This window comes from Arachis stenosperma, chromosome 5 (genome assembly GCF_014773155.1).
Source record: "Arachis stenosperma cultivar V10309 chromosome 5, arast.V10309.gnm1.PFL2, whole genome shotgun sequence".
NCBI classification, from domain to species: Eukaryota; Viridiplantae; Streptophyta; class Magnoliopsida; order Fabales; family Fabaceae; genus Arachis; species Arachis stenosperma.
Window position 1 is genome coordinate 129,465,145 of NC_080381.1, and position 56,099 is coordinate 129,521,243.

At 31.1% G+C, this 56,099-nt stretch overlaps 3 protein-coding genes across 14 annotated transcripts; 1 reads left to right on the forward strand and 2 right to left on the reverse strand.

Moving 5' to 3' along the window:
* Positions 1 to 3,211: 3,211 nt before the first annotated feature.
* LOC130981644 (ribonucleases P/MRP protein subunit POP1-like) lies at positions 3,212 to 11,702 on the reverse strand. 11 transcript variants are annotated; one of them, XM_057905260.1, is made up of 10 exons: positions 10,958 to 11,702; positions 9,912 to 10,008; positions 9,344 to 9,799; positions 8,530 to 8,626; positions 7,875 to 7,979; positions 7,529 to 7,777; positions 5,917 to 6,035; positions 5,023 to 5,841; positions 4,350 to 4,904; positions 3,212 to 4,207 (listed from the first exon to the last, which is right to left on the reverse strand). In XM_057905260.1, exons 3-8 carry the CDS (start codon positions 9,796 to 9,798, stop codon positions 5,439 to 5,441), a joined length of 1,428 nt encoding a protein of 475 aa, XP_057761243.1. In that variant the 5' UTR covers position 9,799; positions 9,912 to 10,008; positions 10,958 to 11,702; the 3' UTR covers positions 3,212 to 4,207; positions 4,350 to 4,904; positions 5,023 to 5,438. The 11 variants fall into 11 exon arrangements, with proteins under 11 accessions (XP_057761243.1, XP_057761240.1, XP_057761242.1 ...); XM_057905257.1 differs by having other exon boundaries at positions 9,912 to 10,529; XM_057905259.1 differs by lacking the exon at positions 10,958 to 11,702 and adding an exon at positions 10,336 to 10,666.
* Positions 11,703 to 11,933: 231 nt separating this feature from the next.
* On the reverse strand, positions 11,934 to 13,258 carry LOC130981646 (dolichyl-diphosphooligosaccharide--protein glycosyltransferase subunit 4C). Of its 2 annotated transcripts, none has more exons than XR_009086972.1 (2): positions 12,920 to 13,258; positions 11,934 to 12,461 (listed from the first exon to the last, which is right to left on the reverse strand). XR_009086972.1 is itself a non-coding variant. In XM_057905265.1 (2 exons), exon 2 carries the CDS (start codon positions 12,371 to 12,373, stop codon positions 12,260 to 12,262), a length of 114 nt encoding a protein of 37 aa, XP_057761248.1. In that variant the 5' UTR covers positions 12,920 to 13,258; the 3' UTR covers positions 11,934 to 12,259. The 2 variants fall into 2 exon arrangements, 1 of the variants encoding a protein (XP_057761248.1); XM_057905265.1 differs by having other exon boundaries at positions 11,934 to 12,373.
* Positions 13,259 to 15,509: 2,251 nt separating this feature from the next.
* LOC130979548 (alpha-dioxygenase PIOX-like) lies at positions 15,510 to 44,096 on the forward strand. The gene is made up of 10 exons (XM_057903010.1): positions 15,510 to 15,688; positions 15,931 to 16,194; positions 17,443 to 17,592; positions 28,572 to 28,705; positions 42,180 to 42,393; positions 42,601 to 42,746; positions 42,863 to 43,090; positions 43,211 to 43,413; positions 43,496 to 43,739; positions 43,819 to 44,096. Exons 1-10 carry the CDS (start codon positions 15,563 to 15,565, stop codon positions 44,042 to 44,044), a joined length of 1,935 nt encoding a protein of 644 aa, XP_057758993.1. The 5' UTR covers positions 15,510 to 15,562; the 3' UTR covers positions 44,045 to 44,096.
* The last annotated feature ends 12,003 nt before the right edge of the window (positions 44,097 to 56,099 follow it).

A 56,099-nucleotide genomic window follows, 5' to 3' on the forward strand; every position in this document is an offset into this window, starting at 1 on the left:
TCCAGATAGATTGGAACCCAAATATGACGGTCTGCATAGATATCTGCATAATACACCCAAACACAGACTATAAATACACCCGATAAAAAATTAAATTTACACCCCTGCTGCAGATTTTAACCCAACACTACCTGAAAGCCACTTGTTGTCCACAAGACCAAAATTAATTAAACTCTCTCTGGTGTATTCAAAATGTTTGATTTACAGGTACTATAATATGAAGTGGTGATCCAGATAGATTGGAACCCACATATGACGGTCTGCATAGACATCTGCATAATACACCCAAACACAGACTATAAATACACCCGATAACAAATTAAATTTACACCCCTGCTGCAGATTTTAACCCAACACTACCTGAAAGCCACTTGTTGTCCACAAGACCAAAATTAATTAAACTCTCTCTGGTGTATTCAAAATGTCTGATTTACAGGCACTATAATATGAAGTGGTGATCCAGATAGATTGGAACCCAAATATGACGGTCTGCATAGATATCTGCATAATACACCCAAACACAGACTATAAATACACCCGATAACAAATTAAATTTACACCCCTGCTGCAGATTTTAACCCAACACTACATGAAAGCCACTTGTTGTCCACAAGACCAAAGTTTAGCAGGAAATCATTCCAATTCCTATCAAATGAGTCTTTGCTATGAGAGTTTCATTTTTCCTCTCTGCTACATGTAATCAATTGATTCTTAATCTCATTTTCCTTTCTATTTGTGCTCCGAACTCTTGTAGAAAAACCTGCAACCTTGGTATAGTTTCTGTAAAATTTTCGAGCATCTTCAAGGGTGGTAAAGGTCATTCCAACCTTCGGAACAAACTGGTCATCAACAACAGAGAGGTTGCAGAATACACTATGTCAAAAACTATAAATACACCATGTCAAAACGAAGCTGGAGTTACAGAGAGAAAAACTAACGTCAATGACGAAGAACAAACCAATGAGAAAGGAGAGGAAAAAGAACGATCGAAAAACCAGGGGAAGACGCGCGAGAAGAAGAACGATGAAATTTGAAAAGAAAGAAAACAAAGAAGAAAACAAATCTTTTAAATTTGGTAGTTATACAAACGCGGGATCTTTGTATGGCGCGTGTAAGTGACGTAGGAGTTGCAGCGTGTTTTAGCGGATTAGGCGTTAATGAACTTGTAATAGTTACAAGCCCTAATCGCTTGTATACTAAGCTTTTCTCTTTTTTTAAATATCCTTCAATTCAATATGTCAATTATTAATTTATTATAGATTACGATTTTATTTAAGAATTTATTGTTGATTAATTAATTATTATATGTATAAAATAAAATTCAAACTTACAGTCCTTATTTAAAGAAACTAATAATGAACTAACTTAAATTTGTTAACTTGTTAGATGTTTAAATATACAAATTAAAGATTTATTTAGACAAGGAAAAAGTTCTATGAAACGAAGATTTATTTATTTTTATTTATTATTAAAAGTTATGTGGGTTTGGCAATAATGGGTCCCACTAAGAATGGGGCATACCTCATATTTTCAATGAGCGATTATTCTAGTAAAAATATAACAACGATATTTTCACTGATGGATCCCACTAACATTACCGTTTTTAATCTCTTAATAACTAAAAAAAATTAACCAAAAATAGTCTTAATTTATTTTATTTAATATTTATTAATTATTATAATAATTAATAAATATTAAATAAAATAAATTTTAATTATTTTTTTATTTTTTAATATTATCAATAATTTTAATATAACAAATTAATAAATATTTAATAATGAGCCTCTATCAGTTAGGCTATATAGTTTTTGTCCCTCAGTTAACGTTAAGGAAGTGATAAAGTAATTAAAATCTTTTGTTGTTTTTTTTTTTCCTCTTATTTAAAGTATATTCTTAGAATCTTAGTCTCAAGTCAGTCATTTTTTTAATGAATAAATTAAAAATAAATAATATTTCTAAAACAAAATATAACAATTTTATTTCTCAAAATTCACTTTTTTTTTATGAAAAAATCGAAAAGAATATGAAAACAAAACACGAAGAGAATATGAAATTAAAGTCAAAACATACAAGAGCTTGAATTGAAAGAGAAATTTCTGGCAAGAATTAGGAGAAATTGTAAATTTTTTTTGGTTTTTCTTTTAAATTTTTTTAACCCTTTTTTCCTAACTTTTTTTAGTCAGGACAAATATAAAAATAGTGTAATTTGAAAAAAGAATTACAAAATAAAACTTTTTTATTTTTTTATAATTTATAGAATAAATTTTATTATGATTGACCTATTTGGTTATTAGAATTAATGTAAAAGATATAATTAATGTTAATATAATACAATTCAATTTCTCCAATAACCATTAAACAAGTAATAGAAGTTAACTAACCCTTTATTTACGAAGAGATAAGTTAAAAAACACACACATACATAAATATATATATATATACATACATATATATATATATATATATATATATATAATAAAGTGAGCCTACTCGATTTTTTCATAAAAAAAAGTGAATTTCAAAAAATAAAATTGTTATATTTTATTTTAAAAATAATATTTATTTTTCTCAGATTTTAAGAACATACCTCAAACAAGAGGGGAAAAAAGAGAAAACAACTCCAAAAATTTAGTTACTTTATCTGTGCTTTCCCTTCTCGTGAGGGACAAAAACTATACAGCCCAATTGATAGGGGCCCATTATTAAGCATCCATCAATTTGTTGATTCAGTAGCAAAACAACAATCTCTTACCATATGCATAAATAGTATAACTCCTGCATTAAAGCTTCAAAAGATGCAGAAAGTATCCATTCCGAGGACACTTGTCTTAACCGGCAGCTCCCAACACCAATTTATACATGTAAATTTAATAGGCCTTCTACACCGAAAAATTTGTCTATACTAGTCTAATACTTGTCTATCATGAATTTTTCTATAATCAAACTCTCATATCAATCGTATTACATCAAATATTAACATTAAACACCCTTAAAAAAGGACAGAGAGGGGAATAATGAAAAAAAAGTAGTAGAAAATAGAGTGGTAGTGGGTTAGAGATTGAGATAAGATAAAATTAAAATTTGAAGGTAGATTAAATTAAAAAAGGTAGTTTAAAAATTTAAAATAATTTTTCAAAATTTGAATAATTTGGTCAAGTAAAACTCATCTTCTATGTATATAATTTTAGTTTCTTTTTTTCATACTCGTTCGTAGGTAAAAATTGTAGTTTACTTTTTCTATTCATATCATATCACCAACAATCCTCAATACTTCAAAAGGGCTCAAATGTAGAGAAGTTATATTCTTCGATGTTGCATAAGCTTACTGACAGTTTACATGAACTTAGTGTCATTCTCCTGATACTCCAGTACAACAGAGGCAAGAGCAAGTCGATATGCCACAGATCTTAAATTCCTGACAAGCACGTAAATATCCTTCTTCCTCCGCTTAGCCGCATCTCTTTCCACTGCTCCTCTCTTAAATTAGCAAGTAAAACTGCCTCACAAAATCCCCCTGCTACTAGCCTCTTGCTGCAATGACATAGAACCCAGTAAGCAGCTTTATTCTATACTCAAGAATATTAGGCCCCATTTGATAACTGGCTCATAAATACAGCGACATTCGGAAACAAAAAATATTTGAAGGAGACAAACAAAATGTAGGTCATTGGACAGAGTCTGCCCAGTTTTCTGTCCACTCAAAATTTGGGATAGAATAGGGACAGAAACTTCTACTTCGTCTTTAAACACTTGCCAAACACAATCATAAGCTAGGTATGGATTGATGGTATGTAAGAGCGGAATGCAATGGAGCCAAAGGAATAATGTTTAAATTCCACTCCATTGTTTGCATAAAACATCATTCCATCATAAACCGCCGGAATTGGGAAGAACCACAAATGAAGCCTTTAATGGAATAGGATGGAATCGATTCCATTACTAACCTTTCCATTCCATCATAACATTATTAATCCAAACCATGGCAGCCCATCAAATTCTTTTTGGCTCCATTCCATTCCCCTTAATAACAACGATCCAAACATAGCCTTAAGAGAATAATAGGATGGAGCCGATAGGCCACCGATGATATTCTTTGGCATTTGAATCATCTGGTACATGCATTTCCCATCTTTTGGAGGAATGCTCCTCTTTGAAGTATGATTTTAAAGCAGATTGTGGCAGTTGAAGTCCTTCACTTTTCTCAATGCTGCAACATATATCAGATAATGATACTATTTCCTATGATAAAACATATAGTCATATACTACTATTCCCCAACAAGATACATTTGCTTATCAAATTCACAACAAAAATTACATATTAAAATAGGAATGCACAATGTTAATTACCATGAAGTCAATAAATATGTATCAGATGGGTGTGGTGCACAAATAACTGCTCCCTCTTCAAAAAGGCCTTTCTTGAAAGGGCGAAGATGAACTCTTAGGAAACATAACCTATGGTCAGAAATAACAGTTTTGGCAGCTCGGATTAATGTTTACTTCACCCTTTATAAACTTGGCGATTTTCTCATCTCCATCCGCAGCATATGGAAACAATGACAATTGGCCACCTTTGGTTTCATTAAGGAAATTAGTCAGCACAGAACCTGTCCTTGCCACAGTTCCATCAAACAAGCTATTCTCAGAGTCAATCTTTTTTGGCAATGAATTTGGATCAGTTAAATCTTCCAATGTTGAAACATCAGTAGTTTCTACTGCATTAATTTTTCTGTTGAGAGTACTATGAATAATACCCCATGGAGGTAAGATGGGAACTCTCATAGGCCTTTTGGATGGAGGATGTAACTTGGCTTTTTTATCAAATGCAGCAGCTTTAGCTGACATGCAGCATGAGTATGCCTTACAATCTGGGAAATCAGAAGGGAAAGCTGGCAATCCCATCTGCATAAAGAAAAAGTTTTCATGAAAAATCTAATAACTAATACCAAAAAAGGCTTTTTTTTTTTAAGAAAAAAATCCCCAGTATTTTTTTGCATGTCTTGAAGGGTGTAACTATTACTTCATGTGCAATCCAATGCATCTCTTGCAAACCGATTGCATGTGCTTCATAGGAGATGAGTGGAATCCAGAAGGCCTTAACCCAACTTAAGGGAAGTATGATAGAACACCTAGAAGATAACCAGATACAGTTAGTATTTTATTAGTGTGTTGCCACTGACATTTAATTTATGATACCTTTTTATTTTTCCCCTACTTATATATCTTAAAGCAGTTATCACAAATATCAGGTAAGAGTTTAGAGAATACTGGTAATACCTGATAGTTGACAAGAAGCATCAGAATGCATAATCACAAGTCAAAAAAAGGACTAAAGAAGTTACCCTCTAAATAATTCCTTCCTATTATGTTTTACAAGCAAAATAGGGCAAGATCTTGAGCATTGCTCCTCTGTCAAAGAGTTTGCCTCCCTGGAATCTACATCATCCAGGCAGTAATGTGCAAACGTTTGTGGTGTTTCTCATTACAAATCACACTCTCTGCCAATGGGGTCCTCAACCGTCTAGATTTAGCATACCAGAGATCATTATTATGATACTGCTTGTTTTCTATTTTGGACCATGTGGATGAAGCCAATTCACTAGTCTTCTCCAACTCTTCATGAATAGTTTCTTGTGCGCCATTAACTACCTCAGCAGAACTTGGCTCCACTGATGAAATGGTTCCTTTCCCACACAATTGTCGAGGATCCTTAACATTAAGTGACAAAATTGCAACAGAAGAAAACTTATCCTTATTGTCTGATATGGATGAACTTGTCTTCTGAGAAACGCTGTCTTGTGTAGGCACATGTTCCCATGGACAATGATTATCTGAAATACTGAAAAGCCAGAATGTATAAAAACCAGTCGAGATCATTCATGAATTAAATCGACGAAATTAAACAATAACTAACCTTGTAACAGGATGCAACATCTTTTGAAGAATTTGAATCGCTCCTGATCCGATTACCTCCAACTTTGCAAGTTCACCCTCAAGCGAAAAGCAATTAATTGAGATGCCTGTCTTTTCCATCTGAACAATAATAAACAGCAAAACACACAATCTAAACAACGAGAAATTAAACAGCAAAACACACAATCTAAACAACAAGAAATTACAAGTCAGCTTAAATACCAATTTGCAAAGTTCTGCGACATCATGAGCAAAATCAAAACCTTGGTAAAGAACATATAACAACAAACTTAGTGTGTCAATCGACGAGAATTTTCATCTTTATAACACTATTTTAAAATATTTCACACTAAGCCAATCAGACAGAATAATCATAAATTTTAAAATCTCGGACAAAATTATCCATACTGAATGACAATATATATTTGTAAAAGCATAGCTTTCCAATCTCTCAAAATGTCTAAGGGGGTAAGTCCTCTAAAAAGATCATGAGCTTTACATCAAATAGATGCTATGCATCCAATCCCATACGAAATGTTTGTCAGAAAATCTATCATTAAAAAATGCATTATTATGCTCCAACCAAATAATCCAAACAGTGGCGTAAATTGCACAGCTCCATATAAAATTTTTACTCTTTTCTAGCACCAAGCCCAACAAATCTAGTCACTAGAAATTTATCAAGAGTTATAGGGCACACCCAACATTCCTTAGATGCTAAACAAACTGTTCCATAAGAAAACAGGCATTGGGCAATGCAAAAACAGAGGTGAATTTGTCTGAATTTGCCCCACATATCAAGGGAGAGAGCCTTATCTGGCCTTCGAACCTACAAGATGTTAAGCACAGCTGTCCATATAAAAGATTTGACCTTAGAAGCCGCTTTGGATTTTCAAATAAGTTTATCCAGGTAGAAGGAAGTTGTATTGGAGGAACGAGTAAGAAATTGGAAGAAAGATTTACAACTAAGACTAACAGAGTTTTCAATAGACCAAATCCTTTTATCAGGGATAGGTGACAAAGAAAACCATCAGAAGTTCCACGGATACCCTATCATTAAGGCTACGAAAGAAATGGAAGTCCCAAGAGAAAGTGGAGCCTTGTGTAATGTAAAAGGATTGAATAGGAGAATTATGCATGGAAGACAGAAGATAAAGAATGACCATGAAAAACTACCAACACATGTATCTTAGAGCTTAAGTAAGTCCAAATTTTGTCTATGCCCTGACTATGCTCATAACGGGAATAAGGTGTCAAGGACATCAACAAGAAGGAATTTGAATAGGAAACAAGGGAACAAAAAATGAAAAATAAAGGGAAAAATAATTGGCCCAACATACATGGCTCCCACCTGATGGGGACGTATGCATCTGGAAAGGCTGTTTCTAGAATGTGAAAAGTGTGACCTCCACTTTCCAAAGCAACAACCTACTGCTGTGCGTGTCTCGCCCTCTTAATGAAACAAAACATAGCAAACAACTATTTACAAGAACCAATGGATTTCACTGCACTGCTCCCTGTTTCATCTATATGAAGATACAATTTACAAAATTAAAGTAAGAAAAATAGAGAACATCTGATGTCCATGGGAGGAGTAAAAGAAGAAACTGAACCTCTTTCTGACATGCAAATTTTAGACTATCATATCCTTCTTCAAAGGCAGAAGCATGTATCCACACCCAAAGCTGTCTAAATGAAGCACCGTGTTTCATTCTATCTGGGCTTTCAGCTGAATCAACATCATGTTTCATTAATTCATCACTGATATCATGCTCTCTACTAATATTTTGTTGGAATGTTGGCCGCCACATATAGGTCACAGGGCCAATTGGCTGAGAAACTGGTGCTTCGACTTGATATAGCTTTCGTCACGAAACAGAAACAAGATTCAATTTTGGGTTGATTGCATACCCTAAATCAACATAGCTAATACCAGAATCAGCAATAGGATGAACTGACCATTGCCATTCCACAAGTGGTACCCCATACTGATTCATCCAAATCTTGAGAAGATGTTTCCCGGAAGGGCACTAGTACCATTCTTAATATAGAAGCTAATGAGTCCTGAAGAAAAGAATCACTGAATCAGCAGGAAACAAAAGTAAAAGTAACTAAACCATTATTTGTCTGGGGGCCATGAACCTGCAACTGTTTCTGTACTTCATGCATGAAATTGAAGATTTTACAATCAAAAGTTTGAGTGAAATGTTGGATATAGAATCAAGGCTTAAGTTGCTGCCACAATGTCGCTGTTCAACATTTCTAAAACTGCAATTGTGGACGCATTGTTCACATCTTACAGAAAATTTTTCACAACAATGCTAATAGCCATGTAACCATAATCATGATTATAACGGCAATTTATTGTATGTATGCAAGTATAAATACGAAGTTAGAAAAAAACTATTCTTTAAATCTAAAATGAGATAAGTTTATATAATATAAAAAAAGTTTCAAGTGTACCTGGAACACCAATGTTCCAGTAATTTTAACCGTTGATTTCAATTAATATATTTTTTTTATAATTGAGATCAATGGTTAAAACAACTGGAACACCGGTGTTTTAGGTACACTTGAAACTCTTCCTATAATATACATACATATATATACATACCTCAGGACCTTCCACTTGGACAGCAGTGCAATAGCTTGCATCATGCACAACCACCCCTCGTTTGTGCCTTTTCAGGACTGCCCTTGAACCTTTTCCTCTGGAAAATATGGACACAAACCTTGTATGTAAGGAAATAGGTTCCCAAAACTCCAATTCCTTAACAAACTGTTAACACCCATTCGGGACGAAAAAAATTAGAAGGTATTAGTGTTTGTTCTAGTAGACAACAAAGATCGCATTTTTATAACTTCGTTCAAATAATAGTTGTACCCGTACAGAATTCTTCTCTTTCTCAGTATGATCTCTATCATCATCTCTATTACCTTTATCGATTCTCCTATCCTACCTAGGTCTATGAATTTCTCTATCAATTCCATTACCCTTTACCCATGAGGTTCCAACATTTGATCCTTAATTTGCCTAGGAGTTTTTCCCGGGCATCCTCCAAAATAATGGGATTATACATCCCAACTCTATCCCTTGGAAATAAAAAGGTAGCACCAAAGAAAGGAAAAAGCGAGATGGAAAAGTAAATTACTTTGACTGTGCAGCATGGATTTACCAAATTGACCACCAATGTCAATTTCTGAGATAAAATTGGTTCATTAGTGTCTTTTGTCGACATCAAATTAGTCCTAACAAGGAATGATTTGATGTCAAACATGACATTAACAGACAGCTTTTTAAGAACTAAACTTGTATTCTGAAAAAAATAAATAAATAAATGTTTGCTTAAAAGTGAAAGACACCAGTATAACAGGAAATGAACAAGCTTCCAAGTTCCAACATTGGAGCATCATCATAAATGACCTACCTTCCTTGAAGTGCTAGAGGAAGGTAGTAGCCCCAGAGTTTTGTCATGGTAAACCGCTTAGTATGCCAAACATGAGTTCTGAGCCTCTTGATTCCATCGCCAGAAGTAGAAAACCCACTATCAAAGTTCATCTTAAGTTCATATCTCCGGCACATGCGCCGACTTGGAAGCTTCTTTATCTCATCCTTTCCTAAAAGTAATTCAACACCACAAGTTTTATTATGTCCTGTTCCCAGCTTTTGCCTCTTTCTCCTTGTCCCAGCTTTGCTATTAAAAGAACTCGTTCGTCTTCTCTTGTTTCTTTGACTCCTATAATCACCCTTTATTCTGTCAGCTATAACAGATTGAAGACTCTCAAGCTCATAGGCTCTAGATTCTGCAAACTTCTGCACATTAATTTTGCGAGTTGCCATATCTGCTGAAAATTTAGGTCCTTCAGTTCCTTCAGTAACCATCCTAACAAAATAAGTAGGAAAAAAGATATCACTTCATGATGAAATTGGTATTAAAGACTCTTTAGAAAACAAACAAACAAACAAATAAATAAAAAATGCAACAATATGTGTACCTTGGGAACAAGAGTGAAACAGTGAAAGGTTTAAAAACTGAAAAACAGCAACAGTGGTGGCAAGCAGTGGCAGGAGCATCAGGGATGCTCGTTTGGGCTATAGAACAAGAAGGGAAGAAAAGGAAAAAGGGGTTTAGACTTTAGATATATGGTCCCATAAAAACATTTACAAAATGAACCGGTGCTCTATGTCTTGATATTCACCAAACAGTCCCAAAACTGTTTAGATTCATGTTGCCTACAACCCTAATGTTTCCAGTTATCTAAAAATATCATATTTAACGAAATTCCATAAGTATACTTTTCACAAAATATGTTACGTGTGGTGTACCACATAGGCCTACCCGTTCTCATACCAGAATGTATGCACTATGATCCAGACCCAGCCCTAAATTTTGACTGGACCAATTTTTTAGATTCTTACCAATAGCCGAACAAATCTCATCCTTTTCAGATCACAATAAGACCAGGTCTAGATCGGGTTTATATCGGGTCTGGAAGATGATGCCTAAACTAAAAAAAATTAAGATGGCGAAATCCCAAGCATTTAATCCTACGCCAAAGTCTGGAACCTCGAAATCTCCAACAGCAACTATTCCATAACATGGGAAAATTCACCTAGAAAACATATAGCAAGTAGATGCCAAAGATTGGAATTAAAGCATAATAGTCACTAATTATATAAGTCTAAAATTAAAGCATAATGACCATTAATTTGTTGGTGCAATAGAACTAGTAGGCAGTCAAGAACAATAAAGAACAAAATTGGTACCAACACAACAATAAAGAACAATCATACCAGAACCATAATCAAGCCAAGATCATAAACTACGTAAACAGTTAAACATTACTGAGCACTAGTAAGCAGTAAGAAGTACAAATTATTTGCACACAATAAGCAATGAAGCATAACAAATAAATCAATAAGAGAGAAATCAATATCTCTCTAAAATATATCTTCTTGAGCATATATAATCAACCATTAAAATATATTCAATATTTCTTTTCAGTTAAGATCAAAAAATAAAAAAATACAGAGGGCCTACCTGCAGGCAGGGCAGCGTCAAGAGCAAGAGGGGATACCAGTGAGAGAGCAGCAAGAGAGAGCAATGGAACCCCGACAGGGAGACAACAACAGAACTTAGGAGGCGGAGATGTGAAGCTGCGATGGAGCTATGAAGTAGTCGAGCAGCGAAGGAGATAACTCAAATGAGAAGCTGGAAAGTTGGTGGAGGCCGGAGGAGAGCTGCCAATGAAGTAAGAAAGAAGGGGAAGAAGGACGGCTGGCATGCTGTGGCATAAAGCCATAAACCCTACCGCCCTACCAGACTACGTAATTGTTCTCAACCAGGCCGGCCCGGTTCAGTCAGCCGGTTCTGGTGTAAGAATCACAGTTTATTAGATAATTTTTTAATTTAAAGTTGATTTTAAAATGTTTACACTGTCTGGTCATCTAATTTAATCTGCTGAAAATTTAAAGGTTCCATTAGAGAGATAATAGATAAATTTTATCTTTGGTCAATTATTTGGAGTTTAAAGGTATGATTTTAAGCTAATAATCTAGAGCTTTGATCTAAATTCTAATTAGGTAAAATTGCTCTCCCCCTTAAGGGCCACACATTATCTACGCATCATTTCGGCCTAATCAAATCTTAAACAAAAAAAAAATAATCTGGCTAGACCACTTAATTGAGTTAAGATCAAGGTTTTAAAAACTGGACAGGTTATCGAACCGTTTTAATTATTGGTTCACTGGTCCAACCAGTTCAACCGTGGTCTAACTAGAAAAATTATTTTATAATAAAATAATAAATAAATTATAAATAAATACCTTAAAACATAATTATAGTCTAATATAAACTTTAAACTACATCAACCAAAATCTAATATAACCTTTGATCTCATCAATTATTTAACAATTTATCATTCATTAGTCATTATATCACTATTGAACTCATTAAGATAGTCACAAAAAACTAAAAAAAAAACATTGAATTAACCAAACCAATAAAAAAACGATCATCTACTCATCTAGTTAATTGAGTTAATTCAATTCATCTATTCCTTCATTGGATTAAAAACAATACCAAAAGCACAAAATGTAGTGACATTCAGAGTACTAGCAGTGAGCAGAGAAGAACGAGCACGGCAGCAATGAGCAGAGCTAATCAATAATCATTCAAAGTGGTTTCTGAACAAAATATTCATCTAGTGTCAACGAAGTCTTTGATAAGATACAGCAGTAAACTCACATCACATGCTCAAAATGAAGTTCCTTTCTATATCAACTTAACTTCCATTAGAAAAATAGTAAGTCTACAACATGAAAATCACAACCACATAGTACCCTAGTTTCTTTCATACTTTGGATCAGCCATAACAAAATGGTAAGCTATCACCAGTACAAAGATGAAGATGCCAAGGAAATTGGCAAAGAAACCCAGATCTTGATCATCAATCATCTGTAGCAGGAAGCAAAATTAAACTCATGTCATTACCATGGTTTTGGGCATCAAAATAGATTTCTTGTTCTTTTCCAACCGAAAGCACCTACAATTTGAACTGTGAATCTCATATACTGAACATTGAATTAAGGATTAATTTAATTAATATTTATTCCTAAAACATGATCATATGGAGCAACATCCATATATCAGAATTCAGAAATTTGATTCTTCTAACCTAAATCAGACAAAATTATAACAAAATCAGAAAACAAATAATCATTTAACAAAACACAAAACAGCAGCAGCACAGCAGAACTAGAGCTAATCAATAATCAAATAATCATTTAACAAAAACACAAAACGGCAGCAGCACAGCAGAGCCAGAAATCAAATAATCATTCAACAAAAAGTAAAAAACACAGCACAGCAGCACAGCAAAGCCAGAGCTAATTAATAATTAAATAATCATTCAACAAAAACACAAAACCCCTGTAATCATTCAATGATTTCAGAACAGAGAATAAAAAGAAAAACGCAGAACAAGTGAGCACTGCCACTGACCTTCGAGAAGGGTTGAGCGCGACGGAGAGCAGGACGATGGAGAGCGGTTGTGCGCGACGGGACAACGGAGAGCGGTTGAGAGCGACGAGACGACGGCGAGCAGGACGAAGACGATGGACGCCGAGCGAGGAAGAAGAGAGCGAACAGGGGGTTGGACTTGGAGAACGCCGACAGGACGAAAAGAGAAGCCTCGGAAAACCACGGACGGCGGCAGTGGCTCACTCCGTTCGGCGGTGGTGGAGGCTAGCCAGGGGTTTCACTTTTTTTCTTTCTTTGATTAGTGAATACTGAATAACGAAGGAAGGAAAAGAACGAAAGAGGGATGGGGGGAGGCACAGCACGGAGCACACACGCGTTCGTGTTTTTTTTTTTTTTTTGTGCTTCGAATTTAACGGAAATTCAGCCAAACGGCCGGTTCCGGTTTCGATCCAACCGGGCGGTTCAGCAGTTTGCATCTGATTTTCTGATGAACGGTGATGAATTGAGAATCAAACTGTTTGCACTGCCGATTCGCATTTAGACCGGTTCAATCGGTCGATTCGATCCAACTTTTAAAACCACGGTTAAGAATTCGGCTTGGTTGAACTAAAATTTAGAAAATAAAAATTAAGAATTAAACTAAAAATGTCAAAACAGACTGAATCATTGGACCGATTTACTAAAAAAGACGGACTAAATTAAGATTTTCGGTCTCTCAAAAAGAAAAAAAATTTCAAACAACGTGAGCTAAAATTTCTTTTTTTTTAAAAAAAAAAGAAAGAGGGGTGCATATTAATAGAATATTATACAAAAATTGAAAATTATATTTTCTAAACACTTTTTTTTTATTTTTTATTTTTCTTTCCTTATTTTGTTTGCACTCTCGTGTATAGGAGTGTTTAAAATCGATTCAATCCAAACAAAATCGAACAATTGAACTGAAAAAATAATAACCAAACAAACCGAAAATCGAAAAAATAAAATTTTGCAATTTTTTATTTAGTTTAGTTTGGTTTTCGATTCTGACTCCAAAAGCCTGAACCGAATCAAATCAAACCAATAGATTAAAATCTAGTTTGGGTAAACAATTTAAGTAAGTTACTTTTGAAAAAATAACTTAAATAATAAATGGCTATATGAAAAGTAGCTTATAAATAAGTTATTTTGTATTTGGATTTTTAGTTCTAAAAGTGCTTATTTTATAAAAATATGATAAAAAATAGTAGTATTATGAAAGAAGTCAATTTTTTTTAACTTCTCTATAAGCTCTTAAATAACTTCTTAAAAAGTTGTAATTTAATTTTGAAAATTGTATCAAATATTAAGAGCCCGTTTGAGAAGTAGCAGAAGCTACTTTTTCTGACTTTTGAATTATGAAAAGTCACTTTAAAAAGAACTTTTAACTTTCCGAAAAGTTAATTCATAACTTTTTGAAGAAGTAGAAATATACGACTTCTCCTCCTCGATAAGTCATTCTATCATTTCCGTCAAAAAAAAAAAAGGCATCAAAACAAAAAAATATACTTTTATTATTGACTCAGTAAAAAATATGCTGGAAATACTGGCTCCCACCACCATTTTCACCCAAGGTTCCATCTGCTAGAAATATTGGCATTTTACTATATTTTAATGTGATAATTTATCTACTGAAAATATTGATCCTCCACCACCATTTTAAAATAATGTTCCATCTAAACTACCTATTACTCTTAATACTTTTGCAATACTTGAAGAGTAAATATCTTGGTAAATAAAATTTAAGTGTTTTGTTCATATTTTTTAGAAATGTTAGAATTTAGTTGTTGTAATATTGCATAAAATAGACTTACAGTTAAAGTTATTTGTGCTACCATAATTAGAAATGATGTCAAGAAAACCTAGATTTTTTTTTTCACTTGAAAGTAATTTTTTGAGTTTATTTAGTGTTAATATCTTAATTAGGAGTTTAGGTATATAAATAATGACCTTTATAATTTAATAACCTCTTAGATTTAGTTATTATTATTATGGTTTCTACATCATCTCAATGTAAGTATCATATATAAATTATTAAATAATATTATTTCTTATGATATTTTAGTGTCAATAAATAAAATTATCTTTTACTATATATTTATTATTTTTTGTATTCTTTATTTATTATATATTTTTTAATAATATTTTATTTTTTTATTAACAAAAATATTATAAGACATTGACTTTTGGAAAAGATTAAAAATATTCAAATAGACTATTTTAAAATTTTAGATTTTTTCAGAGATTGTTTTAAGATTTTTAAATTTTTAAAAATTATTTTGTGTTTCATTTTAGGAATTGATTTGTCTAACTCACACACATGGAACTTAACGATTATATGCGTGAATTTTAACGTTTCACGTCAGTAATATTGTCTAATAAAAATAAATATTAAGGACTATTTTATATATTTTAAAATTTTAGGAGCTAAATATGTAATTTTAAAATTTTTAGAAACTAAGTTAAATAATTACTCCAAAAACAAAAAGAAAGAAAGAAAGAAAAAAGTTCTTATTACCCGTTCGAATTGTGATTATAAATACGTATGTCACGTAGGTAGCTTTGCGAAAGATAATACTCACACACACATTCATTGTGTTCATCAAAGTGATTAGCAGTGCTGAGTAGTGTTACTTTGCTAGTTCAAGCATGTGGTCTATAGTAATGGCTCCAATAATTAAAGTTCTAGCCACAAGATTCCAACACCAATTCATCCATAAAGACTTTCATGAAGCATTTGCTAAGATGACAATCATCGACTCTTTTCTCTTCATTGTAAAAAAACATTAACTCCCTCTTCCTCCTTCTTCTCATTATTATTATTATTATTTGATATATTATCAGTATAAAAATAATTTTATATTACCATCTAATTATATAATGTCAGCCAAAAAAATATTTTTTATATTGTCTGTGTATTAAAATTAAACTCTTATTATTTTGTCTGGTATTATGGATATTTATATTCTCTAATTAGCTTTGGTTAATTATTTGTATTTTTGTATGAGTTATTACAGATTATACACTCCATTGACAAGTTAGGGATCTGGCACCAATTACCTGTAATTTTGGGGTTAATATATCTGGGGATTAGGAGGCACCTTCACGAAGAGTACAACCTCTTCAACGTTGGAACAACACCAAAGGGTGTTGGGTTCAACCCTTCTGATTTTGCATTCAGAACTTCTGATGGAGAATACAATGATCCCTTCAATGAAGTTGCTGGAAGCCAAGGCTCTTTCTTTGGCAGAAATGTTCTCCCTGTTGATCAGAAAAACAAGGTCCTCATAAAAAAAAAAAAATATATATATATATATATATATATATATATATATATATCTTCGCTCTTAATTAGACAAAAGACAAAATTTTCCATTTGATACATAACTTCTAGCATCAAGATGATATATATTTTTTAATAGAGAATTAACTTCTTTTTAGCTAAAATAAACTCATTCTTTGAAAATTATTTTATTTATTTTAAAATTTAAATTTTAAATCTTAAATCATCAATTCTAAATTTTAAATTATGAAATTTTAACGCTAAATCATACCAAAAAGAGGATTTTTAGAATTATAAAAAATTTGACTAATATTAACTAAATAAAAAAATTTATATTTTTTCTTTTAATTATTTTTATTCATACTTAGACACTCTCACAACTCTATTATTGGATAAATTTGCCCCACACCATTAAATTGACATTTAATCCTATGTGATTGTGAATAGTGAAAGAAAAACTTTTGTTTAAGACTCTCAAAGATTATTTTCTTTTATAATTTATATGGTTAAACACTCTAAGTGCAATAACAAAAGTAATAGACGACGAAATTATTTGACACATAATATTATAATCAATTTAATTTTTTTTATACAAAATTTGGAATGCTTTTGCTAAATGCTAATCTTCAGTTTTCTTTTACCTTTCATTATTTCTTTTTTACACATTTCTAATATTGAAAAAGTCCAGGGAGACAGCAACTTTTATGTTTTTTTGCGAGCACTTAACCATCAAAAGAAAAGTGAGTGATTTCTCACCATTGGATGTAATCGCACACCATTAAAAACACTATTAATGGTCAATTGATGGTTACAAAATACTAAAGTTGCTGACCCCCTAGTATTGCTCTAATTTATAATCATTATTCTTTTAAATATTCTTACAATATTTTATATACTAACAGATTTTTATTAAATATTATTTCAAAATTTTATTTTTGTAAATAAGAATCTTTATTTTAAAAATCTTTTCAGCATTCTTTAATCTTTATTTAAGTTTAAATATACTCTATTCAACTAGTAACTCAAATTCACTTTTAGCATGCTTATTACCCTTTTATATTTTGGTTATAATAAGTTATATTTTTAGTTATTGAAAAGTGAAGACATAATGAATTGAAGTATTGGAAGCTGAAAATAGAAAAGGATAAAAAATCATTTTTACTTATTTATAGTATTGATAATCATAAGTTCATAATTAATTAACTTCAAATGTTTCATTCAATAATGATGAGTTATTTGGACGTAGTTACTGAAGCCGGATCCAAGTGTGGTAGCAACAAAACTTCTGGCGCGTAGAACGTACAAAGACACCGGCAAACAATTGAATGTGATTGCAGCTTCTTGGATTCAGTTTATGATACATGATTGGATGGATCATCTTGAAGACACCAACCAGGTACAAATACCAAGAAAAAAGATAACGGATAATTCATGATTATTCAAAGATCCGTTCTAAATATATTACTTAAATTTAGAAAATTGAAAGCTCATCAAAATATTCTAATTTATTAGTTTATTGGTTTAATCAGTTTAATTATAATTTAACTAAAAAAAATATTTTATTATAAAATATAAATAAAATATATTAAAATATAATCGTAGTCTAATATAATTTTTAAAACATTATCCAAATTAAAAATATTATATAAACTATATTATGATCTCGTTTAAATATAAATTTAAAAGTCAAATAACAAATACAACCAACTAAACATAAAATACCAACATCTAAATTTATCATTATTCATTAAAATTTAACATAACTTGCTGCAAATTTGAAACAATAAGATTTAAAGCAATAAGATTTGAAGTTGAATTATTCTCTGCATGATTATTTCTAAATATCTCTTAGTTGATACTCATAATTTTATCCATACCTAAAATTACCAGCAATCCAATAACAATACAATCCAATTACAATATCATAACAACCCACTCCAACTCAATATATCTCAATAGACAATAATCAAAATTATTCAATTATTTAATTATTAATTAATTATTCAACAATTAATCAATACTTCAACAGCAAGGTTAACTAACAACAAATAATCAATTATTCAACAATTATTATTGTTAGAAACAAGAGACTAAGAGAATAATATGAAAAGTGTATTATTGAGTTATAATCAAAGGTACAATATACAAGGGGTATTTATAGGTGCTAAATGAATCAGAGTAATAAAGGCATAGAATCCTATAATTAATATACAGATATACTATATAAATATAGACGATACTAATTGGTCTAAATTGATGCTAATGATTCTCTAACATCCCCCCTCAAACTCAAGTGGGAGCTAAGGAGACCAACTTGAGTTTGGATAACAAAGCCCGGAAACGAGTCGGGTGATGAGCTTTCGTGAAGATATCAGTAGTCTGATCTAGTGTTCCAACAGCAATGAGACGAATAGCATCAATAAGGATACGTTGCCGAACAAAGTGACAATCAATCTCAATGTGTTTGGTGCGTTCATGAACAACATCATTATGGGCGATATGAATAGCACTGCGGTTATCACAAAGAACATCAGTAGGGGACGACTGAGGAGCACCCAGATCTGCGAGAAGCCAACGAACCGATAACTTCAGCAGTGTCAGCGAGGGCACGGTACTCAGCTTCTGTGCTTGAGCGAGCAGTGAACGTTTGCTTCTTAGCACGCCAAAATGAGAGCGTCGCCAAGAACAAACAGTAACCAGTAGTGGAACGACGATCAGTGGGATCACCAGCCCAATCAGCATCGGAGTAAGCCTGAAAAGACAAAGAGGAATGGGCGAAAATAAAGGTCATGAAATAGAGTGCCTTTGATGTAGCGAAGAATGCGAAGAACTGCCGCATAGTGAGTACGATGAGCTGACAAGAACTGGCTAAGTACATGAACTGGATAGGCGATGTCTGGTCGGGTGACAGTCAAGTAGACGACCGCCAACTAACTGTCGATAGAGAGTCGGATTATCCAAAACAGTGCCATCCATAGGGGTAAATCGAACATTAGGCTCAAGAGGAGTAGACTCGTGCGACTATCTATAATTCCAGCGCGAGCAAGAAGATCTGAAGCATACTTAGCCTGAGAGAGATAGATGCCATCATCAGAAAATAACTGAGAGAACCAAGATCTTTCATCTCAAAGGTTCGAAGTGAGGCCTTGAGATCAGAGATAACATCATCCCCAGTAATGTCATTAACATACACAGAAGTAGAAGAATGACTCCACGTTCACGTTTACGAATAAAGAGAGCATGCTCATGAGGACTGCAAGTGAAACCAACTGCATATGGTAGTGCTGAACTTGTCAACCATTCACGAGGGAGCTTGCTTAAGCCCATAGAGTGCTTTGCGAAGGAGACAAACTTTGCCAGAGGGACAAGAGTAACCCGGAGGGGGCTTCATATATGTTTCAAATCCCATTAAGAAAATACATTCTTCACATCCATTTGACTGAGAGACCATTTTTTGACTGCAGCAATGGCAAGAAGAGTACGAACAGATGTGAGACGAGCAACAGGAGCAAAGTCTCTTCATAGTCAATACCATACTCTTGCGTACAACCCTGAGCAACCAATCCCCGGTCAGCGAGCGAGTCTTGATCTTGTATATGTGCCTGCCTAACTTCTGAGCAGAAGGAGGATCAACCAAATCCCAAGTGTGTGCCTTTTCAAGTGCCTGTATTTCTTCCTGTATTGCTTGTTGCCAATTTGGATTTGTGAAGGCTTCTCTGAATGACTTAGGTTCATGTTGATGAAGGATAGTAGAAAAACAATGATAATCAAGAAGATGGAGGTGGATTCCTTACCCTTGAAGAACGAGCGGAGGAGGAGGCATGACAGTAGGAGCAGGATCATCGTCCGGTCTGGAATCATTGGGAGATGGAGAAGGCGGAAGAACAGGAGGCTGTGGAGGGTCACTCGAGATAGAATCTGTAGAATCATCACTAGGAAAAAGATCAACATTGGGGTTAGTAAACAGAGGTGACTGAGTAGTAGGGATTGACTCAAAAGATGAGAACCGAGAAAACATGTGATGCTCCCAGAAGACAACATGACGAGATATACGGACACGTTTAGAGAGAGGATCCCAACAACGATAACCCTTGTGTTCAGTGCCATAACCAAGGAAACAACACATACGAGCCCGAGGTTCAAGTTTACTATGTTCGTGAGGCTGAAGGAGACACAAAACATACACATCCGAAACTCGAAGAGAACTATAATCTGGGGGAGGTATGATAAAGACCTCAAAGGGAGTAACATTACCAAGAACAGAAGAAGGGAGTCTATTAATAACATGAACAGCAGTAAGAACAGCTTCACCCTAAGTACGCTCAGGACAAGAAGAAGGAGCATTGCACGACGGAGTCAAGAATGTGACGGTGTTTACGTTCAGCTCTACCATTTTGTTGCGACGTACCAGGACAAGAAAACTCAGACAAAGTACCTGTCTGCAAGAAATGTTAAGAGTTTGGAATCACGGTATTCCATAGCGTTATCACGTCTGAAAACCTTAATGACCTTTAAAATTGACTTTTAATCATAGTAGCAAAGTTGATATAGATTTGGGGTAACTCATGGCGATTAGTCATCAATAAACCCAAGTAAAACGGGAATAATCATCAATGAAACGACAAAGTATCGAGCTCCGCCCATAGAGGCAGTGGGAGCGGGGCCCCAAACATCAGAGTGAATGAGATCAAAGGGAGAGCAAGCAAGATGCATTATTGTGAAAAGATAAAGCAGGTTTTTAGCAGTTTTGCCAAGAAATGCAATCAAAAGATTCATTTGGAATCTAACCTAAAACACCCTGAGACACAAGAGGACGCAGTTTCCTAAGGAGGTATGGGCAAGACGTTGATGCCATAAGTGAAGGGTAGAGGGAGAAGAAGCAGCACAGAGATTTGATACATGAGGAATATGAAGTTTCTCGAGTTCAAACAACCTTCCGACCTTACGTCCAGTCCCGATGATCTATCCCGTCCGAGGATCCTGTACACGACAACCAGAAACAGAAAAAGTGACTTCAAAACCCAGATCAACAAGTTGACCAAAAAATTAAAGTTTAATTTGGGAATATAATAAGTATCAGGAAGATTAAGAGTCGGCTGGGATATAGAACCCTTGTGTGTTGGGTGCAAGAGGGAACCGTTTGCAGTATTGACAGAAGGTCCATTTGTAGTGGCAGACAGAGACGAGAAGAGATCACACAATGGAGACATGTGATTAAAGCATCCCGAGTCAAAATACCATTTAGAAGTACCTGAGGGGTCGAAAGAGCACAGGGTATTACCATAAAGGAGAGAGTTGAAGAAGAGATGCAATATCAGATAGAGAGACAGGAGACGAATTGAGAGAAGCAGTGGTGGTAGATTCAACAGTAGAAGCAGGCGCAGGACGTGGTGGGCGAGTAGGACAGGTAGTAATCAAATGTCCCGAGAGTTTGCAATAATGGCAAAACAGTTGCGTACAATGGTAGCTAATATGACCTTTCTGGTGGCATGTGCGACATTCAACAGAGGGACAGCTAGAGAACGGGTGCCCGAAACGATTACAGTTGGAGGTGACGAACCAAAGCGTCAGAAACAAGACGAAAATCAAGAGCAAAGAGGCATGGGTAGAATCTGGAAGTAAGAACAACCTGGTCGTGGCACGTCTTTCGGCAGCGCGTGGCGGCGCGTCCGGCGGAGGATGGCGATGGTTCCGGTTGCGTTGGAATCACGGCGACAAGGCGAACAAGATGGTTACAGGATTGACGAACCAAAGCGTCGAGAAGGGAACGAAAAAGGAGGCCAAAGAACACTGCCGGAAAGAAAAACAATGGGGCTATGAACTAATATGCATTGAAAAAAAAAAGGAACCTAAGCTCTTGATACCATGTTAGAAACAAGAGACTAAGAGAATAATATGAAAAGTGTATTATTGAGTTATAATCAAAGGTACAATATACAAGGGGTATTTATAGGTGCTAAATGAATCAGAGTAATAAATGCATAGAATCCTATAATTAATATACAGATATACTATATAAATATAGACGATACTAATTGGTCTAAATTGATGCTAATGATTCTCTAACAATTATTACAAAGAAAAAAATTAATACCTAGAAAAACTGGAAGCCAGGAAAAAAGCAGATCTAACAGGGACAGTGACTGACAAGAGACAAGATAGTGGCTGACGGGATGGAAATTTGGAATAGACCTAACGTCGGCGGGAAGTGGCTGCACTACGGAAAGTGATTCTAGCGGTGATATTGATTTTTGAAGATCAAACAGAGCTGGTGGCTGCGCAACGAAAAGTAACTGCGCGAACAGAGCTGGCTAACATTGACTGGACGGAAGTTGCGATGACGGTAATGGCTACACAGAAGTTCGCCAGAAGCTCGAGGTCCAACCGTCCAAGTGAGTGCTGCTTCGCGTTCTGCTTCTGCCCATTGTGGAGACTGGAGAGGAGAGGGGTAATGGTTAAGGAATTTAGGAAGTTAAGATAATAGGGTTAAGCAACCAAAACGCAGCCGTTTTTTACACAATTCAAAAACTGGCAGGGTTACGATTCGGTTCAACCGACCAATTTTTTATTGGTTCGACAATCCAACATTAGTTTTTAATCCGGCGATTTTGGTCTGAACTATATTTGGCTATTTACAGTTTGACCAATTTAAACTGATTTTCAGAACCTTAGAATTTAGATAAAAAAAAATACTAATTTGGTTAACATATATTTTAGGAAACAGTTTTGGTATTTCACTGTATTTAAGCAAAAGATGATGTTTTATTAATATTTATCGTTTAGATATAATAATATAAATATATGAAAATGGTTAAGATATTAAAAGTTGGATTTTATTGAACATATTTAATATAAGAATTTAATTATAAATTTTAAAATTATAAAATTTTTATTAAAAAAATTATAAAAAAAAGTTAGGGTAAAGTATATTTTTGGTTTTTGAAATTTGGCAAAAATTTTAAAAATATTCTTAAGTTTTAGGTTATTTTAATCTTGTTCCAAAAGTTTTCAATTTGCATCAAATATATCCTGGACGGCTAAATTTTCAAAAAATTTAAGACTAATCTAACAATAATACATGAAAATTATACTTGATTTACTTGTGTTGAGAGTTGTTCTTACGAAATTATTGTTGAATTGGTCTTAAATTTTTTGAAAAATTAGTCGTCAAAGGTATATTTGATGCAAATCGAAAACTTTTTGAACAAAATTGAAACAAAATAAAACTTAGGAATATTTTTAAAATTTTTGTCAAATTTCAGAAACAAAAAATATACTTTACCCAAAAAACTAATAAAGTAATTAATAATTTACTTGCTTATGTGCTTTAAATAATCCATTTTTTTTTCTCTGGTAACCAAATAGTTCTAGTTTTTCTAAGGTTAGATAATTTTATATTCTCACATTTAAACTAAGGCGCTATTTGATTAATATGATTCTATTTATTGTTAAGTCTTTTAATTTGAAAATTGAATTCTTTTTTTTTTTCTTAACCTATTTTTGAAGTTGTATATTATTTAAAATTAAAATTTAAACCTTGATAAAAGTAACAGGTATTACAATTAACTTAAAAAATATTAATATAATGTGTCTGTTAGTATACTTTTTTATAGTTAAATATATATAATAATAAACATCGGGTTAATTAATATGATAAATATTTTATATTTTAATTAAAAAGTTTAAATTCAAATTTTATAAATATTTTTTATAAATTATATATAATGAAACATAATTTTTAAAAAATAAAATTATACATAAAACATTTTCCCAATCTTGATTTTATATATATATATATATATATTATATATATATATATATATATATATGCTAACATGTTTATTAATTTATTTTTTAAATTAATTATGTATAATAATAATAATAAATGTAAAATTTATTAAAATAGTTTTTTTTTAATGGTGGATGATGATTATGTTATTTTCACCTTCTTTGATAATTAGTTATTCCCTCTTTCACGAGCTTTTGACAATACAAGAGTCAATTAAAGACTGCAAAAAAAAAACATCATCATTTATATGTCTTTTTCACTTTTTTTCCATCTTCATCCCAATTTAAAGAATTAATTGGGGTTTAGTGCATGATGAAAATTGTTAATGTTATTGAGTTTGAATGCGAAAAAATTTTAAGTTTGAGAAAAGAAATGGATATAGAAGATGGATATGAGTATATACTTGAGGGTGCATTTTATACACAAACCAAAACCATGGTATGATGAATGCTGCAAGAATTCCGCCAATTTACAGCAGAATTCTTTGTTGCTTCACTATTAAACTAGGAGCTTACAAATTGTTTATTTCAACGGGTATTTACGTCAAAACATATATAATGAGGGATATTTTTGTCATTTCATGACTTACTACATGACGAAAGAATAGGAATGTCAATGGAGTAAGGCGGGGCAGGGGATGCTTTCTTACTCTCCGTCTCCAGCCCCCAGAATTAATTCCCGTCCCCGTCTTGTTCTCCACTATAGGGAATAATTGTCTCCATCTTTATTTTCCACGGAGTCTCATTCTCTATTTCCTTATTTTTAACATTCATATGAAAATTATAATAAAAAATATCAAAAAAATAAAAAAAATTACAAAATATTATTATAAACACACAAACATATCTTATCCAAGATTATAAGTCCAGAAATATAATATAGCAAATCATATTCTATAAAATAAAATCTTGAATAATAGAATTAGAGTTTTTCAATGAGTGGAATTACTAAAAAAATTCCTACATTAAAAATAAAATAAAGGTTATTAAGTAAGTTCAAAAATTCGGAGAATTATTGGGGATGGAGTGGAGATCCCTGCTCGGGTTCTCCACCATTGGGCCCATTTGAAACGGTCTCCGCGAGGATCCTCATTTTCTAGGATTTTTGACACCCCTACGAAAGAGGTTTGGACAACCTGATCGTACCATAAATATATTGTTCTATTTTATTTGTTGAAGAGACACCTGATAATTTTTTATATTTTAAGAATAAAATTATTAATTGAAATTTTTTTATAAATATTATTCGAAATTTAAACTTTTAATAATACATTTATTATGTATTTACTAAAATTAAAACTTAAAAAAAAATAAAACTTTCATTATTAGTAACATTAATATATTCTTTTAAAAACGTGTTAGCTAAATGCAAAAAAATATAAATTAAATATTAAAATTTTAAAAAAGTCTTTATGTGTTAAACATATTAGAAAAATCAAAACCTTTTTTTATTCTCTTATTCTTAACCAATGTTTTTGAAGCAATTTTTTCCAAATCTTTATTTAAATTTTATATTATATTTCAAGTCATATATAAATTAAAGAAAAAAATAAACTATATATAAAAAGTTGTGTATTATACTCTCTCATTCTCAATATTTCTTTTAGTTATACACAATTATTAAGATAATAATTAAACTTTATTGAAATATACAAAAGTTTGAGAAAGACAAAATAGCTAAAATACCCTTTATTAATAATCAGAGTATATTTTCTTTTTTCATATTTAGTTATGATTGCCATTAATATCTCTTATTTTTAATAATAAATACTGAAGAATATAACAGTATAGTGTATATATAAATTAATGAATGTAATACAAAGTTAAAACTAGAAAGAAATACTTAATAAGAAAAGTAAAGAATTCTTTTTAAATAGAAGTAGCTAAAAATACGTATTAATCAAAGTCTTAATATAAAAAGGTTTATATAAAAAATTTAAACATTTTTAGAAAATTGTATATTTAATGAAAAACTTTAAACCATAATTAAATTAACATTTGTTTTTCTGTAACTCATCATTATTCTTTGCTTCCATTTTGTTGAAGTAACTCGGGAGACAATAACTTTTGCTCCTTCCCGGTACGTAGCTTTCCATATTTTCCAAAAAAATATAAAATTAATGTATATCAGATCATCACATGTTTATTACATTGAAAATTGGAATGGATGAGACAAAGACACACAAAGGCCAAAGCAGAATCGAAATTTGCATATCAATCAAAATTAATGCCAACAGCAGTGTTCCACTTCCACATGTGGGAAGCGCCATATCGCATTTCTCGCTCTTAATAATTTGGGGTGCGTGGGTGGAAAGTTGGAACTTGGAACAGTATCACGTCTAAGTCTGAAATAAGGGTTAATTATTTTTTCCATCTATAAAGTTTGTGGTAAAAATTAAATTTAAACTTTTTTTTATTAAAATTATTCTCAATGTTTTAAAATATTATAAAATTATCTTTTTTATTCGTAAATAATATTTTTTGACTATTTTATCCATAAAAAACTTTCGCACACCACTATCCTTTAACTTCCAATCCCCTTTATTATTATGGTCTCTTTCTCTTTCTTTCTTCCAGACTCATGCTTTCTCTCATCACTAATCCCTAATTACATCAACAATCCAACAACAATAATAATTATAAAATAAATCAACAATTCAATAATAGCAAAAATCACGTTTCTAATCATTAATCTATTATTTTATAATATTTATAACGTTGAGAATGATTTTAATAACAAAAAAATATTGGAAACGATTTTGATTATAGTCTCAAACTTTAAAAACGAAAAAAATATTTAACCCTCCAAAATAATTATGCCTATAAAATAATGAGTAAGGTGATAACTAAATATACTCTAAAATTTGGACTAAAATAGTTAGTCTTTTTAAAAAAATTAATTAAATTTTTTATAATAATAAATGGTAAGTAGATATGTATGCTTTTTTTTGTCAATAGATAATACAATATGAAATAAAGTTAATGTATTTTATTATTTAGCGTGGCAATATATTTAGTTGTTGTCACATGAATATACGAATTATATAATTGTAGACAGTAAATTATGTATTATTTTTTGAGTTTTCATATAATATTTATTAATTATTTTTTATTTATCATAAATTCTACTAAAATTGATAAAATTTTGTTCTAAAAATTATTATCTATGTGATATTCTTTCATAAATAGATACGTTATAATAGTTAACAATATGTATAAGTACCACTATTAAATTTTACATGATAAATTGATAAAAAGATATAACATGTCTATCATTTGTCATCGTGAAGTACTAAATAAAATTTTTGTGGAACTAATTAGTTCTAAATCCAAATCTTTAAGAACTTAATTGTCATTTAATTCTAAAATAATTATCTCGTTTTATATATACAACAATTTATTAATTAGCAGTAGATTCTTAAATAGAATTAAGGTAAACGCACATTTTAAAATTAAAACTTAAACCAAATGCACATTTTTAAAACATTTTAAAATATTATAGATTAAAGAAATATTTAAATACACTTTTCTCCTCTCCAACACTAAACCAAACATAAAAAATTATGCACGTAGATTAAAGAAATAATTGATAAAATCTTAAGTTCATTATTCAAGTCTATGTTGTATTGATTTTTGGTGGGTCTCAATCTCAAGTGAGACCCGCACAACCATTTTAAAACAAAACAAAAAAATAAATGAAAGAAAGTGGTGTGTTTAAGCCAACAGAGAGAGTTTATCTTCTTTCGTTTTTAAAGAAAGAAAGAAAAAAAAAAAGCAGCGCCATTCGTCCAAGGAAAAGAAAAAATTTGAGAGAGAAGGGTAACTCATTTTTTATTTGATTAAATCGGTAAATTTGTTTTATTTCAGTATGTTATTTCTAGTGTAGAGATGAATATTAGGATATAACTTACTAGTTATATTGTCTTTTCTTTTGTCTGATTTGAGATATCCACTTTGTGGAGGATTTATGTTGATTTCATCAGTTTTAAAAATGTATCTTATTGATTGTTGAGATGTCTTAATACTACTAGAAAGACTGTTTGTGTATCTATTATTTTAATAATAGATGATTTTACTGGAATAGGTCCCGTGGGTTTTTGTCCCTCTTTTTAAAAATTTTTTCACATTAAAATTTTGATATCTGATTATTTAATTTCTGCTATTATATTTACTGTTTAAAGTATTTTTGGTATTACTTATTTAATCGCATAAATTATAAAAAAATTATTTTTAATGTTTTGGCTGTTTGATAGATTCTTATTTAAACCTTTGTTGAGATTTCCTAACATTGATCTATACAAACATTATAGTAGATATTACTTGTTTCTTCCTATAAAAGTAGGTCTAATCCACTTTAATTTTATAAATTAACCTAATATTAATAATTTCTAAATAATCATACTTACAATGAATCTTTTTGCAGAAGTTTTCAGTAGTTAAAGAGAAGATTTCAGCCACCCACTTCATCGTCTAAACTAACATATAAACATGCTTGATTTATATATGTATATATATATATATATGTGTGTGTGTGTGTTTTTTTCTCTTCCTGTGTTGTGTAAGTTGATAAATAATATTGGAATGCAGATTGAAGTGACAGCGGCAAGAGAAGTTGCAGATGAATGCCCACTTAAGTCTTTCAGGTTCTACAAAACAAAGGAAATTCCAACAGGCTTTTATGAAATCAAGACTGGAGCTAAAAACATTCGAACACCATGGTGGTAAGAAATATTTCTATGACTCTATCTATACATGCTTTACCATCTGTTAGTAATAATAATTATGACGACGCATATATACACATTAGCTGCATACATTCATAAATAAAAACAAATAAATTTATTACAATGGTCGAGTATGTTTTAAATGCTTTTTATTAATTAAATAATATTATATTTTTTGTTAAATAAATTTTAATTTTTTGTTGATTATATTTTATAGGGATAAGTACGATTTTAATTTCTAACGTTTTTTTTCGTCCCTCTTGTAATTTTGGATTTAAAATCGTTCTTAACGTTTTTTTTTCGTATTAAAATCGTCATTTTAAATAAAATTTTTAATTTAATTCTTAAATTACCTCTATTTTAATAAATAAAATAAAATTTTAAAATAAAATAAATATAAAATATAAAAAAAAGAAAGAAAGGGATCAGAGAAGCGGGGTGGGTGGGGACTGGAGAGAGAAAGAAAGAAACGGGGGAGGGGGGGCCGAGAAAGGGGGTGGGGGAGGGTGGAGGGGGGAGAGAAGGGGGACGCACCGTCGCCGCACCGCCGCCTGCCGCTTCTTCTTCCCGCCGCCGCACTGCTGCCCGCTGCTTCTTCTTTCTGCCGCTATACCGCCACCCGTTTCTTCTTCTTCTTACCGCCGACCCTCCGCCGCACCGCCGTCCGCCACTTCTTCTTTTTCTGTAAATTCTGTGAATTTCTGAATTTCTTCTTCTTTTGTTGTGAATATTATTGTTGTTGATTTGTTGTTTTCTACTTGTTAATTTGTTGATTTGTTGTGAAATATTATTGTTTCTGCTTGTTGATTTATTGGGGGTGGGGGAAGGGAATACGGGGAGGGGGAAGGGACGGGTGGGGACGCTGGGTGGGGGGAAGGGGGGGAGGGGTGAGAACGCTGGGTGGGGGGAAGGGGGAGGCAGTGAGGGGGAGGAGAGGGGATGCGGGGTGGGGGAGGGGAAAGGGGAGAGGGGGACGGCGGTGGCGTTGGTGGTAGTGGAGTGGCAGTGGGTGTTGAAAATGATGATGTTGGTGATGATGATGTTGATAATGGTGGTGGAGTGGCAGTTGGTAATGGTGGTGGTGAAGAGGTAATTATGTTGATAGTGGTGAAGATATTTTTGTCCAAAAAAAATAAAAAGGACGATTTTAATACAAAAAAAACGTTAAGGACGATTTTAAATCGAAAATTAGAAGAGGAATGATTTCGATTCTAACCCTCAACGTTAGGAACCAAAATCGTATTTATCCCATATTTTATATTAATGACTCAAATTTAAAATGTATAATTTAGATTTTAGAATTTATAATTTAAAATATAAAATAATTTAAAATTTTGTGATTTAATATTTAATATTTAAAATTTAAAATTTAGTTTTAAAATTTAAGATGCGCTTTAACTCTTATCTCTTTTAATTTCTTTTTTAATTCAGTTGGAACAATTTTTTTTAGATTAGTGATTGTTCTGTTATTTATTAAAAGAAAATTACATTTTTATATTTTTTCTAAAATGCATTAATATTTGCGATTATAACGTATAGCCCCTCAATTATCAGGTTTAACAGTGAATAATATAGCGGTGAGTATTCGATTCTTGTCATATCACAATAATGTGGGTCAAACTCTAACAACCTCATTAGACCTGGTTGCATATTATTGTGTGATGATTTAATTTGCTGCTACTTGGTACTTGCTAATAAGAAACACGTTTTTTTAATCCTAAAAACTTAGTTATCAAATTCAAATAAGTGATCAAATCAATTAATTAATTTATTAATTTATTAATTTAACTAATAAATCATTAGTTGAATCGATAAAATCGATCTTATATAAATATAAAATAATAAAAAAATTAAAATTAAAATTTAAAATACATATTTTTATTAATATTTTAAAAATGATTAAATTTCAATAAATTATAATTCGATTATTATTAAATAAGCATATAAAATTTTAATATTTTTTATAATAAAAAATTTTTTAATTTTATTTTTATATTAAAATAACTATATTTTTTATTTTAATAACAAATTAATTAATTTATATTTATTATATTGTTATATATATTATATGTATTTATTAAAAAATAATATTAATAAATATCATATAATTATAAAAAAATAATTATATTATTTTTAATAAAAATATTTAATATTTTTTATTTATGTATATTTAATAATATTTATATTAATAATTATAAATAATAAAAGATATAATTAATTTAAATATAAGTAAATATAAAATTAAATAATATTTAAAAAATTATTGTATATTTTACTATATAATTTATAATTAATATATAACATAATGAGAACTCAAATTTAAATTATATTTTTATTAATTTTAAAATTTTTTTATTTACTAATTTTTTTATTTGATTCAATTTTTATAACTATATCTACAAAAGTGATTTGTGTTTTTTTTTTTTTTAACCTTAAACCTTCTATTTTACATTTTAAAAGAATATTTTAATCTATGTAGTAAGATTCAGTTTGATTTAATATAAAATTCAACGTTAATAATAAATTAAAGTACATGAAAGTGGGATTAAGACTTGCATCAACCAAACACAATTCCCCCACCCCCCAAGTAAAAAAAATAAGGGAGAAAACTTAACTTCGTACAGTAATATTGTATGAACAATAAATATTATTATTTTGAGTTAGTATTTGTTAGTATTTTATTAATAATACTTTATATTTATATATAGGAATCTATATATAAAAAATACGTAGTTTATATTTATATTTATTAAAATTTATATATATAAATTAATATAATTTGTATTTATATTTATTATATGTATAAATTTAAAAATTTATTTATTAAAAATAATTTAATATTTATACTAATTAAATATTGACTAAAATTATTAAAAACTACTATTCCCAAAACATTCTGAAATAAATAAACTAAATTTTGTTAATTTTTTCAGCGAAATATCAATTTAATAACCCTCAAAATTAAAAGACTGGCAATTTAAAGTTTAACATGTCTTTTGTTAATATTAATTTAAATATTAAAATACTGAATAAAAATAGAATTATTATTGGGATATCAATAGCTAACAAAAACATCTATCTTTAAAAAAAAAATTGCCAAGCAACATTTTTATCTTTTAGAAATTAAATTAATAACTTACTTTTGAAGAAAGAAAAAAGTTATATTTAACCCTGAAAAAAGTATTATATTTTAATGATACGATTTCTAAATACCGAGGCCCCTTCACATGGGCATGATATGTTGATAAGATTATGTTTGGCAAACTCAATATCTGAGGATGTGCTGAGTAGCATCGAGTTGATTGCAGCAAGTGGAGTATTGTTTTGGTATAATTTTGTCATGATGTGGAGTATTGTTTTGGTATAATTTTGTCATGATGCGTGAGCTGTAGACTGTAGATTTAGGAGTGGCAATCCGTATCTTAACGTGGGTATCCAATTCAATTCTATTCGGTTGGGTAGGGTCGTCAACCTGATCCGTAACGAGTAAGATAGAATATGGATAGAATTTTCGTGCAGATTGGATAGGATATGGATTGAACTTCAATCCTATCCGACTAACTAGCACTCTATATATGCATATGTTATATACTTATATAAAAATATGTTTTAAGTAAATGTTGAATTAAAAATCTTTCACTAAATACAAAAGATCCTTAGCCACTAAAAAAAATCATTAACTAATAATTTAATATTTTTTTAACATAAAAGTTTGTTCTATTTTAAATTATCATCAAATTATATAATAATATTCTATCTTTTTTGAAACCCGCGAGTTGGATCGGATACTCACGGGTTAAGAGCGGGTAGGGTTAAGATTGAAATATTCTCAACCCGCCAGCAGGATAGAATTGAGTTTATATAAAAATCTCAACTTACGGATAGAGTTAGGATTGGGTACGGTCCAAATCCTATCCTACCCTACTCATTACTATTCCTAACTGTAGCAATGAATAGGATATTTTAAAGTGTAATAGAGTTAAGATTAAGAAATTATCAATGTTCGAATAGAATATTTAATTTTAGAAAGAATTTAAATTCGTAAATAAAATTAGAGTTAAATCCTACATTCCTACTATCTAACTACTATTTTCCAATTGAAAAGATGGACATCTTTTTTTTTCTAATTTTATTAAGAAAAATGCGATTTTTTTTATTATGAGTCTTTATTACCAGTTTTTTTTTAAAAAAAAAAACAGACATTGATTTTCGCATATATCCATGAATGTTAATAGAAAAGCTATTTTCAAAATTTTTTTTCAAAAAAATACATATATACATAAATATTAATAAGATTGTTTACAATTTACTTGAGTAAAGAAAATTGACAATGATTGTGATTTTGTTGTCTTAATAAAAATAACAAAAAAAAAAAAGAACGCAAATTCAAAGAACTCAAATATTAATTAACAGAAATCGTATTTTTCTGCAAAATCTTCTTCAACGTATCCTCAAATTTTATTCAAACATGAGTCGTACTGCCTTTAGTAGTAGTTTTAGCCATATAGTCTACCACACAATTTGTTTCGTATTTAATTTGAATAAGTTCAAACTGAACCTCCCAGTTTTTTGACAAGAGTTAATAGAGTATAACCACAATGTCTCGATCTATCATTGTGTTATAACTGAAAACATTTTTTAGGACCAGGAAGGGTTAAAAGGAGTTCGTTCACAAATTACATTCTTACAATCAGCTTCCCAAACTAACATTTAGCCATGCCAAGCTGCTATTAATTCACAACGATACACTGGCCAAGGAAGAAGTGAACCTGAACAACCGAGAATCCATTTTCCTCTATCATCTCACAAGACACACCCAAAACCCGCCAGCTGATCATCCTTGATTATGCTTGCATCACAATTAACTTTGAAAAAATTATTGGGAAGAGCTGTCCAAACATAAGTCCACTCATCACTAAAGGCTAGGTAACGGTTGTTCCTACAAGAACTCAACTCTTTTTTCAAGTTCTCGGCTAACATAGCAACCTTCATACTTGACCAAGGTTCACTGGGATTAAAAATCTCTCGACATCTATACCTCCAAATCCACCAAACCCCTGCTACAACTAGGCCTTTCCTACCATTAATAATTTGCTTAATCCAAGCAACAAAATCTAATGAAGCATTATTCACAAGAACTGATTGATCAAGAATGTACCAAACATGCTTGGCTTTATCGCAGTCACGAAGGCAATGAGAAATTGTCTCAGGAGAGACCCCGCATCGGGAGCAAGAATTATTGGAAGCTAAACTTCTGAAGCACTAAAACTTGTTTGTGGGAACTGCATCATGGAGGGCCATCCATAACAACAACCTTATATTCTCTAGAATAAATGTTTTTCATAACCAATTTCAATTTTGGGTTTCATCCCAATGAAATTTCCTTTTAGTAAGCCATTAATATCCACGTTTGGTGTTATAAGCAGTCGAAGCGGAAAGGTTCCAAAACTATCTTATTCCACTCGAATTTAATCTTGAAATAGTCAAGCTTGAAAGAGACAACCTAAATGATCAGACGGAGGAGAGTAAAGTTTATCAACATTCCAAGTTCCATTATGAATTACATGATCAACTGATAGATTAATGTCAGTAATATGAACATAGAGAATGATATCATAGAGCTTCCCAAAAGAGGACCAAGAATCAAACTATAGGGATTGATGTCTATTATCGTAACTCCACTCAAAACCATCTTTCAAGTATTTAAAAGCTTTAACTATGCTTTTCCACACATGAGAAGCTCCACACGTTGCCTCCCAACCTCTGCCATTAGAGAGATACTTGTTGTATATAGCCTGGACCCAGAGCTTGTCATGGCAGTGGAGCATTTTCCAAAAAAAATTTTCTAAAAGAGAAATATTCACACGTTGCGAATCTCTCATTCCAAGGCCATTATATTTTTTCAGTGTCACAACCTTTTTCCACTTAATAAGAGATAAGCCCCTCCTTGTTGCTTGCGCCTTCCAAAAGAATTGTCGCATCAACGAATCAATTTTTTCACAGGCATGAGTCGGGAAGTAAGAGACTTGCATTTGATAAATTGGAATCGAAGATAATACTATTTGACCAAACACAACCTACCCGCCTTGTTGAAAAGATGATTTTTCCAATTAGCAAGCCTGCCTTGAACCCTATTTAAGACCTTATAAACAATTTTCTTAGCCACTCTTTCGTGACCAATATTTATTCCTAAATATTTGCTCAAATTTTGAGTGAAGTGAATATGCAAAACCTGTGATAAAACTTCTTTCCTCCTCTGCGAGATAAGTTTAGAGCAAAGAGCTTTAGATTTAGAAAGATTGACCTTTAGATCTAAAGTTTTGGTGAAAAGATCAAGAGTTTGCATAACAATTACAACTTGGGACCTAGTTGCTTTACAAAAGAGAAGTAGATAGTCAGCAAACATAAGGTGAGAAATTCTTGGTCCTCCCTTAGATATAGCAATAGGGATCCGAGATTCATTAGCCACGAGATGGAAAATTTGGTAGGCCAACCATTCCATGCACAAGACAAACAGGTAAGGAGAAAGTGGTTCACCTTGTCGAATACCTCTCTGGGGGTTAAAACTCTGTAACCTATCACCGTTCTAAAGAATTGAGAGAGATGAGGAATAGACACATCTCATGATCAAAGTAATGATACTATCAAAAAGCCAAAAATTCGAAGTAAGAGCTAAAGAAATATCTAATCTACTCTATCATAAGCCTTCTCAAGGTCTATTTTAAAAGTAATAATTTCTTTCCTCGATTTGGTTTTTCGCATGAAGTTAAGAATCTCCTGAGCAGTAATAATATTTTCACTTGTGCCTCTTCCTGATATGAAACCCTCCCCCCCTCAAAGTGGACCAATCACATCCCTTAGGAAAGGATAGAGGCGATTAACCAACACCTTGGTTATAATCTTATAAATAACGTTGCACAAGTTTATAGGTTGAAAATCCTTCGTAACTGTAGGACTACCCACTTTAGAAATGAGCACAATCAAGTTTCACAAATAGACGTGTCCAAAACCTCTCCAGAAAAGGCTCTAAAGACACACATCCATACATCTTTTTCAACATTCTCTCAATATTCCTTAAAGAACACATCTTGAAATACATCCGGCCCAAGAGCTTTAAAGGCACCCAAATCTATAACAGCGCATTTGTCTTCCTCAAATAAAACTGGCTTGACAAGAGACTCACATGCTTCATAATTAAGCTTAGGGAGAGGAACATCCTCAAGACAATCAAGCTCCACCTCTTCTCTAGAACAAAAGAGTTTCTGAAAAAAAAAAATTATTGACTTCATTCTTTAAAGCATTCACATCATTGGACCAAGTACCATCCTCAAGCATAAGAGTGTGAATTTTATTTCTCTTTCGTCTGACAATAGTTTGGAGATGAAAAAAAAATAGTGTTTTTATTCCCGAATCTCACCAACTTCTCTCTAGATTTCTGGTACCAAAAAAGCTCCTCCCTTAAAACAATAGCATTTAATTCCCGCTGAAGTCGAGATTCTTCCTCTTTGAGATGAGGGTCGTCAGAGCACCCTAAGAACAATTGAATACTATTAATCTGCCCTTATAACTCTCTTTTCTTGATAAAAATATTCCCAAAGACCTTAGAATTAAACCTTTGAGCATCTCTTCTTACAACAAAAAGACTTTTAAAAACATTCGGACACTCAGAGTTCCAAGCCTTATGAACTACATCATGGAACAAAAGGTGAGCGGTCCACGCGGCTTGAAACCTAAAAGGTCGGTTCATTTTCTGCTTGGCACCATCTAGCCCACATGTGATAAGAAGGGGCGAATGGTCAGAATTGTATCTGCCTAAAATTTCATAAAAAATCTTAGGAAACAGAAGGCGCCAATCTCTATTAATAAAATTCTCGTCCAATTTCTTTGTTATATCTAATCCTCCTTGGCTATTCGATGCCAAGAATATCTCCTTCCTTTAGATCCCATATCCATCAAACCATAATCATCCATAGTAGAAGCAAAAACATGAGCTCTATTAGCATTAAAGATCCTTCCCTTAACCTCATTCCAAGACAACACTTCATTAAAGTTACCTAGTACTAACCAAGGACTAAATATATTAGTGACCAACTATCTAAGGTAATCCCAAAGAGTTGGCCAATACTGAACTTGGGGGTGGGCATACACCACGCTACATGTCCACGTACGAGATCCTTTAATTATTTCAAAAGCAACACAATGATCAGTGATATTCACAATTTTGCGTTGTCCCTAGGATTTATCCACCAAAATCCAAATGTCACCACTCAAACCTTTAACTTCAGAGATACTAATATTACAATACTCCAAATTCTCCTAAAAAGACTTCATCTTCTCAAAGATAATATGGGTTTCAATAACAATAAAAAAAGAAAGGATGAAATTTTTTCACATTTTTCTTGAAATATACACGAGTTAAACTCTCAGACGCTCCCTCACATTCCACGCTATGATGCTAAATTTATTATTATTCATAACAACAATAATAAAACGGGGGTGATAAGAACACTACCTGGTTTAGAGATCATGAACCCTCTCTTCGACCACTCATTCCTTTGCCTCTTTAACATTAACACTTTGCTCTCACTTCTCTTTCCTCTCTTCATGTTCCAAGATTCTGCAATCTTGCGGAGAACTTTGAAGGAAAACTTGTTTGAGACGCTTCCTGACCATGCTTTGAGAAGGGATCTCATGTTTAGTTTCACTTGGCCTTACTTTAATTCTGCTGTATGAAGAAGAATGAATAGTATTCACATTAACATATTTTTTAACACTCCCATGCCTAGGAGCTTTAGAGGGCCTAAGGCTTTTTGTCTTTCTACCCGTATTTACCACAAAAACAAATTTTTTAGAATTGGGCTTCTTAACATTGAGCCCAAGCATTATGTTGACATGGTCCTTTACACTCTTTTTTACTTTTTTTTTTATTAATAATCTTGGTCCGTTCTTCTTCAACTTCCACGTGACTATTGGCATGATCTTTGCCTCCCTTTCCATGCAACAAATCATGCGAAGAATCCTCCTTTCCATGTTCTTAGGTAATGGACAAATTACTTTAAAAAATAACATCTCACAGCACTTTTCCATCATTGACATTTGTAGTCCTTGGAAAATGCTTCTCCGGTGGCTTATCCGCTTCCGTTTTCACCGTCTTATTTTTCAACTTTGACTTGTAGTCAGCCGCGACGTGTCTATAACACTTGTGTGTATCATTAATAAGTTTTAAATGCTCATATTCCATCTTATAGACCACATCATCTACATCAATCTCATCAATGATTGGTACACCTAAGTCTATATGTACACAGGTACGTGCAAATTTTCTCCTTTCTATTTCCTTGGTTGCGACATCGACTTTGATCGGAGGACCAATCGTCGTCGTAATCCACCGTATGGCCTTTTTCTAGTAATATAAAATTTCAAGCCCGTCAATCGAATCCAAACAAGAGTACAGCCAAAGAATTTCTCTGTCGAACAAAAATCAAAAGACCAAGGTTTGACTACCAAATAGAATCCATTTATCATCAATGGTCCCCCAACTAGAACCTTTTCTCGATCATTTCTTCTGTCACATTTGACAAGAAAATATCCATTCCCACATCCAAGAGTTCATAACCATCATTGAACCTCCAGATGAACCTTAATCTATGAGATAAGACCGTATAACTAAGGTTCTTACCGAGCACGCTAACCACTATAGTGTCTTTGTAAGGCTCCGCAAGCACCTTCCTTCCCTCTTCAGAAAACACTACCTTCGGTTTGGATGCACCCATGCCTCCCGATGACCACAACCGATCTATCCCCATCCAACACGTCCTCTATGATCAATGGCTTCGGTACCACCTCACCCACCACTTTGTCTCTAACAGAATCTTTAGAGACATAGTATCATGCATGCTAGGTTTCCCATCTCTCTGCCCTCCTCCGCCTACTTCAGCCTTCCCATTGGCCCTTACGCCCTCCTGACCCAAATTTGACGCCTTTTTCCACTCATCATGCTCCATCGTTTTGACATCCTCCACCTGAGTGCACCGCCATTCCCCCTACCCCACTTTCACCATCTCTCATCTCAATAATATTTTAAGGTTGTATCTGAAATGCTTTCCATTATACAGATGATTGTGGCTATATAATAGTCAGTTTCGCTAGGTAGACAACAAGAATCTGAATAACGTGAACAACGGATTAGAAATTTGACCCAAAAATATTTTAAGAAAATATTTTACCCAAATTACACAACTAAAAATTTTCATTCAATAATTCAAAAATTTAATGATCCTTATACTTAGTAAATTGAACATCTAACATATTTTAATTGTATCTAACTAGATCCATTCCAACCAAATAACCATCCACATAAGAATTAAAATAACTATTCGCATACATACTAAAATGATCATCCGGCTAAAATTTAAAAATAATTATCTGCATACCTACTAAAATAACTCAAGGAGGCAGCGTACCAAATAATAAACAATGAACTCATGCTAGACGCAAACCTTATCAGGCTGAATCTGGCGTCGTTCGTGACGATGTGAATGGAGCTTGAGTGCGACAAGTTCATAATGACCGTCATTAACAAGAGCTACTTTGACATGGATAAGCAGGTGAAGGGTGCAAAAACGGCGCAACTAACAGGGTTGGAAGAGAATCTGGTGCGGCGGTGAGAGAGGCGAGATCGTCAAGAGCTTTGCGGTGACGACGATGACCGTTGCGGGAGAGATAAACGCCGGTGAGGGGGTGCAAAATGACGTTACTAATAGGGCTGGAGGAGAACCTGGTGCGGTGATGAAGGTGTAGCGGTGTCAAGAGCTTTGCGGCGACGACGATGACGGTTGTGGGAGAGATCGACGCCGTTGAAGAGAGGTGGTGAGATATAAAACATACAATATATAAATATGTAACTGTACGTAATGGTTTATGTACTAATCTTAATTTTTTTAAAATTTTAGAATATAATAATAATTATTTAATTAATTAAAGATTTTAATTTTAATTTTAAATTTATCTTTTTTTAAAAATTATTGTTCACTGTATACATTGTTTTTCTATATTTTTCCTATAATAATAAATACGGTTAAAAATAGAAAGTACGTTGTTAAGAATTTTAGTGTCTATTTTATTTTATTTATTTTTTATAATTTTTTATTATAATAATAAACTCTACTTTTAATGTATTGAATTCTTTTCTTTAGAAAAACAAATAATATACATAACATCAAAATAATACTGTATAATCTAATTTTTTTAAAAAAATAAAGATTCGATCCATATTCATTAAAAAAAACATAAGACGAAGTTAAAAATTAATATAAAAATATATTCATCATATATTATTTTAAGGTCAAACATATATAAGACTCTTTATATATTGTCAATTAAACTTCTTTTTTAGATAGTTGGCATGTCAATTACACTTTTGTAATAGTATCGCCAAGATCGTATATTAAAAAAAAAAATAATAACAATTCAAGTTTTAATTTTAATTTTTTTAAAAATAAAATTAATTTTTAATTTAAATAGTATAATTTTTTTTATTTAAAAATTTTAAATTCAAATCTCACTCTTAATTTAAAAAAAAAAATTTAGTTGGTCACCGTAGTTGAAGTGGGGACTTGTACAGTTGTACCCCTGCCTCTATCTCTGCTTATCCCAAATTGAAAAAATCACTTGCCGTGACAATTTAACTTAGGGTTAATCACAAAAATGTCTCTAAATTATTTAAATGTTGACAAAAATACATCTAAATTTTATTATCGACAAAAATATTTTTAAATAATTTAAAAACACAACAACAATACCTAACAGTAAATATATATTTTAAAAAATACCTTAAAAATTAAATCTTAATGCAATTTTTTACAAATATAATTATAAAAATAATATATTATTATATATAAAAATTAGTAATTTTTTGTTAAATATATAACTTTTTTATAATTATTCTTGTTAACAACCAATAATACTTTTAAAAAATCACAAAATAATATATAAACAAAAAATCACCAAATTTTAAGAATAATAATATCTCATTTTTCTAATTATGTTTACAAAAAATTGCATCAAAATTCAATCTCTAATGTATTTTTTGAGAAATACATATCTAATGTTAGTTTTTTTGCAAGATTATCTAACATTAAATATATATTTCTAAAAAAATATATTAGAGATTAAATTTTGATACAATTTTTTGCCAGCATGATTTAAAAAACGAAATATTAGTATCCTTAAAATTTGATAATTTTTCGTTGAGTATATATATTTTTTGTAATTTTTTTGTTAACAACTAATAATACTTTTAAAAAATCACAAAAAATATATACTTAGAAAAAAATTATCAAATTTTAAGAAAAATAATATCTCATTTTTTAATTATTCTTGTAAAAAATCACATCAAAATTTAATTTCTAAGATATTTTTTAAAAATATATATTTACTGTTGGATATTATTGTTGTTATATTTTTAAATTATTTAAAGGTATTTTTGTCGATAGTAAAATTCGAGTATATTTCTGTTAGCGTTTGAATAATTTGGGGGCGTTTTTGGTGGTTAACCCATTTAACTTATCTCCCATTTTTTTAACGGTATTTTTTAGTTTAATAAGTTAAAAATTAATAAATTATAAATTTAAATTTTATTTAAAAATTTATCATTAATTAACAAGTTATTTCATATATAAGATTAAATTTAAATTTTTAATACTTATTTAGATAAATTAGTAAACTAACCATTTAAATAACCAAAGTAAATTATCTCCATTTTTATTCTAGTAACCTATCATCTCCACAAACATTTATTTAGACGAATTTTTTGACCATATCTCTAAGATAATCTTGTAAATAAAAAATATATATAAACTTTTAGGATTATTTGTTTAGGTTTTAATTTAGATTTTCAGCGACTATTAAAATTGGGTTAAAGGTTAAAACATTAAAATTGTTTTTTTAATACCAAAAAAGGGTTGTACTATTTCTTGGTGACACCAAATAAAAAAGTTATACTATTCTTTTATTGAGTTTTAGTTTTGAAATGAACAAATGAGATTACTCTATGGAGTATGAAAACTCCTCTTATAATTACGATTGCTATTATATATTAGGGAGCGCCTCCCAAATTAATAATGTCATTCTTTAATTGTATATTATCAAAATTAATTATTTTACAATTTTTCTCTCCATTATTGAAAGATAAATTAGACAAAAATTATAACTTATGGAGTGATAATATTATTCTCTTACAAACTACTATAGCAATAATGACAAATACAAAAGAGTTGATTTAATAAAAGAAATGGACAATAATAATTATTGTAGTGAATAGTAATACAAATATATATGCCACTAAAAATACTTTTTTTTCCCTCTCTCTCGTAATATCCATTATTTATTTTCAAATTGAAGCATGTAGCACAGTAGACTCTGTTTATAAGACCTAATGAATTAATAATTTATTAAAACCAATAAATTGAAGGGATGCAAGTGTGATATACGGAAGCAATGGAGAAGTTTTGAAGAGATTGAGAACATTGAAAGATGGGAAGATAAAGATATCTGAAGAAGGGGAACTTCTCCATAATGAAAATGGAATTGCAGTCTCTGGTGATGTCCGTAATAGTTGGGCTGGTGTCTCAACTTTGCAGGCCCTTTTTGTTCATGAACACAATTCTGTCTGTGATGCTCTCAAGGTATGTATATGTATTCTGTTGTAATTAACTAACATACCCTAAATTTTACAATCGATCACGTTTTATATATTTATCAACTAGTTAGTTAAGTTAGTTTTAAGTTGGTTAGAGATAATTAGAGGCAGTTAGTTACCGTTAGAAATCAGTTACGGGTAATATAATATTTCGTCTGATGTATCTGAATTTGAATGCACAAATTAAAAACAGAAAAACTACCCAGAATTGGATGATGAAGAAATATATAGGCATGCAAGGTTGGTGACGTCAGCAGTAATTGCAAAGATTCACACCATTGATTGGACTGTAGAGCTCCTTAAAACTGACACTCTACTTGCAGGCATGAGGGCCAACTGGTATCTCTAAACACTCTCCTCTTAATTATATGTGCCTAATTAACTAAAATTGTTTATTAGCTGTACATGCATGTTTGATTAATTATTGAATTAATTTAAAGTATTGTGCGCTCAAGGTATGGATTGTTGGGGAAGAAATTTAAGGACACGTTTGGACATGTTGGAGGAGCAATCTTAGGAGGACTTGTGGGATTGAAGAGACCAAATAATCATGGTGTTCCATACTCTTTAACTGAGGAATTTGTCAGTGTTTATAGAATGCACTCACTCTTACCTGATAATCTTCAACTCAGAGATATATCTGCCACTCCTGGCCCCAATAAATCTCCACCGTTAATCAAAGAGTATGAACATTATTATTATTATTATTAGTAATACTGTTATATCAACATTCATTGCTAAATGTTTTTCAAATCTTAAGAAAAGGTTAAGAAAATTTCCTTTGCGGTTTGGTATTATGATAGGATTCCTATGAAGAATTTGATTGGACTAGAAGGAGAGAAGACTTTAACAAAGATAGGGGTTGCAAGTCAAATAGTATCAATGGGGCACCAAGCTTGTGGAACACTTGAGCTTTGGAACTATCCAATGTGGCTCAGAGATCTCATACCACAAAACTTGGACGGCTCAGAAAGGCCAGATCACGTGGACCTACCTGTTCTTGAAAGTATGATATCAAATCCTTACCCTCTATTATTCTAACATGCCAAACATAAAAAAAAATGATATGAATATATGTGATGATGCAGTTTATAGGGACAGAGAGAGGAATGTAGCAAGATACAACGAATTCAGGAGGGCATTATTGTTGATACCAATCTCGAAATGGGAAGATTTAACAGATGACAAGGAAGCAATTGAAGTACTAGAAGATGTTTATGGTGATGACGTTGAAGAGCTTGATTTGTTGGTTGGCTTAATGGCAGAGAAGAAGATTAAAGGTTTCGCTATTAGTGAAACTGCTTTCGTTATATTCCTCCTCATGGCATCTAGGTATAAATAGTATTATTATTAGTCTTGAATTTCTTCTTTGTGTTTAATTTTGGTCGAATAAGAGTTATTGAATTTGTAGGAGATTAGAAGCCGATAGGTTCTTCACAAGCAACTTCAATGAAGAGACGTACACTAAGAAGGGTTTGGAATGGGTCAACTCTACAGAAAGCCTTAAGGATGTTATTGACCGTCACTACCCTGAAATTACTCTCAAGTGGCTCAACTCTTCTAGTGCCTTCTCTGTTTGGGACTCTCCCCCAAACACTTCCAATCCCATCCCTCTATACCTTCGTATTCCCCATTGATCATCATTTTACCCTTCCAATTATATTAAACTTCCTCTAAAATAATTCTACTTTCACCACAATAAATAAATGGCTGGCCCACTATTAGGGAACTCATCAGTCACCAATATCAATATGTTGTTATTTGCATTCATAATATTACAAGCTATATTATTCCTTTTATGTGTCCTTTTCTAATTGCCGTATAACAAGAGAAAGAGAAATATTAGTTGTCCTTTAACTTTTAATTTTTAGTTAGTTTTTTCAACGATTTATTATTATTTAATTAATTTAAATATTCACTTTTACGTATTAATTGTTCAAAAATCAGAAATTTTTTTTTCTTAAAGCTAAATAAAAGACAATATTTAAAAAATACCTCATTTCACTAATAAATCATTTAGTGCGCATGCACACCTAAGTTGGTCGTTTCTCACATCCCTTGATCATGATTCTCAAGTCTTAACCTTACAAAACGAGACTTGATTCAACAGAATGACAAAACTCATTGCTAACAGAGACATACTCTATATATGAAAAGATGCATGTAATCAATTAATCTAACTAACTCAGCTCAGATTGCTAGTCTATATACTTACTATGCTAACCATTACTACCTAACTAACTATCCATCGAAAAGAAAATGATTGATTTGCAGCAACCCCAGCTGTCCAAAGCTTACATGTGAAGTAAGACCTTGCCTTAAGTTGCAAATACATTAGATCCCTAACATGTCAAATAGTGTACAGAATGTCCCTGGAGTCAGGGATTTGTCAGTAAGTCTGCAACATGCATGTTCATTGTTGAAATTATGCAAGAATCTTCTTCGTCCAAATTGCCTCCCGAGTGGCTAAACCCAAAGTCTTATATTCTGGCTTAGCTGAAGATGATGTCACAATATTGTTTTTTTTTTCCAGGACACAATCGAGCTCCCAATGTAGAAGCAGTAAGTAGTGATGGATCTTTTCGTCCATGTATAGATATAATTTTTTTAAATTCTGAGGGCCCAAGCCACTAACCTTTATATCCGTCCATGTATACCAATAGATTTTGTGAGAAAAACTTTAGCCATCACTAAACTTTAAGAAAGAATTGTTTACCAATTTTTCCGTAATTACACCATCTTAATTCATGCGGTTCAACTAGATATTCTTTAAAAATAGTATAATATTCAGCCTTTTATTACAATAATTAAAAAAAAATAAAACAAACGTAACTAAAAATTATGAATAAATTTATTGTCTTTTTAAAATTAAATATACATTTAAAAGACAAACGAAATAAAACTGAAATTTAAAATTTAAATTTTAAATTTCTGTTTCAGATTTAATATATTTTATTTTTAATATATTATAATTTAAATACACATCTAAAAATCAAATTATTCAAAATTTAAAATTTTGATTTTAAAATTTTAAAATAAATCTTAAATCATTTAATCATATTTATTTGATAGATTTTTGAATGTATTCTAAAAATATTTTGAGTACGATTGTATTATTTTGTATGTGTAATAAACTTACAAAATAAACTAATGGTCAAATAATACATGTTAGATATATTTTTATTCCTAAGATATAAAAAATTTAAATTAATTATTGATTTTAATAATTTTAAAAACGTTAATGTTCAAATAAGTAATGAATAAATTTAATTAATGATAAAATAATAAATATTAGATGCATTTTATTAAATCAAATATCAAAAGATTAATTGTATTTTTAGTATTTATATTTAAATGCTAGAATTTATAAGTTTAGATGTGTTTTAAAAATAATTTATATATAACATTATATTTTTAGATGTGTTATAATTGAAAAAAAAAATAATTTTTATGAACATACCATCTATATATTCTTACTTAAACTTTTAAATTTTGGATGTGTTTCAAAAATAATTTATATATAACATCATATTTTTAGATGTGTTATATTTTTAGATGTGTTATAATTAAAAAATAATATCTATTTGTATTATGGACATAACTTATAATTAATCCTCAATGTTGTGCTCTATAAAAAATTGTGAACATATATTCCATGTATTAGATGTACAAAAAAATATTCAATATTTTAAGAGAATTAGTGTGTTGAACCTTCCATGTTCAGAATGGAAGTACAAGAAATAGCCTTAATAATGGCAAGTCATAAGATTATAAAGATTTAAAGTGGCTAATTACTCCTTTCGTTTCGAAACTATATACAGATACAATCACATAAACAATGGGACAAATAATAATAATAATAATAATAAAAAAGAAGAAGAGGATGCTACCTGGCTTCACGATAAGGACGTTTTGGTTGAGTTCCAAGACAAGAGGGTAGTATTATTAGTTTATCACATTTCAGAATATAACGTAAAAGAAAGTATAAGAAATCGTGTTATATAAAATTACGTAAAAAAAGGAAGAAAATAATAATTAACTATGAAGTGGGTATGAAATTAAAACAATTTAAGTATTTAAAATTTAAATTAAGTTTAATTATAAATATGTATCTAAAAAATAAAGATATGTTTCTGTAAAAAAATAATTAAATAATATTAAAAGCTGACCAAAGATTAGTTTATATTATACAAGTAGCATTTTCCTAATTCATCGCTAACTATTGAAGGAAAAAATCATTCGAAAAAGTCCGTCAGTAATGCAAAACATTTCAGTAAAGAAAGGGAGAGATTTTAGAATTCCTTTCTCAATTTAGGATGTGATGCACGAGCTTTGGAATGATTAGAATTAGATGATAGAATTTTTTCAGAATTTTTTAACCTAAAAATCATTCATGTTAAATCATTAAAAAAGAAAATATTTGACAGTGGAAACTTATCTGAATTTATAAACATGAATTATGATCGGAAGAGTTTGGATCTTGTAGTTATTTCAATCTTCCTCAACTATTGTGACTTTTCTGATGGGGAAAGAGCGACAAAGGCGCCTTTGGTATATTGGGGACCGAAACCCTGAAGGCATTATTTATATTTAAGCATGACACCCATTAAACCCTAAATCTCAAATAAAATAGTATCTAAAGTCCAAAAAATAATATATCTAAAATCCAAAAGATAATTATCTAAGGAACAAAAGATAATATCTGGTTTTATTGTCATTTAATTCTAAATCAAAAGTAATTATGACTTATTCAATTTAGCATTTATAACAATAAATGAGATCAACATTATATAAGTCATTTAATTTGAAATAGCATAATTTGTGATTATAATTAATATATGTATTGCCCACAAACAAATTAGGAAACTAAAATAATTTCCTAACAATCTCCCATTTGAGTTATATATATATTCTTTCTTGATATAATCACATTTTATAAACTTTATGCGCGTATCTAAATGCTATTTCTCTCATTATTTTAACAATCTGGTCCGTCTCATATATTAGATATGGAATCACTGCAGCTTTTATCACATTAATGTCGTGACAAAATCACGACAATCACCATCCTAACATACTTAACGACATAGATCAAATTTGGATGAGTAACATGTAAATTACATGCCAAGTGATCTCATGCATGTCTATTTCCAGCTAGTCCAACTTTAAAAAATTTATTGAGATCAAACACAAAAATATTTCACATAACATGAAATAAACCATCAACTTAATTCTGCAGAAAGTAATTCAATATATGTCATAGGACATATAGCATAAAATAAACTCCCACTAAACCAAGACATCATAAATATTGACATTCATCCGAGCAGTGTGCTCATGAAAAATTTTAGGGATCAATCTCTTGGTTAATGGGTCTGCTAACATATACTATGTTCCTATATGTTCTATGAAAATCTATTTTTTTTTAACCTTTCTCCTTGACAACTAAAAACTTGATGTCTGTATACTTCGATTTTGTCAAGCTCTTATTGTTGTTGGAGTATGGTACTGCTGACTTATTGTCACAAAATATCTTTAATGACCTTTCAATGTCATCTACTATACGAAGCTCAGTGACAAAGTTTCACAATCATATGCCATAAAATCGGAATCAGAGTACCTAATGATCTCCAAATTTTCTGATATCCAATAAGTAATCATGTAATCCTTTGTTCTCTTTAAATAACGCATTACGCGTTTAACAGCTATCCAATGATCCATGCTTGGATTGCAGTATCTACCCAACACTCCCACTATAAATGATATATCGGGACGTGTGCAGACTTAAGCATACATTAAGTTCCCTAGTGCTGATGCATAAGGTTTATCATACATTGCTGTCATCTCAGGATCATTTTTAGGGCATTGCTTAAGACTGAACTTGTCTTCTCTAGTTACGGGTGTGTCCATTGGTCTGCATCTTTTCATGACATATTTACTTAAAATCTTTTCGATATAGTTCTTTTGTGATAATCCAAGAATACCTTGAGAGCGATCTCTTAGTATCCCAATTCCTAATGCAAAAGAGGCATCACCAAAATCTTTCATTTCGAATTTTTCGATAGAAATTTCTTAGTTTCATGCAACAAGCCTTTATCGTTACTGGCAAGTAGAACATCATCAACATATAAGACCAAAAAGATGTATTTACTCCCACTGAACTTGCGGTATACACATTCATCTATGATATTTACCTCAAAACTATGAGGTAATGACTTGATGAACTTGTGATACCATTGACGGGAAGCTTGTTTGAGACCATATATGAATTTTCTCCTTTCTCTATTGGATCTCCTTAATGACACTTCTTGAGGTTGTTAAGCTTGCTGTATGGATTGGGATTGAGGAAGATTCTCATTATTTTCCTGTGCTGTAACAATATCTTGAGCAACAACGATATTCTCATTGTTCTCTTGTATTGTAACTGGATCTACAGTAGGATTCTCATTCTACTCTTGTACTATAACGGTGTCTTGAACAATAATAGGTACAAAGACCTGATCATTGTCAGTTATAGAATCCTCATCAAAAGCAACATTCCTAATATTTTCTTAACCTCAAACTCAACACCCTCAATAAATCTCGCATTTCCCGTTTCAAAAAATAGACCTTGATGCAGGATTGTAAAACTTGTACCCCCGTGAATGCTCAGCATAACCAACAAAGTAGCAACTAATTGTCCTTGAATCCAATTTTCCTTCATGCGGCCTATAAGATCGCGCCTCAGCTGGACATCCCCAAATATGCAAATGCTTTATACTGGGCCTTTTTCCAGACCAAATTTCATATGGAATTTTGTTAACTAATTTGCTTGGCACCCTATTAAGGATGTACATTGCGGTCTTTAAGGCTTCTCCCCAGAGTGATTCAGGCAAGGAAGAATGACTAATCATACTTCTCACTATGTCCTTAAGAGTTCGGTTCCTTCGCTCTGCAATACCACACTCCTCTAGGAAAAGAGCAAAAGGCCCAGAATGTTACTCCCCTGAACCGTCGTATCTTTGTAGTATTCACCACCACGATCAGATTTGACAGCTTTAATTTTCTTTTCAAGTTGAAGTTCAACTTCAGTTTTGAAAGACTTGAAAACATCCAAGACTTGGGAATTTTCATGAATTAAATATAGATACCCGTAACGAGAGTAATCATCTATGAACGTAATAAAGTACCGTTGTCCATTCCAAGAGAGAGTAAGGAATGGGCCACATATATCGGAATGTATCAGTTCTAAGACATTTTTAGCTCTCTCGGCACCTAATTTTCTTTCGTTTGTCCTTTTTTTCCTTATGCACTCAATGCAGACTTCAAAGTCGCCAAATTTAGGGGTCCAAAAATTCCATCCAACACGAGCCTCTGAACTCTCTGTTTAGAGATATGACTTAGGCATTTTTGTGCCATAATGATGCCAAATTCTGATTTAGTTTTTGTTTTGTACCCATTTGTAGTATTTCATTTTTATAGGAATTTAAGTCAAGCTTATATAGATTATCCACTAAATGACCAAAGCAAATATTATTCGAATTATAAAAGAAACTGACTTTATTGTCTCCGAACGAACAAAAATAACCTAATTTGTCCAAACATAAAACAGAAACCAAATTTCTTCTAAATAATGGTACATAAAATGTCTCTAATAAATCCAAGTAAAATCCATTCTTGGAACATAATCTAAAGGTTCCTATAGCTTCGACTGTAACTATATTGCCGTCTGCCACATAAATGTATCTTTCAGCATCATTTGGCGGTCGGCTCCACAAGCAACCCTGCATAGTAACACTTACATGAGTAGTTACAGCAGAATCTACGCACCAAGTATCAACAGGTGCATAACTTAAACTAGCATTAGAACAAACAAAAGTAAGAATTATACCCTTCTTTACACTCCAAGTGGCATATTTAGTACAATCCTTCTTCATGTGTCCCACCTTCTTATAAAAGAAACAGGTTGAAACTTGATCCTGTTTCTTAATCTTTTTTCTATTGAGAAAGCACATCCGCAGTAGTATCACGCTTTCTTTTATATTGAGAAGATGAAGTCATGTGAACACTTTCAGTCTTATCTTACTATAGCCTCTCTTCTTCTTGCACACAAAGAGATATAAGCTCATTTAAGGACCAAGTGTCCTTTAGAACTCACTTTGAATTGCCCAAAGTGTGCAGGAAGGAAAATTAAAATGAAATGCACGAGTAAATCTTGAGATAACTCTAACTTTAGTGCTTTCAATTTTTGAAGTAAGATGAGACATTTTCATAATGTACTCCTTGATGTTCTCTTCACATTTATACCTCATGGAGACAAGTTTTCTCAAAAAGCTATTTGCCTTCGCCTTTTCATTCTTAATAAAGAATTTTTCATTATCTTTCAGAAACTGTTCGACATCTTTATTCTCAGTAATTGAGCCTCGAAACGCCTCAAGAATTAAGCGTTTCATGATCATAATACTCATTCGATTGGATCTCTCCCACTTCTCTATTTTAACCTCATTGAGATTTTCTGGAGTGAAAGTGAGTTTCTCCTCTCGAAGAGCTGTATCCAAAATCATATAACCGATGACAATCTCCATAGTATCCTTTCAAACTTTAAAGTTTAAAATATTCAGCATAGGAATACTGTTATTGTGTAGAAATATTAGCAGCTGAAGACATAGTTTCTTTATTAGAACAAAAAAGGAACATGTAGTATTAGTTAAATAATGAGAAAAAAATCCATATTGAGATATCTAGAACAACATTAAGTGATACTCTCATTGCAATAATCAAATATTGTCAAAATTCCTGTCACACATTAAGCCTTTCTTTGGACCGACTGAATGCGCACATGGAAACTTAAACTTCACAACCTATTTATTGCCGCATATATTTTCTATTAATTGGCCAAACAATAACCTTCTTTTGGACCGATTATTGATCGCATAATTAATAGAAAATAAATAAAAGTGTACAATGCTTATTATTTGGCCAAATAATAAACTTTTTTTGGGCCGATTATTGTCCGCATAAATAATAAGCATTATTTTATTCTTAATTAGTTACCCAAACATGTATTTACCATCAATATGTATATAATTCGACCAAATATAGACCTTCATTTGGGCTGACCAATATTCGCATGAATTACATATCACCATATTCCTAATGTTTTAAATAAATTAATTTTCACAAAAGAGGCTACTTTTGCAGCATAATGTTCAATCAATTTATTCCAAAACCAAATCTTTATAAAATAGGTGGGTATAATAATCCAAATTATTACTAGTTTCCTTATATAACAATTAAAAAAAATTAAATTGCAAAAGAAATTAAATCTTAATGGTATTCTTTTTTCAGACCTTAAAAAAAATATGATTATAACTGTGCAATAAATTCATGTGCCAACAAATTTTTGATCCGTTAAGATTAGAATCAATTATTATGATTCAATCCACGCGAAACATAGAAAAAATAAATTTGCCAAAAGAATGAATCCATATGGAATAATATATAAAAAAATAAACAAACGAAGAACTTTTTTTTTTTTGAAAAAAAAATATGGATTCATATTCACAGGTTAAATCATGGTGCATACAAAAAATTTTATAATAAGTATATTTTTTATATATTATTTGTGTATTCTTTATACACTCTTTATATACTTTTTCAGTTTTATTAATATGTTGTTACACAATTCAAAAGTAGCACATATCTATTATATATCTCTAATTTTAGAACCAAAATGTGTCACATATCACTTTCTTATTGCAATTGGAATTAAATATTTCTCTCCAAAATTAAAGAATTATTCATTCCTCCTTACTAATTTTATAACAAAAATGTGGCACATGTCACTCTCTTATTGCAATTAAAATTAAATCTTTCCTTCCAAAATTAAAGAGTTCTTTCCTCCTCCCTCTTCTTTTCTCTATTTCTCTAATTCTTTCAACAATTCTTTCTATTTTATATATCATTATCAATTATCAATATCAATCATTAATTAATTACTAATTTGACAATCAAAATGTGTAACATGACATTCTTTAATTGTATTAAAATTAAAATTAAAATTGAAATATACATATATTATGTGTCATATCTATTATATCTATTATCTATTATCTATTATATATCTCTAATTTTACAACCAAAATGTGTCACATGTCACTTTCTCATTACAATTAGAATCAAATATTTCCCTCCAAAATTAAAGAATTCTCCTCTCCTCCTTACTAATTTTACAACCAAAATGTGTCACATGTAACTCTCTCATTATAATTGAAATTAAATATTTTCCTCTAAAATTAAAGAATACTTTCCTCTTCTTTACTAATTTTACAACCAAAATGTGTCACATGTCACTCCCTCATTGCAGTTGAAATCAAATCTTTTCCTCCAAAATTAAAGATAGAGTTCTCCCCTCCTCCTTCTTCCTTTTCTATTTCTCTCATTTTTTTAACCACTCTACCAAAATTAATATCAATGACTAATTACTAATTTGACAATCAAAATATACAGCATGATATTCTTTAATTACATTAAAATTAAAATTAAAATATTAAAATTGAAATTAAAATATACCTATATTATACATCATATATTACTATCTAATTTAATAATCAAATGTGTCACATGACACTCTCTTATGGAAATTGAGAGAAAATATTTTTTTTTAAAATTAATAAACTCCTTTATTTCCTAAATTCTCTCATTTACCTCTCTCTATTTTTCTATTTCTCTCTACTATTTTTACTCTATATATAAATTATATTTTATATTAGTAATTTGACAAATCAAAATATGTCATCCGATATTTTTTTACAATTAAAATAAAAATTTTTCTTCCAAAATTAACAAACTCTCACTTTCATTCTCATTCCTCATCTTTATCTTTCTCTCTCTTTTCTCTCATTCTCTATTTTTTCTATCTTTCTCTTCTACAGAAAATAAAATTAACAAAATAATATAGTTTAAATAAAAAATATTATTATTATTATTGTTATTATATACATAATTTTTTAATTTTTTATTTAGTTTCAAATTTTCACTACTTATCTTTTTAATCTATATTTTTATTTTCTTCTTTCAAATATTTATTACATATAATTTGGAGAGAATACTAATGTTATAATTAAAAGTTAGAATCAAGATTCAATTGTTTTAAAAAAATTAATTTTGAGTTAATTTTATAACTATTAGTATAATTTTTATGCTAATATCTAATTATATTTTTATATACACGGAGAGAAATAATATTATTTTTAAATTACAAGTATAAAATTAATTATAGTTAACACCTAATTAAAAATTATACACGTTAAATTGTTTTAAATTTTAGATAACAAATGTTAAAAATAATTATTAATAAAAAATTAGACTTTTTCATATAAAATAATAACTAAAAACTTATTATTTGATTTTTTATCTATAGATACTTTGGTCTTCTTAGTCAGAAATTTTTGTCAACCGACGACTTTTATTCTATAAAAGTAGTTTGATTTTATAAATCTTTTGTATCATGCATAATCTATACTATCAAAACAAAATAGAACGTAGTTTTAAAAAATTTATATTCCCGTAATATTATTACAGGTAAAAATACTAGTTTGAATCTAATTTCACAAACTCAAATTAAGATTCAAATTCAAATTAAAAAATTAATAATTTCTTAATGATTTAATAATATAGATAGCTCTGACCCAAAAATCATTCATGTTAAATCATTAAGAAAGAAAATATTTGAATGCGGAAGCGTACCTAAATTTATAAACATGAATAATGATCGGAAGAGTTTGGATCTCGTAGTTCTTTCAATCTTCCTCAACCAAAGCCTTCTGTACCCCTAGGCGGCTGAATTGTGACTCTTCTGATGGGGAAAGAGCGACAAAGGCGGCTTTGGTATGTTGGGGACCGAAACCCTGAAGACACTATTTATATTTGAGTATGATACTCATTAAACCCTAAAACCCAAATAAAATAGTATCAAAATCCAAAAGATAATATATCTAAAATCTAAAAGATAATTATCTAAGGAAGAAAAGATAATATCTAGTTTTATTCTCATTTAATTTCAAATCAAAAGTAATTATGACTTATTCAATTTAACATTTATAACAATAAATAAGATCACCATTGTATAAGTAATTTAATTTAAAATCGTATAATTTATAATTATAATTAATATATGTATTGCCTACAAATAAATTAAAAAATTAAAATAATTTCCAAACATTAGATAATATTTTCAAACCATACCCTATGATTATTGGTTGGGATTTCTTAATTGGTTTCTTATTAGCAGTTAATCCAGTGTTGTTCTTAAACATTTTTAAGGACTTATTTTATAAATGTGGCTTTATTTGGTTTTAGTTTGGTTATGTTTTCAATTCAGTAATACACTAATACCGGTTCCTCTGAACACCCAAGAATATGTATGCCTAATAAAAAGGGAAAGTCATTACGTATTTACAATTATATATATGTTATGTTAAACAAATTTCTAAATATTAAATAAATTGAATTTTTTTATTTAAATATTTTAAACTTTGGAAAACAAAAAATAGTATTTTTGTATATGGACCCACAGGTTTACACTATCGTCAACCAATAGAATATTAAATTTAATGGATGATTAATAATTTTAGTAATTTCACGTATTAGATTTTTTATTAAAGTTGAGAATTTAAAGAAATTAAAGTCGAAAGGATTACGGGTTCCACGGTTTTCTCTTTCACTTTCGGTCACTATCTTCTTACCATGCAAGAAAATGAAACCAAAGAAGCTAGATAAAGATTATTAATGTATTAAAGAAAGATTAGGTGTCATAGATATTTATATATATACACATATGTACATATACCTTCAAGCCACGTTTCTCACCTCTTACTTTTTCTTTCTTAATAACTTACATATGTAATTATGAATGATTATAATTAATGTGATAGGAAAATGTGATCCACGGTTATATATATATATATATATATATAAGCTAAATTTTCATTTCTTGTTTTTTATTCCCTTAATAGCTTTATCGATAATCTTTCCATTATACTTTCCATATATGTAACTCCGCCTATGTTACACTTGCGGTACATAGCCGGTCCCAAGCCCGGATAAAGGAGGAGGGTTGTGTTAGGTCTTCGGCAACCAACATAAAAATATAACCGAACCCCCATAACATGAATCAAAGACATTATTGCGCTAAAGTTAGGTCGTTGTCCGGAAGCAACGCGCCGTATGGCTCGAGTACGGTGTCGAAGCAAGAGCCGCTGCATCGGTGCCCGGATGTAGTGTTAAATGAGCAAGGGTTCTCGCGTTTTCGTGAACGGACGAGGGTAAATAAGTTAGTTCACAAAGGAAAAGGTAAAGGTCGAAGCGATAGAAGGTTGAGATTTGGGACATGGAACATAGGCACTCTAACAGGAAAGTCCATGGAGGTGGTGGACACCATGACAAGGAGGAAGATTAACATTATGTGCCTACAAGAAACGAAATGGGTTGGTGCAAAGGCTAGGGAGTTGGATACTTCTGGTTTCAAACTTTGGTATACAGGAAAGGTGAAGAATAGGAATGGGGTCGGAATAATTGTGGATAAGCAGTGGAAGAAGGACGTAGTGGATGTCAAGAGGGTGGGAGATCGAATCATCTCTATCAAACTTGTGGTGGAGGGAGGTGCTTTCCATGTGATTAGCGCCTATGCACCGCAAGTGGGTTCGGACGAAC

What these genes read in the sequence shown, in the direction of transcription:
- LOC130981644 (XM_057905255.1), bottom strand. Translation starts at nt 9,798, where the DNA reads ATGGTTACTGAAGGAACTGAAGGACCTAAATTTTCAGCAGATATGGCA. An exon ending in CCTCTAGCACTTCAAGGAAG is followed by an intron (nt 8,627 to 9,343) that starts GTAGGTCATTTA and finishes CATATTTTCCAG; the next exon opens with AGGAAAAGGTTCAAGGGCAG. An exon ending in ATGTTGCATCCTGTTACAAG is followed by an intron (nt 5,842 to 5,916) that starts GTTAGTTATTGT and finishes CTGGCTTTTCAG; the next exon opens with TATTTCAGATAATCATTGTC.
- LOC130979548 (XM_057903010.1), top strand. Translation starts at nt 15,563, where the DNA reads ATGTGGTCTATAGTAATGGCTCCAATAATTAAAGTTCTAGCCACAAGA. An exon ending in ATCTTGAAGACACCAACCAG is followed by an intron (nt 17,593 to 28,571) that starts GTACAAATACCA and finishes ATTGGAATGCAG; the next exon opens with ATTGAAGTGACAGCGGCAAG. An exon ending in CTGTCTGTGATGCTCTCAAG is followed by an intron (nt 42,394 to 42,600) that starts GTATGTATATGT and finishes AATTAAAAACAG; the next exon opens with AAAAACTACCCAGAATTGGA.
- LOC130981646 (XM_057905265.1), bottom strand. Translation starts at nt 12,373, where the DNA reads ATGATTGATGATCAAGATCTGGGTTTCTTTGCCAATTTCCTTGGCATC.